Source organism: Carcharodon carcharias, chromosome 34 (genome assembly GCF_017639515.1).
Source record: "Carcharodon carcharias isolate sCarCar2 chromosome 34, sCarCar2.pri, whole genome shotgun sequence".
NCBI classification, from domain to species: Eukaryota; Metazoa; Chordata; class Chondrichthyes; order Lamniformes; family Lamnidae; genus Carcharodon; species Carcharodon carcharias.
In genome coordinates this window covers 23,721,526-23,790,299 of record NC_054500.1, presented here as the reverse complement: position 1 = coordinate 23,790,299, position 68,774 = coordinate 23,721,526, and the positions used below count along the sequence as shown (strand labels likewise).

At 46.7% G+C, this 68,774-nt stretch overlaps 1 protein-coding gene across 1 annotated transcript; it reads left to right on the top strand.

The window, feature by feature from the left end:
* The first annotated feature begins 8,922 nt into the window (after positions 1-8,922).
* LOC121272545 (EH domain-containing protein 2-like) lies at positions 8,923-52,432 on the top strand. The gene is made up of 5 exons (XM_041179184.1): positions 8,923-9,592; positions 13,658-13,755; positions 32,199-32,611; positions 47,093-47,257; positions 48,605-52,432. Exons 1-5 carry the CDS (start codon positions 9,189-9,191, stop codon positions 49,139-49,141), a joined length of 1,617 nt encoding a protein of 538 aa, XP_041035118.1. The 5' UTR covers positions 8,923-9,188; the 3' UTR covers positions 49,142-52,432.
* Positions 52,433-68,774: the final 16,342 nt, after the last annotated feature.

The window sequence follows — 68,774 nt, the reverse complement described above, 5'->3', positions numbered from 1 at the left end:
AGTGTAGAGGGAGCTTTACTCTGTTTCTAACCCCGTGCTGTACCTGTCCTGGGAGTGTTTGATGGGGACAGTGTGTAGGGAGCTGTTTTAGTGAGGGGGAAGGAAGCCACTTAGTGCAGAAGCCTCAGTGGCAGCTGTTTGGGGAAGAATATGCAGTTGGTCTCTAACTAGATATGATCAGGTGGAGGATAGGAACACGCTAACAGTTAAGACAGTTGGGTTTTTTTTAGAAAATAAGTTTGTGTCAGTATTGATTCCAGTGGCTATTCAACTGGTTTGAAAGCACGTGGTTTACCCTCCCACTGTGAAGATCCCCTTCCAACCCACTGTTCGCAAGTTGGCTGCATTCTGTTAATTGTACTTTTGCCCCAGATTAGGTAATAGCTGAGATCAAAGAGCAGCCCAGTGTTTGTCCAGTTCATTGATCAATCGCTCCTGTTTTCTTAACTCGAGGAAGCCTTCTCCTACAGAAAATCCTGTTCTGGTCTTGTTGATCAGAAATAAACCTCTTCCTCGCTGCTTCTCCCTTTCCAAGTAAGGGACAGACTTGGGAGAACCCTTCCTCTCATCCTTTCCATTCAGGAAAACCCCACCCCATCCTGATTTGAATTTTATCTTGCACTCTTCTGTACCTGAGGCTCCCAGCATGTTAGTAACACTCTAGTGTGAATATTGACCCTAACCTCTTCTCGAGCTCAAACCTGTTATCTTGCTGTCACGGTATAGGTTGATTGAATTACCTAATCAAACTTACTGCTCTTTTGTCCCTCCCGTGAGCATCTTTTCTCAGCCAGCTCCTTTCGAGGAATGCCACAGGGCTGATGGAAGAGGCGCAATTTCCAATTCAGACTCTCAGCGAACATTGTGTGTTGATCGTCAGCAGGAACTTTGTAATGATTGGATCCCATTCAGTGCCTGAAGAACTGTCTATCTCTGGATTTGTGTTAGCGGAATTTCTGTTCTCCCAGTGGTGTTGTGCTGAGGTGTATGATGGTGGGACACTAGCGACAAGGATCGAGGGAGCTGCGCCAATACATGCTGTCGCCATAGTGACTGTCTTTCAGGCAAAAGTTGGGGCCCGGAAGCAATAGTAGCCAGTTGGGAATTAACATGAATCTTAAGAACTTTTTTTAAAAAATTGAGATAGGAGTTTAAACAACCACTTCATGCTACACGTGTACTAACGAATCCTCTGGGCTGGCAAGTTCAGTCTGTGCATGCCTGTCCAGCCGTGTAAAGGGATACTGTCTCTGTTCGACTAATTTTAATTCTACCTTGAAACAAAAATGGAAAATCTCTCAACCCCAGATCACGATCAAAGACCTCACCTCTCTATCGTGTCTCGTACCCTAACATTCCTGAAGTGGGGAGGGACCCTGGTGTCATGGAATGCAGTGCACTCTGCCCTCATAACGTTCCATGGGTTTGGTGGGGTGGGGGGTGGGGGGGGGGGGGGATGAATTGGGTGAGGGAAGGGAGAGGGGAGTTGTTGGGGGTGGGTGGGGTGGGGAAGGGATGTGATGCCACCACTTTCTGCCTATGCTTCTTCACCTGCAGACCAAGATGATTGTATATATAATATTGAAGAGAGGTCTCATCAATTTGTTATACGTTAAGAGAAGAAAGTTGTTTTTGGAGAAGTTATTTTCAGCAGAATGTTCTGGGGGCCTTAACCTGAGCATCATTTAAAAGAAAAAATATCAATGTTCTGTCAATAATGAAGGATGGTGATTGAAAGTACTGTGACTTGATGTCTCCCTTCACTGTACAGGCTCAAGCTCCTACTCTAAAAACAAGTGAACATTTTTGTACACATTTATATTAAGCTATTTATTAAACAAAATGTTTTGTAATAAACAAAAATCTTAAAAGAAGCACAAAGTTGGGTTCCTTTCTTACTCAGCAGGAATTTTCTCTCTCCTCTCCCAGTTTTTATTCTGTGAAGCCCCTGATCTTACATGGGATTAGGGTCGATTAGGGTATACGGTGCTGAAGCAGGCCATTCAGCCCAACCAGTCCTTGCTGGCGTGAATCCCCCCCTCCCTCCCCCCATCTTTCCTGTAAACCAAGTTGTAACCCTTGATGCCATTTTCCCTTCTATGTTTGTCTACCTTCTTTAAATGCACGTATACTATTGCTTCAACCACTCTACCCAGTCACTGGCTCCAGTCTCACCACCCCAATTTTCCATTGAATTTCTTGGATTTGTTCTAAACTGGAACCGGTACCTAGTGGCTGACCATCTCCCCAGATTGTGTCTGCCCAGCAGCTGGGTCAGTGCCCCTATAGGGTCACTTCCCTCACCTTCTGACCACCTCACACTGATCTATTGTGTGTTTCTCTCTCTCTCTGCTGTCGGAGGTTGAATTCCCTCCCTAAACACCTCGAGCGTCTTTCCACACCTTCAAAATGATCCTTAGAATCTCACTCTTCAATCGTACCTGCCCTCACCTCCCTAAATCCGTACCACACTCAGTCTGACACCCAACTGTGAGGTGCTTGGTATGTCTTGTGTTAAAGGTGCTGAATAAATCCAGGGCAAACTTTTCTAGCAAGGGTTTCACAAACTCTCACCTGGAGCAACGGTGCCCTCTCCTGGTACAAACACTACTGCAGAGCAAACAAAATCTTGCAGGCCAATAGACTCATACAATGCAAGGAGACTGACTATTCAGCCCATCGTTCCTGTACTGGCTCTTGGGAAGAACCATCCAATTACTCCTACATCCGCCTGGCTCTTTCCCCACAGCCCCACAACCTTTTCTTTTTCAAGTATTTATCCAATTCTCTTTTGAAAGTTATAATTGCGGGTGTTTGGCAGCATATTCCAGGTCACCAAAGGTCGCTGCATAATTTCTTTCCCTCATCTGCCTGCAAGCTCTTTTGCCAATTACCTTAAATCTGTGACCTCTGGTTACCAACCCTCCTGCTGGAAACTTACTGTCACAACTCATTATGATTTTGAACACCTCTTTTAAGCTTCTCTGTTCTAAGGACATACGCATTCAATAAGATCATGGATCTGTTTGTGTTGCTAATTCCACATTCCCAGCGACCCCCGATAACCTTTGGTTCCCTTGCCTAACAAGAATCTAACTACCTCCGCCTTAAAAATATTCAGTAACCCCGCCTCCACCGCCTTCACAAGCAGAGAGTTCCAAAGTACACAACCCTCAGAAAAATATTCTTCTCATCTCTGTCCTAAAAGGGCAACCCCTAATTTTAAAACAGTGGCTCCTAGTTCTGGACTCACCCACAAGAGGAAACATCCATTCCACGTCCACCTTGTCAAGGCCGTTCAGGATCTTATATACTTCAATCAAATCTTCTAAATTCCAGTGGAAACAAGCCCAGTCTGACCAACCTTTCCTCATAAGACAACCCACTCATTCCAGGTATCAATCTAGTCAACCTCTGCACCACCTCCAACACATTTACATCCTTCCTTAAATAAGGAGACCAAAACCACACAGTATTCGAGGTGCGGTCTCTCCAATGTGCTGTATAACTGAAGCATAACATCCTTTCTTTTATCAATCCCTCTCATAATAAAGGATAACATTCCATAAGCCTTTTTAATTACTTGCCGTACCTGCATACTAACTTTTTGTGACTCGTCTTAGAATACCTAGATCCCTCTGTACCTCGGAGTTCTGCAGTTGTTCTCCATTTAAATAATATTCTTCATTTTTACTCCTCTTGCCAAAGTGAACAACTTCATATTTTCTCACATTAACTCCATCTGGCAGATCTTTGCCCACTCACTCAACCTATCTATATCCACCTGCAACCTCCGATATCCTCTTCACAACATACTTTCCTAGCTACCTTTGTGTCATCTGCACAATCCCAGCTTCTCAGTCTCTCCACATGAACTGAAGTCCCTCGTCACTGGTCCCAATTCTGGGTAAATCTCCCCCTCACCCTCTCCAAGGCCTCAACATTCTTCCCAAAGTGCGGGGGTCGGAATTGGCCACAATCCTCCAGCTGGGGCCTAACCAGCATCTTATAAAGGTTTCATAAAATTTCCTTGCTTTTGTACTCTCTGCCTCTGTGTATAATGCTAAGGATCCCATCTGCTTTTGTAATAGCCTTCCCAACCTGTCCTGCCATCTTCAAAAATTTGTGTATATACACCATACACCCCCAAGATTTCTCTGTCCCTGCTTCCCCACCGCACCCCGCCCCACTGCCTCTCCTTCACCCCCGCACACCTTTAAAAGTGAACCATTTAGTTTATATTCCTTCATTCTTCCTACCATAATGAATCACTTAACACTTCTCTCTCAAATTTCTACTGCCATGTGTCTACCCATTTCATCAGTCAGTCTTCCAACATACTGTGTTACTGTTCTTTTTACTGTTTACTACATTTCTGAGTTCAATGTAATTTGCAAACATTGATTCTGTGCTCTGGATACTCAAGTCCAGGTCATTAAATATAGTATTTACCACTACTCTGTGCTTTCTCTTTCTCAGTCAATGTTATATCCATGCAGCCACTGTCCTCTTAATCCCATATAATTCAATACATAGCATTAACTGCACTATCCTCATCAATGCTTTCTATTACTACATGCAAGATCTTTGTCACATTTGACTTTTCAATTTATGTTTTCAAGAGAGCGATATTAAAGGCTGGTAATTTACAGCATCTGCGCTTTCATTAGTTCAAACCTGGAATTCCAAAATAATTACTGTTTACATAGAGATTTAATTATATGGTTATAGTAGTCATTTCACAAAGCCATATCTTTCTCCCATGTTCCAGGGCTGCTAAACACAACCCTCATCCCCTCCTCAGTGCATTTAAACCGCAAAATCATCCTCTGGTCACTCCCACCCAACAAAGTGCCCGCAGGACTTCCACTCTTCTGTTACCAGATAACAGCAGCTTGCATTTATATAGCACCTTTAATCTAGTAAAACCTCCCAAGGAACTTCACAGGAGTGTTATCGGACTAAATTTAACACCGAGCCATGTAAGGAAATATCAGCGCAGGTGACCAAGAGGTAGGTTTTTTAAGGAACATCTTGGAGGAGAGAGACTCAGGGGTTTAGGGAGAGAACCCCTGGACAGGGCCCAGGTAGCTAAAGGCAGGGCTGCCACAGTGGAGTGATGGAACTGGGGGATGTACAAGAGGCCAGAATTAGAGGAGTTCAGAGTGCTGCAGAACTGGTGGAGGTTACAGAGATGGGTGTGTGGACATGGAGGAATTTGAAATCCTCAACATGTTACAAAAGTGACTTCGTAAGCACTTCATTGACTGTACAGTGCTTTGGGATGTCTTGTGATTATGAAAGGTGCGATAGAAATGCAGGGTTTTCTGTGTTTGCTCCCAATAATGACATCTCCTCCAACCTACCATACAAACCTTGACTTGGGAAATGCCTGTTTGGTTATGTGTGTGTATCTGCTTTACGGAGAATGGAAGGCAGTCGTTTCACGTGAACTTACATCTGATCCAAAGCCAGGATCAGTAAATGTCAATTAGCCTCTAGTTTGCATCAGGATTAACGGCTATTATACACTATGGCGTTATTGGAGCAAATTAAATAGAGCCGGAATTTGCAGAACTGATATGAACATGCACTTGCTGTTCGAAAGCAGAAAATCCCTCTGATTTACCACGACCAGCATGACAAATGGATTGAGAATCTGCTAGTTTTCAGTTTTATTAACAGTGATTCTGGCAGGAAACCTGCTTTGAGTGAAGATTGCAGAGTGAGGTGACGAGTCAAAATCCGATCGTAAAATTTTATTCCTGTTTCCTGATGATGCCTTGAGGTGGAAACACATTGGGAACAAAGAGAGTCAAAATGCATCAGAGAAACTTAATTTTAAAAACAGGCCATTCAGCCTGAATAGCCCTTACTGGACTTCAGACTCCGTATTATTATTATTGTTAGTAGTAGTATCCAAGTCCTATCAGTCTGCTCTGCTGCCATATCCCTTCATTCTCTTTAGTGAACCCATCTACAACCTGGATTTAGTCACTGTCTTTGTTTCAGTCACTGAATTTGTTTATTCCAGAGCTACACATCCTTGGTATAAAACAAATTCTCTGTCCTAAAATTTCTGTTTAATCACATTTCCCCCTCCCTTTGGCCTAAACTCACTGAAAACAGCCTGTTGCTCTCCACTCTGTACCATCTTTCCATTATTTACAATGCCTCTATTAATAGTGATACTGAATCATAACAGTAACTTCTAAAAAGGAAATTGGAGGAATATTTGGAAAGGTGAAAGTTTGCAGGTCTGTGGGGAAAGTTCAGGGGAAGTGGGAATAGTCGAATAGCTCGGGCAAAGAGTTAGCACAGACATGATGGACAGTGCTATGTCATGCTATGAATTCAATGTTACATCAGTCAGTTTGATATGTATTTCAGGTGAGATGTTCAATTGGTGTTCCTGCTCCAGGGACAAATTGACTTTAAAAATTACGTGACAGAATGTAAGGAACTACAGAGAATTTCATCCTTCAGCTAACCTGTTAGATGGTAATTAATCTTATTAGTGTTTGTGAGATTTACTGTGTGCAAAATGGCTTCAGGTCACTCTACAAGATATCTCTACTAATCAAGAAAGACTTAAATTTCTATAGCACCTTTCACAACCTTTGACCATCCCAATTGACATTACAGCCAATGAAGCACTTTTTGAAGTGTAGTTACTGTTGTGATGTAGGAAACGGAGTCACCAATTGGAGCAATGAGATGATGACAGGATCATCTTTAAATGATGTAGAGCTGGGGTAAAGGCATGGGAGATAACAGCCCTGCTCTTCTGTAAAATAATATTGTGACATCTTCACATCTATCTGAGAGAGCAGATGGGGCCTTGGTTTAACATCTCATTTGAAAGCCAGCACCTCTGACAGTGCAGCACTTCGTTTGTCCTGGATTGGAGTGTGAGCCTAGATATTTGTGTTCACATCTCTGAAGTGGAACTTGAACACACACTTGGAAGCAAGAATGCCCATAGCCTAATCCCAATCTAATCCCACTGCCCCACTCTCTTCATAGACCTGTAATAATCCCAAACTAATCCCATTGCCCCCTCTCCCCATAGCCCAGTATCAAACCCCAAACTAATCCCACTGACCCACTCTCCCCATAGCCCTGTATCAATCCCAAACTAATCCCACTGTCCCACTCTCCCCATATCCCTGTATCAATCCCAAACTAATCCCACTGACCCACTACCCATAAACCTGTGATAATCCCAAATTAATCCCACTGTCCCCATCTCCCCATAGCCCCGTATCAATCCCAAACTAATCCCACTGCCCTGCTCTCTCCCCATAGCCCTGTATCAATCCCAAACTAATCCCACTGCCCTGCTCTCTCCCCATAGCCCTGTATCAATCCCAGACTAATCCCACTGTCCTACTCTCCCCATAGCCCTGTATCAATCCCAAACTAATCCCAATGTCCCACTCTCCCCTTAGACCTGTAATAATCCCAAACTAATCCCACTGGCCTGCTGTCTCCCCAAAGCCCTGAAATTTCCACTGCTCCAATGTTTATCCACTTTCCCCTTAAAAGAAGGAACATCCTCAATCACAAACATTCTTTGTGGTAAATCAATCCATGTTCATGTCAACCATCTGCATAAAGAAATTTCCCATAAACTCTGTTGTCATTGGCTTAGTGACGATTTTAAATTGATTATCTCCCCAGTCACTCTATCAAAACTCTTTATGGTTTGGAAAATAACTTAAATTTTCTCGTCACCCTCCCCACTCCAGTCAAAATGATCTCCCACTCGCAAAATGCCTGTGATATTTTATAATGTTAGGGCGTGAGAGTTTAATTTTATGTTCCCTGGAGTTTTTACTGATGTTGATTTAAAAAAAAATGTTGGAAAAAATATAATTGTAGCCTTATCTTTTCTTCAGGAATTTAGATAACTTAATAAGCAGCAAGTTTTATTTTCTGAGATGTGGGTGTCAGCTGGCAAGACTAAGGTCTGTTACCCACCCCTAACTGCCCTTGAACTGAATGGTTTGATCGGCTGTTTCAGAGGGCAGTTAAGAGTCACACGTAGGCCAGACCCGGTAAGGAGGCAGATTTCCTTCCCCCTAAAGGGGCATTAGGGAATCAGGCGGGTTTTTACAACAATCTTGTCACCATTGCTGGTGCTTTATATTCCAGATTTACGATTGGATCTCAGTTCCACGAGTTGCCGTGGTGGGATCTGAACTTGTGTGTGTGTGTGCGTGTGTGTGTGTGTGTGTCCCCACCCCCCACCACCCCCCAAACTTCTGAGCATTAGCCTGGATCACTCTCCAGAGAAGAAGGGTCACACCGACTCGAGGCGTTAACTCTGTCTTCCTCTCCACAGACACTATCTGACCTGCTGAGTGTTTCTTTTTCCCAGCACGTCCTGTTCTTGCTTCAGATTTCCAGCATCCGCAGTATTTTGCCTTTAGTCTGGTTGACTAGCCCAGTGACATTACCAGCACACCCACCACAGTGGAAACAGATTCAACAGTAACTCTCAGAGGGGAAACTGGATAACTCCTTCTAATAGGGTTGGGGGGGGGGTGGGGGGGGGGTGGGGAGAAAAAAAGAGATTCGGGTTCGCAGGGGGGAAAAGAACTGGAGTAATTGGATAGTTTTTTTTTCCCACAGGGCTAGCACATGTACGATGGGCCGAGTGGCCTTTCTGTGCTGTAAGACTCTATCCCCTTTGAAAGAGGGTTTAAGAACAAAGAGGGAACATTGGGCGCCAGGTGGCGCCAGGCTGGTTATTTGATTTGTTAGTTGAGGATATTTATTGAAGTTGGGGATATTTTATGTGGGACTTTGGGAGGAGGTTATTATTATAATTAAGGAGTGTTTTGCGCACAAGTTGAAGGTTGTGCTTTAGCTGTCGGCGGTGCTGTCCCGATCCCAGCTTTCCTCCCCAACCCCCCCCCCCCCTCCCCAAACTCCAAACTACTGTTTTCCAGAACTTGCGAAACTTTTTTTTTAATTTTTCAGTATCTTTTCTTTAAAACAAAAGAAAGTTTGACGGGAGGGGGCAAGTTTTAAAACGCTTTGGATCGAGAGGGAACGTTAAGAGTTCTTTTTGTCTGAATTGTTAAAGAGGGGTTTTTTTTTTGGTGTAGCTGTCATCACTTTTCTCCCTCCCCTGGAAGATTTAATTTTACAACCAAACAAGCAACGAAAACACGAGCAAAATGTTCAGCTGGATGAAGAAGAACGAGAAGAAAGCAGAGGTGATTGAGAAGGTTCACACGGTCACCGAGGGATTGAAGGATTTGTACAAAGCCAAACTTCTGCCTCTGGAGGAGTTTTACAGGTTCCACGATTTCCACACTCCCTCTCTGGAAGATGCTGATTTTGACAACAAGCCGATGATCCTGGTGGTGGGACAGTATTCCACAGGCAAAACGACTTTCATCCAGTACCTCCTGGAAGAGGACTTCCCGGGCAGCAGAGTGGGACCCGAACCCACCACCGACTCCTTCATCGCCGTGATGCACGGCGAGGTGGAAAGTGTCATCCCAGGGAACGCCTTAATGGTCGATCCCAACAAACCCTTCCGAAAACTGAACCCCTTTGGGAATTCCTTCCTCAACAGGTAAACCTCCCCATCTCCCTTTCCTTTCAGTTCCAGAAGGTTTCACCTTGGTCAGCAGCAACTTTTAAAAGGGAATTGGATGAGCGCTTTGGAAAAGGGAGTAGTTGCAGGGATTAGTTGCCTGGCTCTTCCAACTGAGCCAGCGCAAGCACAATGGGCCGAATAGCCGCCTCCCGTGCTGCGTGATCCTAGTTCCCCTGGGTGTGGGTCGTGGTTAGATTTGGTCTTTCTTTAATCCATTCATCTTGGTTGATTAGCCTCAGTACCTCTTGCTGGTGAGGGAGTGGGGTGGGGGTGGGGGTGGGGGCCATAAATATAGCCAGGATTGCTAATGCTGTCCCCATCTTCAGGAAATTGAATCCATGTGGAATATGGGGAGTGGATATCTCAAGGCTGTGCAGTGATTCCTCCCAAGGTAAAAAGCATACCCACGCTCACTGCCCAGTCACGCGTTTAGATGGTGGCTCACGGCTGAGGTACCTAAGAGAGTTTATAACACAGTATTTGAATCACAACCCCTGTCTGATGATCCCCTCCTCCATCTCGGATCAGTACTTCAAATAGATTGGGATTAGCAGAACAGTCAGGTTTTAATCAACCACTTACAGTCTTGAATCTTACAGCATGGAAGGAGGCCATTCAGCCCATCTTGAGTTTCCTGGCTCTTCAAAAGAGCTGTCCGAATAGCCCCACTCTGCTCTTTTATCCTCCGCAGTTCTGTTAATTTTCCCCTTCAAGTGTTTATCCAATTCCCTTTTAGTTATTGAATCTGCTTCCACCGCCCTTTCAGGCAGCGCCTTCCAGATCACAACAACTCACTGTGTAAAAAAAATCTCTCTTCAACCCCACCCTGGTCCTTTTGGCAATTTCCTTAAATCTGTGCCCTCTCGTTACCAACCCTCTTAACAGGGGGAACATTTTCTGCCAAGCTAAACATAAAAAGATAAGAAATAGGACCATTTGTCCCCTCAAGCCTGCTCCACCATTCAATATGATCATGGCTGATCATTGGCCTCAGCTCCGCTCTCCATCCCACTCTCCATGTTCCTTGATTCTCTCCCATTCAATCTATCAAAATTCCTAACAATTTTGAAAACCCCTATTAAATCTGCACACAGCCCTTGAGGAGAACAGTCCATAGCGAGGTATTCATCAGCCGCTTTACAGCGATAAGGCTGCTGACAACTGCGGTGCCTTGAGTTCTAGATGGGGTCACTGGAGCGAGAGGAAGTTTTCCATCGAAAGCAGGACTGGGAAGAAAGCAGGAATGGAAAACTGCAAATCACCAAAGATTCCATTTCTAGCCAATCTAGAGGTGTAGTTGCACAGCTTGGGTTTGAGGTCACTGTCAGTATGGTTAATAATTTCCAGATTGTGACAGATTTTCTCTGTTTGCCTCTCTCGCTACCTCAATCTAACTCTGAAACATTGCCAACTTAAACTCTGTGAACAAAAAGCATTACCCTCCCCCCCCACCACCAAAACCAAAAGGGCTTTCAATATCTTTATTTCCTTTACACTTTTTCTATGCTTGCTCCGCTGCTGATGGAAACTTCTGGATAACGTTAATATTTAAATAGGTTGTCTATGATAATATTAACTATGTGTCTTCTCCTTGTAATCTGCTCCTTCACCAAAAGCGCCTACTTCCAGCTCAGTCATATCGCTCGTCTCCGTCTCTACCTCAGCTCAGCCAATAACTGAACATCCTTCTCCCAGCAGCTAGATACCATTTTCACATGGAGAGGCCAAACTAGTGCCTCTGGATGTGGTCTCAGTCGGGCTCTGGGGACAATTATGGTGCCTGTCTTGTGACTGTGGCTAAGATTGGCACCAGGATATCAGACCTGGCACAGGAGCTGATCTGTGCAGCTCAGTTTCATCTCGCATGATTCCCAACTGGTCAATGAACTGAAGATCTGCCTCGCTAAGTTACTTTTCCCCCTTATTTCCAGCTGGATTTCCTGAGCCTTTCGCAATCTGGAGCTGACAGGCTGACACCAGCCTCCAAGTTGGCCTCAGTAGAGAACATCAGCGGAGCCTGGATGATGACAGCTCTCCGTGTAATGTCCCCTTTTCCAGCTGGAAACCTGCCAGTCTCTGATTAGCTCTCCCTTGTGCTCCACCATCGGCGGCCGTGCCTTCAGCTGCCTGGGCCATAAGCTCGGGACTTCCACCCTAACCCTCCCTGCCTCTCAACCCTCCTTTACCCCCTTTAAGATGGCCTTAAAACCTACCTGTCCACTTAAGATTTTGGCCACCTGCCTTCATAACTTCTCCTGGTTTAGTAGCGCCTCCTGTGAAGTGCCTTTGGGGCTCCTTATCGCACCAGAGGCACTTTATAAATTCAAGTTGTTGTTGACCTGGTTGGGACTGGCGTCTTGACTTTGGGAGCTTGTGACCGGGACCTTTCTCGTTGGGTATGGTGAAGGAATGTTTAATTTCCTGGAGCATTAAGAGGGGTCATTTCTCGTCATGAGAATTTATTCTTTTCTCTGTAATCTGGAAATAAACCAAAAGCTGGCGTTAGTAAAACTGTTTGTTGTTAAAAACCCCAACTGGTTAATTCATGTTCTGCCGGAGGGAATCTGCTGTCCTTATCCAGTCGGGACCTATTTGTGACTCCCGTCCCACACCAACTAGGTTGGCTCTTAGCTTGCCTGGAGTGCCACTCGTTTTCAGGGCAACAAGCGAGGAACAATAGATGCCAGAGTCACCCACACCCGAGAAGGAATTAATTGAAAATGAACTGTGGGCATTTGTGAAAAGATCCTGAGATTCGTTGACTTGCTGTTTATAAGTTTGTGAGAAGAGCAAAGAATGTTGTTAGAAAATGGAGCCAGGAACTCTGTCCCAGCCTCCATTAGGGAGAGAGATTACCTTATTTGTCGAGAATCCAGAGTGATTCTGGTATCATAACATTTGCAGTCTCTGCTATGCCAAGTATGTTCTTCTGGCAAGTGTTGCAATCGGAGTTTGAGTTGGCTGGGGCTGGGAGATAGCAACTGTGGGAATCGCTCACACAAAGCTCCATCCCAGTGGGCACACGTTGAGGGAATGTTGTAATCCAGAGCCAGGACAGATCCAGGGGGGTGAGGGGGCTTCCCTTTTCATTCCCACACCACCACCCCACCCCCCTCCTCCTCCTCCTCCTCTGGACACAATGACATTCTTTTCAGTAATACACTGAGAGTCAGCTGAGATTATACTCTCAGGTTGCTGGTATGAGATTTGAACTGGACAGAGCATTCAGAGGTGAGAGTGTCTACATTCTGCGCCATGGCAGACAGAGTGGTTCTGTCACAGTGTGATGTTACCCTGATGACCTGAACTGTGGACACCTTCTATTGAAGATGTGCGTTCATTCCTTGTCTCTCTAGACTTGACCAATCCAAAGTACCCCTGGCCAGCCTCTGACCACCTACGTTCCGTACACTTGAAGTCATCCAAAATTCTGCTGCTCGTGCTTTAACTTGCACTGAATCCTATTCACCCATCGACCCTAATCCTTTCTGAGGTCTTCAGTCAGCAAAGCCTCAATTTTAAAATTCTCATTCTTGTTTTAAAGTTCCTGTTTGCCTTTCCCCCGACCCTATCTCCATAACCTTCTTTAGCCCCACAGCCCTCCCAAGATCCCTGAGCTCCTCCAATTCTGGCATCTTCCGTATCCCCTGATTCCCATCGCTCCACCATTGGCGGCCGTGCCTTCAGCTGCCTGGACCCTGAGCACTGGAATTCCCTCCCTAAACCTCTCCGTCTCTCTCCTCCTTTAAGATGTTCCTTAAAGCCTACTTCTTTGACCAAGCCCTAGTATCTTTCTGTGTGGCTCCCGGTAAATTTTGATTGTTAAGGTTCCTCTGAAAAGCTCTGGGACCTTTTACTACACCACAGCTGCTATATAAATGCACGTTCTTGTTCATTGAACGGCATGCTGTTGCTGTGCTGTACCATTACTCCTAGATACCATCCCTGTCCATCTCCCTCCTCATTGAGAGGTCCGATTGGTCCAATGTTGCATGATCCTAGTGTTTTTGAGATGTGCTAAGTTGCCCTTATCTCCCACAGATTAACATGTGCCCAGTTGCCAAACAAAGTCCTGGAGAGCATCAGCATTATTGACACCCCAGGGATCCTGTCCGGAGCCAAACAAAAAGTGACCAGAGGTAAGAGCTTTTAAAATTCCAAGCCCTGCAAACTCGGAACTCGGCTTAATCATCTTAATCTTGCTCCAGCACCATCTTCTTATCAGCTTGTGTGGACTTGAATCTTTGTGACTTAAATTTTATTTTCTAGTGTTGATCCAGGTGAAGATTGTTAGTGAACTAACGCCCGGTGCCAGTAAAACACAGAATTCAGCCCCTCCACACAACTCGATAACATGCTTTAGTTTCAACCTCAAAGAGGGACCTCTACCTCCCCAGTCTATGTTAGCTCGATGTGAGTTCAGGGCGGTAGACAGAGGGGACTCCCACATTCATATCATAAAGTGATGAAAAGAAAGACTTACATTTCTATAGCGCCTTTCATGACCTTGGGGCATCCTGAGCACTTTGCAGCCAATGAAGTACTTTTGAAGCATGGTCACTGTTGTAATATGGGAAGGCAACAATAGTCTGTCGAAGAGCAAGCCAAGAAATGAAAGAATGGGGCGAGTACAGAAGGAGGAGTTTATTTTAATATTCGTTCATGGCATGTGGGCATCACTGGCAAGGCCAGCATTTATTGCCCCATTCCAACTTGCCCTTGAACTGAGTGGCTTGCTGGGCCATTTCAGAGTCAGCCACATTGCTGGGGGCCTAGAGTCACTTGTAGGCCAGTAGATTCCCTTCCCTAAAGGGGGCATTAGTGAATCCTACAGTTTTCCAACAATCAGCAATGTTTATTTTTAAATGGTCACCATCATTCCATTAGACTTATAATTCCAGATTTTTATTGAATTCAGTTTCCATCATCTGCTGTGGTGAGATTCAAACCCGGGTCCCTGGAGTATTACCTGGGCTTGCTGGAATACTTCAACAATACCAGGCACCACCTCCCTTTACTGTAAACAGTCTGTAGAATGAGGAGATGGTAAACAATCTGTAGAATGAGGAGGTATCCGTACTTTCTATAAAATAGGAAACTAACCAAGAATCTGCAGTCTGTAGATTAGAAGAATTGCTAGAACAGAGACAGTATTAATAATCTCGCTATGGGTGAAGAGTTAAGGATCGTCAAAAATCAGGAGACAGATCCAGAACATGCTCAGAGACAACAGACAGAGTGTTGGCCAGGATTCACTGCAGTTCAATGAGAACATTGTGGGTAGTTCTGGGCATGTTGGAACAAATTGTAACCTGTTTGAGCTCAGATTGGCTGCTCAGTTTCACCTCCCTGTTGGGAGCTACAGATTTTCCCTTAGCCACACGGTTTCACACAGCTGCAAGTTATGTTTTCCATCCAACTGTGAGCAAGATACTGTAAATTATTTATCGTAAACTGGTCAGACCACACAGTGAGAACTCTATCAAAGGCTGGCTGCCCAGCTCCAACAAACATATTCACTCACAGAGACACCCTCACACACTCCCCATCACACACTCCCATCAAACACTCGCAGCAAACTGCTCCCATCAAACACTCCCAGGACAGGTACAGCACGGGGTTAGATACAGAGTAAAGCTCCCTCTACACTGTTTCCACCAAACACTCCCAGGACAGGTACAGCTCGGGGTTAGATACAGAGTAAAGCTCTCTCTACATTGTCCCCATCAAACACTCCCAGGACAGGTACAGCACGGGGTTAGATACAGAGTAAAGCTCCCTCTACACTGTCCCCATCAAACACTCCCAGGGCAGGTACAGCACGGGGTTAGATACAGAGTAAATCTCCCTCTACACTGTCCCCATCAAACACTCCCAGGACAGGTACAGCACGGGGTTAGATACAGAGTAAAGCTCCCTCTACACTGTCCCCATCAAACACTCCCAGGACAGGTACAGCACGGGGTTAGATACAGAGTAAATCTCCCTCTACACTGTCCCCATCAAACACTCCCAGGACAGGTACAGCACGGGGTTAGATACAGAGTAAAGCTCCCTCTACATAGTTCCAGTGTGTATTCCCCAAATTAAGCGCAAAATTGACGGTATTGCTCAGCGAGGCTATGAGAATGAGTGGTATGGAAATGTTTTTCTTGAGGTGTGCATGGTACACTTTTAGGGGAGTGTAGAGCAAGCTTTACTCTGCATCCAACTCAGGTGGGTGTAAGCTGGGAGTATTTGATGCTGACCCACAAAGCGAATTATGAAAAATGCCAAGTTTTCCACTCGTCACTGAAAAGCGAGTGGGATATTGGGCTTCCTCCCAAGTCCCTTCCACCAGCTTTTGAGTCACAAACTCTCACTGGAGAGGAGCCAACAGCTGAAATAATAAACCTGAAAGAATGATGGATTCCATGTTACAAACCTGGGCTCCTGTCTCTCGGTTTGAGTGTGTGAAGGTGAGATGGTGGTCTCTCCGTGCAAGCTTGGAAGAGATTACTGCTTAACAACATTTCCTGGTTAATTCAATTAGTGCAAGAACAATCAGTGCAGCAGGGCTGCCCACAACCGCTCACAAGTCTGAGCTCTTCACCGAATAACAGTGCGCACTTCAGAACATTACACAAAAAACCAACAGAAAAGGATAGTTGGCGGGCAAGGGTTGCTCAGTTATTAAGGGCACTGCTGCAAGCCATTCAGGAACAGGAAGATCCCATGCTTAATATCTGGCACGTGCTCAGTTACTTGATCTCAAAGCTAGCTGCCATCAATGTATGATAGTCACCAACAGATCCAGTCGGGAAATCAGGAGAAATTTCATTGCCCTGAGAGAATGTGGAACGCACTCCCACAGGGAGTGGCTGAAGTGAATTGTATAGATACATTTAAGGGAAGTTGGATAAACACATGAGGGAGAAAGGAGTATAAGGATAGGGTGATAGGGTGAGGTGAAGAGAGCTGGGAGGAGGCTCGAGCGGAACATAAACACCAGCATGGAGCAGCTGGGCCCAATGTCCTGTTCCTGTGCTGTAATTTCTGTGGTTGGGCTGATGGTTGATGGTTGGGTCAATGCAGTTGGGTCAATGCAGATGGGCTGATGGTTGGGTCAATGCAGTTGGGTCAATGCAGTTGGGTCAATGCAGATGGGTCAATGCAGTTGGGTCAATGCAGTTGGGTCAATGCAGATGGGCTGATGGTTGGGTCAATGCAGTTGGAGCAAAAACAGAAAATGCTGGAAAAGCCCAGCAGGTCCGACAGCATCTGTGGAGAAAGAAACAAAGTTAGCGTTTCGAGTCCGTATGACTCTTCTTCAGAGCTAAAGAGAAGTAGAAATGTGATGAAATTTATACTGTTTAAGGGGGGAGGTGTGGAGCAGATGAAGCTGGATGGAGGCCCAGTAATAGTTGGGGGCAAAGGAGAGATTGATAAAGATGTCATGAACTAAAGGACAAATGAGTGTTAATGGTGGTGGTAAGAGCTAAAGAAGGTGTTAATAGCAGCAAAGGTAAGAATGTGATAATAGCAGAACAAGGGTAAGCACTATGGAAAGAACAACATGAACAAGTGATAGATGGCCTGAGTGGGAGTGGGGTGGGGGGAGGGGACGGTGGTGGGGAAACAAGGATCAAAAATTGGATAAAAGGGGATAAAAAAGGGGATAAAACAATGAATAAAAGAATAAAAATAAATAAAAAAGTATTTGGAATAAAAATAAAATTCAATTTTGAAAAGAGCGATTAAAAAAGGGGTGGGGATGGAGGATGGAGTTCAAGATCTAAAGTTGTTGAATTCAATATTCAGTCCGGAAGGCTGTAAAGTGCCTAGTCGGAAGATGAGGTGCTGTTCCTTCAGTTTGCGTTGAGCTTCACTGGAACAATGCAGCAGGCCAAGGATGGACATGTGGGCATAAGAGCAGGGTGGAGTGTTGAAATGGCAAGCGACAGGGAAGTCTGGGGTAAAGCTTGTGGACAGACCGAAGGTGTTCTGCAAAGCAGTCACCCAGTCTGCGTTTGGTCTCTCCAATGTAGCGGAAACCGCATTGGGAGCAATGAATGCAGTAAAATAAGTTGGGGGAAGTGCAAGTGAAATGCTGCTTCACCTGAAAGGAGTGTTTGGGCCCTTGGACGGTGAGGAGGGAGGGGGTAAAGGGGTTGGGGTTTGCCACTATCAGCACGTTCTTTAGCTCTTATCACTACCATTAACACCCCCTTTGTCCTTTTGTCCATGACATCTTTGTCAATCTCTCCTTTGCCTCCACCTATCGCTGACCTTCTATCCAGCTCCACCTGTTCCATCCACCCCTTAAACAGTATAAATTTAATCACACTTCTACTTCTCTTTAGCTCTGAAGAAGAGTCATATAGACTCAGAACGTTAACTCTGTTTCTCTCACCGCAGATGCTGTCAGACCTGCTGAGTTTTTCCAGCATTTTCTGTTTTGGCTTCAGATTTCCAGCATCTGCAGTATTTTGCTTTTACCTCAGTGAAGTTGGAGCCTGGGCCTACCAGGGGAAAATAGAGAGGAATGGTTCCTGTTTGCTATTCCTTAAGGGACTCTGACTGTAACTGAGGATAGGATGGGTGTGGATCTGAGATTCCCTGTGTTCACGTAGCACAGGCCAGGATCCGGAATCTCTCAGAGCCCAAACATGAGAACCTCCAGGGCCGTCTGCCCACTTCCTGATGTCTTCCCCTTTGAAATCTGATTGACGGCTGGAATCATGCACAATAATGAGTGCGGGGCACGTGTGGCCACACAGAATGTTTTTAAAAAGTATGTGTATGAGCAGAACACATATATACATGTGGGACATGTACATCGGCAGAAAAAGCTTGTGCACGGGTAAAGTTGACATTATATGATTTGTATGTTTGTTTATAAAGAGAGGATGGGTCAGCGAGAGAGCGGGACTGTTCAGTGAGAGAGCGGGATGGGTCAGTGAGAGGGCGGGATGGGTCAGTGAGAGGGCGGGATGGGTCAGTGAGAGAGCGGGATGGGTCAGTGAGAGAGCGGGATGGGTCAGTGAGAGGGCGGGATGGGTCAGTGAGAGGGCGGGATGGGTCAGTGAGAGAGCGGGATGGGTCAGTGAGAGAGCGGGATGGGTCAGTGAGAGAGTGGGACTGGTCAGTGAAAGAGCGGGATGGGTCAGTGAGAGAGCGGGACTGGTCAACGAGAAAGCAGGACTGGTCAGTGAGAGAGCGGGATGGGTCAGTGAGAGAGCGGGATGGGTCAGTGAGAGAGCGGGATGGGTCAGTGAGAGAGGCAGACGGGTCAGTGAGAGAGCGGGATGGGTCAGTGAGAGAGCAGGACTGGTCAGTGAGAGAGCAGGACTGGTCAGTGAGAGAGCGGGATGGGTCAGTGAGAGAGCGGGATGGGTCAGTGAGAGAGCGGGATGGGTCAGTGAGAGAGCAGGACTGGTCAGCGAGAGAGCGGGACTGGTCAGTGAGAGAGCGGGATGGGTCAGTGAGAGCAGGACTGGTCAGCGAGAGAGCGGGATGGGTCAGCGAGAGAGCGGGATGGGTCAGTGAGAGAGCGGGACGGGTCAGTGAGAGAGCGGGACTGGTCAGTGAGAGAGCGGGATGGGTCAGTGAGAGAGCGGGACTGGTCAGTGAGAGAGCGGGATGGGTCAGCGAGAGAGCGGGACTGGTCAGTGAGAGAGCGGGATGGGTCAGTGAGAGAGCGGGACTGGTCAGTGAGAGAGCGGAATGGGTCAGTGAGAGAGCGGGACTGGTCAGTGAGAGAGCGGGATGGGTCAGCGAGAGAGTGGGACTGGTCAGTGAGAGAGTGGGACTGGTCAGTGAGAGAGCGGGATGGGTCAGTGAGAGAGCGGGATGGGTCAGTGAGAGAGCGGGACTGGTCAGTGAGAGAGCGGGATGGGTCAGCGAGAGAGCGGGATGGGTCAGCGAGAGAGCGGGATGGGTCAGTGAGAGAGGCAGACGGGTCAGGGAGAGAGCGGGACTGATCAGTGAGAGAGCGGGATGGGTCAGTGAGAGAGGCAGACGGGTCAGTGAGAGAGCGGGATGGGTCAGTGAGAGAGCGGGATGGGTCAGTGAGAGAGCGGGATGGGTCAGTGAGAGAGCAGGACTGGTCAGTGAGAGAGCAGGACTGGTCAGTGAGAGAGGCAGACGGGTCAGTGAAAGAGGCAGATGGGTCAGAGAGAGAGGCAGACGGGTCAGAGAGAGAGCTGGCAGTGTGTGGATTGTGAATGGTTTATTAACTTAGAGCCTTACAAGAATCCAACTTTGCCCCTGTAACTCTCCTGCCTCTCATGAGCTTTAATACTTGATTGAAATTTGAGGATCTGAGCTTTATTTCGATTAATTTGAGGTCCTTAAACTAACTTTGATCTCTGTCCCTCCCCTCAGAAATACTGCTGGGTTGGTGAGTTCAGAAATGGTTAAAATCTGTTTGTGGATTGCTGGATCACAAGTGACATGTCAGAGCACAGGATATTTCACAGACTCTGTGAATAACCAGGGCTCGAAGCTGATTCACTGAGTTTTCCATAGTAACAGCTGGGGTGGAATCTGCAGCCAGTGAGTGTGAGAGGCAGGGCTCAGAAACTGATGCAACCAGTACAGGCACAATATGTCACCGAGTACAGGGGAGGCTGGGGTTTGCACACTTACACACACGCGCACACGCTCGCACACTCACACATGCAAACAACTCAGAGCCATACCCCTACACACACACACACACACACACACTTACATACGTGCACATACATGTAAATGCAAACAACTCTCTGCCACATCCCCACACACACACTTAGACACACATGCACACACGTGCACACTCACACACCCACACATGCAAATAACTCTCTGCCAAGCCTCCACACATACACAAGTATACACACGCACAAGCACATGCACACACTACAAACATACACACATACACAATCTCACATGTGAACACATAAGCATACTCACGCACGTACACAAGCTCACATACACATACTTATGCACACATCAGACACACACATACACAAGTGCACACGTTTGTACGCTCACGCAAGTGAACATGGGGGAACAGTCTCAGGATAAGGGGCTGATCATTCAGGGGATGTGAGCTTCACAGGCTGGGCCAGCATTTACTGCCCATCCCTAATTACCCTCGAGAAGGTGGTGATAAGCTGCCTTCTTGAACCGCTGCAGTCCATGTGGTGTAGGTACACCCACAGTGCTGTTAGGGAGGGAGTTCCAAGATTTTGACCCAGCGACAGTGAAGGAACAGCCGATATATTTCCAAGTCAGGATGGTGAGTGACTTGGAGGGGAACTTCCAGTCATTGGTGTTCCCATGTGTCTGCTGCCCTTGTCCTTCTAGACGGTAGTGGTTATGGGTTTGGAAGGTGCTGTCTAAGGAGCCTTGATGAGTTGCTGCATGTTTCCATGTTTGAGCAAGGCTGTGATGAGGGGAAATTTCTTCACGCAAAGGGTTGTGTATGTTTGGAATTCTCTACCCCAGAGGGTTGTGGATGCTCCATCGTTGAATACATTAAGACTGGGACAGACAGATTTTTGGTTCTCTCGGGGAATTAAGGGATATGGGGAGTGGTGGGAAAATGGAGTTGAAGCCCTCGATCAACCATGATCATATTGAATGGCGGAGCAGGCTCGATGGGCTGAATGGTCTCCTTCTGCTGCTATTTCTTACGTTCTTAACCAACCCATTGGACACTGGAGTGTCTGCTCAACCTACAGTGTAGCAGAACCTTTGATATTGTGATGGGGAGTTGGGTTTTGTGGGGGTGATGTTCAGGGATGGGGGGGGGGTGGGGTTGAATTTCCTCCCTCATTCTTCACCTTAGCCAACACCTCGACAGCGATACTTGATAAGGTCTAAAGCAGAACTCGTTAGATTCCAGATAGAGGGATCATTTTGGAGGAACCATTTTGTGGAGCTGACTCATCTTTGGCTCAGAGTGAGAAGATAATCTCCTAAATAGAATCACAAGGTTCAGTCCGCTGCCAAAAACACAAATTAAATTAAAATTGCAGAACCAAACTGCAGTAATTCACAGTTAGTTATCCTCAGTTCTTCTCTCCAGTTCTTCTAATTATCCTCCATCTTCCTCGGCCATTGAATTCTCTCAATTATCTGAAACAAGTCAAACAGCGAGATCATTCACCTCCAGATGTCGTGCGCTATTAACCTGGGTTTGGCATGGGTCTGGCAGTGTGGCACAGGGCAAGACCATCTGGACAAGTGTGCCTGGGGCAGAAAGTCAGACCCATTTTCCTTCTCTCCCTGGATTCCTAGCAGCCCTGGTGGTTGGAGTCTGGGTGTGGCTAGGGTGAGGCTCTGATATCCTCCACTGGTTGACCAGCAGGCTGGTACCCTGTGAGATAGCATGGGGGAAGAGTGGCCTTCCCTGACCGAAGATGAAAGTTTGGCTTGTGTGGGTCAAATTTGGAAAAGAAGCCACACATTGACGTTGGCCAATCGAAAGGGTAGGAAGCAACAATGTGAAGCTTGTCAGTGAAGAGCATGTTATTCTGATGAAGATTATCAATTATTAAGACTGGTGTCTGCAAATGGAATTCTAATAAGCATTTTCCAGGAGCCAGGTGATGGGAGGAGTATGTGAAACCCTGAAGCCATTATAAACCTGGAAGAATGTTTATGTCATTATAAACGGAGAGCTTTGTTAAGTGTATCCTGTGTGCATAATAAACAGCGGAAAAGTTTCTTTGGAGCTGGTGAAAATAATGTCGCTGAAAGATTCTAATCTCGTGTTGAGTGTTTGTGTTTCTTGCTGCTTTGTATTGCTATGTCTGCCTGATGCTTAATGATATCATTCGGCTTCCAGAGTTCCATGCAGTTAACTTTTTCTCCCCGTCACCCCTTTTCACCAGCGCAGTCTTACTTGTTATCTAAAATCTGGAACTTTGTTCTTAAAAGGCAGCACAGGTCGTGGTTAGTGAGAGAGAATCGTTGCCTGGACTTGCTGTGAGGAATTTGAAGAGTGAGCTCCTGCAGTTTTGTCAGAACAAAGCTGGACCTGCCCTGAGCTCAGGCACTGATGAATGTTCTACCGCGACTCTGAAAGGCTGGGAGGCTGGAGCGAACACGTTGGGAATTGTCCCAGCGATATTCCCAAATTACATACGCATTAGGAGCATGAGGAGGCCACTTGGCCCCTCGAGCCTGCTCTGCCATTCAATAAGATCAAGGCTGATCTGAATGTAACCTGCTGCCTACCCCTGATAACCTTTCAGCCCCTTGTTTATCAGGATACGAACAACCCTATCTTTGATCTTGAACCCCGGGGTTAGTTGCATGGTGAACCGTGGGCCTCCAAAGCAGACGGTTGGTTAATAAGAGTTCCAGTTAGGATTAACAGCAACGAACTGTAGCCTGGGAGCTGTGCAAATGACACTGAGGACAGAGCTCCGCAATTCACCAAGGCTCCTTCGACAGCACCTTCCAAACCCATGACCTCCAGCATCTAGAAGGACAAGGGCAGCAGACACATGGGAACACCACCACCCGGAAGTTCCCCTCTGAGTCACTCACCATCCCGACTTGGAAATATATCGCTGTTCCTTCATTGTCATTGGGTCAAAATCCTGGAACTCCCTCCCTAACAGCTCTGTGGGTGTACCTACACCACATGGACTGCAGCGGTTCAAGAAGGCAGCTCACCACCACCTTCTCAAGGGCAACTAGGGATGGGCAACAAATGCTGGCCCAGCCAGCGAAGCCCACATCCCGAGAAAGAATTTTTAAAAAGTAGTCTCAGACAGGGTGAAACAAGGGAAAGAAAACTGTTAATGTCAGACCTAGTTTCCACTTGGGGCATCAATATGAGACAGTCACTAATAAACCCAATGGGGAATTCAGGAGAAACTTCTTCACTCAGAGAGTGGCGAGAATGTGGAACTCGCTCCCACAGGGAGAGGTTAAGGTGAATAGTATTGATACATTTAAGGGGAAGCTGGATAAACACATGAGGGAGAAAGGAGTAGAAGGATATGGTGATAGGTTGAGATGGAGGGATGGGAGGAGGCTCATGTGGAGCAGAAATGCCAGCATGGACAGGATGGGCTGAATGGCCAGTTTCTGTGCTGTAAATTCTACGTAATGCCCTGTATAGGTTGTCTGTCCACTTGGTAAATTACCGCTCTGGCTAACTTCACCTTGGTTGACTCTTCCCTGGCTTGTAATTTTTTTCCCCTTCATGTGCTTTCAGCTTGTTTGGAGTATTCAAGGATATATTCACACATTCTGCCAAGCAGGCAGCAAATCTCTCCAGTGTGAGCTCACTAAGGGCCAACCTCCTTTGCTGCATTTATTGGGAACAGGAGAATGAAATATCCAATTCTTCTGGTCAAAATCCTGGAACCCCCTCCCTAACAGCACTGTGGGTATACCTACACCACATGGGCTGCAGCGGTTCAAGAAGGCAGCTCACCACCACCTCCTCAAGGGGCAACTAGAAATGGGCAATAAATGCTGGCCCAGCCAGTGACACCCACATCCCATAAATGAATAAAAAAAAAGTCCTAAGAACTTGCAAAATTAGGCCATTCCCGATATTCAATATGACTAATCTTTTGTATAAAATTCACTTTCCTGTCCATTCCCCATATCCTTAGAATCCCCCAGAGCCCAGAAATCTATCCAACTCTGTCCTGAATATATTCAACGATGGAGCATCCACAACCCTTAGGGGATAAAGAATTCCAAAGATTCACAACCCCCGAGTGAAGAAATGTCTCCTCACCTCAGCCCTAAATGGCTGACTCTTGGTTCTAGAGTCTCGAGCCAGGGGATCCAGTCTCTGCACCGCTCCATTAACTGGCGGCCAATGGATCTTTGGGTGCTGCAGTGAGTTTGGTTGGGGCGGGGTTCTGGGGGAGTTGGCGTGGTGTGAGGGATGGTGGGATCTTTCTGTGCTGATTTCTTGAGGTTGTCTGCGTGACATTTCCGTGAATGTGGTGCTACTCATTGTTCTGTGGTGTTGCCTGTCTTGGTCCCTGTGTCAGTCCAGCTGCTGCTGAAACCTTCTTTTCAGCCTTTGTCCCCTCCAGGGTCTGATTATTCCAATAATAATAGTAAAAACAAAAAAACAAAAAAAACTGCGGATGCTGGAAATCCAAAACAAAAACAGAATTACCTGGAAAAACTCAGCAGGTCTGGCAGCATCGGCAGAGAAGAAAAGAGTTGAAGTTTTGAGTCCTCATGACCCTTCAACAGAACTAGGTGAATCCAAGGAAGGGGTGAAATATAAGCTGGTTTAAGGTGTGTGTGTGTGTGTGTAGGGTGGGGGGGGTGGTGGGGGGGGGTGTGGTGGGGGGAGAGAAGTGGAGGGGGCGGGGTGTGGTTGTAGGGACAAACAAGCAGTGATAGAAGCAGATCATCAAAAGATGTCACGGACAACAGAACAAAAGAACACATAGGTGTTAAAGTTGGTGATATTATCTAAACGAGTGTGCTAATTAAGAATGGATGGTAGGGCACTCAAGGTATAGCTCTAGTGGGGGTGGGGAGAGCATAAAAGATTTAAAAATATTTTAAAATAATGGAAATAGGTGGGAAAAGAAAAATCTAGAGAATTTATTGGAAAAAACAAAAGGAAGGGGGAAGAAACAGAAAGGGGGTGGGGATGGAGGAGGGAATTCAAGACCTAAAGTTGTTGAATTCAATATTCAGTCCGGAAGGCTGTAAAGTGCCTAGTCGGAAGATGAGCTGTTGTTCCTCCAGTTTGCGTTGGGCTTCACTGGAACAATGCAGCAGGCCAAGGACAGACGTGGGCAAGAGAGCAGGGTGGAGTGTTAAAATGGCAAGCGACAGGGAGGTTTGGGTCATTCTTGCAGACAGACCACAGGTGTTCTGCAAAGCGGTCGCCCAGTTTACGTTTGGTGTAGGTCTCCTCTACATTAGAACAGCACCTCATCTTCCGACTAGGCACTTTACAGCCTTCCGGACTGAATATTGAATTCAACAACTTTAGGTCTTGAGCTCCCTCCCCCATCCCCACCCCCTTTCTGTTTCTTCCCCCTTCCTTTTGTTTTTCCAATAACTTATATAGATTTTTCTTTTCCCACCTATTTCCATTATTTTTAAATATTTTTAAATCTTTTATGATCTCCCCACCCCCACTAGAGCTATACCTTGAGTGCCCTACCATCCATTCTTAATTAGCACATTCGTTTAGATAATATCACCAACTTTAACACCTATGTTCTTTTACAAAAACAGAATTACCTGGAAAAACTCAGCAGGTCTGGCAGCATCGGCGGAGAAGAAAAGAGTTGACGTTTTGAGTCCTCATGACCCTTCGACAGAACTTGAGTTCGAGTCCAAGAAAGAGTTGAACCTGTGTTCTTTTGTTCTGTTGTCTGTGACATCTTTTGATGATCTGCTTCTATCACTGCTTGCTTGTCCCTACAACCACACCACCCACCTCCACTTCTCTCCCCCCACCACCCCCCCCCCCCCACTACACACACACACACCTTAAACCAGCTTATATTTCACCCCTTCCTTGGATTCACTCAAGTTCTGTTGAAGGGCCATGAGGACTCGAAACGTCAACTCTTTTCTTCTCCGCCGATGCTGCCAGACCTGCTGAGTTTTTCCAGGTAATTCTGATTATTCCAATGTTCTCCCAGCCTCCCACTCCCTGTCCACTGTATACTCCAGCTCATCCAAAATTCTGCTACTCATATCCGAACTCAAATCCTCTCCCGTCTCACCCTGTACTCGCTGACCTACATTGGCTCCCAGTCTGGTAACACCTTGATTTTAAGATTCTCTTCCTTGTTTTCAAATCCCTCCATGGCCTCATCCCTCCCTATGTCTCCAACTGTCTCCAGCCTCATAACCCTCCGAGATCTCTGCGCTCTTCCAAGGCTGACCTCTTGCATGTCCCCGATTTTAATCACTTCACCACTGGCGGCCGTGCTTTCAGCTGTGAGGGCGGTAAACTCTGGAATTCCCTCCCTAAACCTCTCCTCTTTTAAGACATTCCTTAAAACTGACCCCTTTGACCAAGCTAAAAGCCCTCAACTGTATCCGACCCATCTCCTTTGCCTCTGCCCTCACCTGTTCCGCTCCCTCCCAGAACCATGATGAGGCTGCCCTTGCCCTCACTTATCACCCCACCAGCCTCCACATTCAAAGGATCATCCTCCGCCATTCCCGCCAACTCCAGCATGATGCCACCACCAAACACATCTTCCCCTCACCTCCTCATCAGCATTCCATAGGGACTGTTCCCTCCAAGACACCCTGGTCCACTCCTCCATCACCCCCTACTCCTCAACCCCCTCCCACGGCACCTTCCCATGCAACCGCAGAAGGTGCAACACCTGCCCCTTTACTTTCCCCCTCCTCACTGTCCAAGGGCCCAAACACTCCTTTCAAGTGAAGCAGCATTTCACTTGCACTTCCCTCAACTTAGTCTACTGCATTCGTTTCTCCCAATGCGGTTTCCTCTACGTTGGAGAGACCAAACGCAGACTGGGTGACGCTTTGCAGAACACCTTCGGTCTGTCTGCAAGCATTACCCAGACCTCCCTGTCGCTTGCCATTTCAACACTCCACCCTGCTCTCATGTCCACATGTCCATCCTTGGCTTGCTGCATTGTTCCAGTGAAGCTCAACGCAAACTGGAGGATCTGCACCTCATCTTCCGACTAGGCACTTTACAGCCTTCCGGACTGAATATTGAGTTCAACAATTTCAGACCATGAACTTTCTCCTCCATCCTCACCCCCTTTTTAATCCATTTTAAATTTTTAAATTATTTTTATTTGTTTTTTAAATTTATTTTTATTTATTTATCCTTTTTATATATTTTTAAAACATTTTTATCCTTTATCAAACCTCCCCTCCCCCGACAGAGCCATCTGTCACTGGTTTCTATGTTTTGCTTTTACAGAGCGCTGACCCTTGGTTCTGCTATTAACACATTCTGCTATCATCACCTTCTTTAGTCTTTAACGCTACCATTAAGACTGCCTTTGCCTTGTGTCCATGACATCTTTGTCAATCTCTCCTCAGCTCCTACCCGTCCCTGACCTTTTATTTTACTCCACTTGCTCCATCCCCTCATTAACAGTATAAAATCCACCACATTTCTACTTCTCTTTAGCTCTGAAGAAGAGTCACACGGACTCGAAATGTTAACTCTGTTTCTCTCTCCACAGAGGCTGCCAGACCTGCTGAGTTTTTCCAGCATGTTCTGTTTTTATTTCTCTTTGACCAAACCGTTGGTCACCTGTCCTAATATCCCCTTAATTGGCTGAGTGTCAGATTCTGTTTGACCCACGCTCCTGTGGAAGCAGTTTGGAAAGTCTGACGACAGTAAACGAGCTATATAAATCCAAATTTTTGTTGTTGTACGAAGGGGGTGTCATCCTTTGGCCCAAAGCTAAGAATTCTGACAATTGGAAAATTGAAGCTGATGCATTGCCTTGAATTCCTTGAACTGTTAACTCGCTGCTAATTAGTTACAGTTCCTGCACTCAGTAATCGCAACTATCATTGTGTGGCCTTTTGGCCAATTTGCAAACATTTGTGGATTAAAACTGCTGAAGATGTTAGAAGGTGTTTCTCCTGCCCTTGTGGCTGGAGTTTCTCTGGGTCAGTTGGACGTGGCACAATGTTTGCTTCCCTTAAGCAGCCATTTCCAATTAAGCCTTTTATGGAATTTCTTTGCCGCTGGGTGATGTGGCTGGTTGCCAAGGGGCGGGTTAGTTATCCTGGATACAGCTTAGTTTGGCTGACTGGGACTGCAGTCCCATGTGTGCCAAAGCCCCATCTGGTAATACCATGGATTCCTGCAGGTTCAATCAGCCCAGAGCATTCCTGCAGGAGACAAACAAAAGCTTGCATTTCTGTAGCACCTTTCACCGCCTCAGGACACCCCAAATGACTTGGCGGCCAGTGAATAAACTATTCCCTGCCGTGACGCAGCCAATTGACGAGGAGCGAGAGATCCCGCAAACAGCAACATAGAGCCTCAGATGTTAGCTGAAGAAAGGCACATATTGGTTAGGAGGGCCATCACAGAGAACCCATCCCCCCCCCCCCCGCTCTCGTATGACGACAGCGTGTCACTCTCTTGTGACAGCGTCATGGGATCTTTTGCGCCCGCCTGACAGAGCAGCACTCCCTCGGTACTGCAAAGGGAGTGTCAGCCCAGGTTTGCCCCTCAAGCCTCTGAGAGGGGACTCGAAGCCACGACCACCTGACTAAGAGGCGAGAGTGCTACCCACTGAGCCGCAGCTGACGGCTAAATATTGCCCAAAAAGAGTCCGAGCGCGTACTGCATCGCAACATGGGACAGGCCGCATCAATGAATGAAAGTCAACAACCATTCGTTATCGCTTGTTCCTGGTTCCCAATCTCTGGAATTTCCTCCTGTCCGCCTCTATCTTCTACTTTAAGAAGCTCCTACCTCTTTCACCAAGCTTTTGGCCGCTCATCTTAATATCTCGTTATGTGGTTTACTGTCAAATTTTGTCTGATTACGCTGCTGCCATGTTTTACAGGTTATAAGTGATATATGAATGCAAGTTATTGTTGTTGTTGTAGTGTGTGAATATGTTGCTCTTTAAGACCATAAGACCATAAGACATAGGAGCAGAAATTAGGCCATTCGGCCCATCGAGTCTGCTCCGCCATTCAATCATGGCTGATAAGTTTCTCAACCCCATTCTCCCGCCTTCTCCCTGTAACCTTTGATCCCCTTACCAATCAAGAACCTATCTATCTCGGTCTTAAATACACTCAATGACCTGGCCTCCACAGCCTTCTGTGGCAATGAATTCCATAGATTCACCACTGTCTGGCTAAAGAAGTTTCTCCTCATCTCTGTTCTAAAAGGTCTTCCCTTTACTCTGAGGCTGTGCCCTCGGGTCCTAGTCTCTCCTACTAATGGAAACATCTTCCCCACGTCCACACTATCCAGGCCTTTCAGTATTCTGTAAGTTTCAATCAGATCCCCCCTCATCCTTCTAAATTCCATCGAGTATAGACCCAGAGTCCTCAAACGTTCCTCATATGTTAAGCCTTTCATTCCTGGGATCGTTCTCGTGAACCTCCTCTGGACCCTCTCCAGGGCCAACACATGCTTCCTGAGATACGGGTTCAAAATTGCTCACAATATTCTAAATGTGGTCTGATATAAAGCCTCAGCAGCACATCCCTGCTTTTATTTTCTAGTCCTGTCAAAATAAATGCCAACATTGCATTTGCCTTCCTAACTACCGACTCAATCTGCAAGTTAACCTTAAGAGAATCCTGGACTAGGACTCCCAAGTCCCCTTGCACTCCAGATTTCTGAATTCTCTCCCCATATAGAAAATAGTCTATGCCTCTATTCTTCCTACCAAAGTGCATGACCTCACACTTGCCCACGTTGTATTCCATCTGCCACTTCTTTGCCCATTCTCCTAACCTGTCCAAATCCTTCTGCAGCCTCCCCCACTCCTCAATACTACCTGTCCCTCCACCTATCTTTGTATCATCTGCAAACTTAGCCAGAATGCCCTCAGTTCCTTCATCTAGATCATTAATGTATAAAGTGAAAAGTTGTGGTCCCAACACTGACTCCTGCGGAACTCCACTAGTCACTGGCTGCCATCCTGAGAAGGACCCCCTTATCCCCACTTTCTGCCTCCTGCCAGACAGCCAATCTTCTATCCATGCTAGTACCTTGCCTCTAACACCATGGGCTCTTATCTTACTGAGCAGCCTCCTGTGCAGCACCTTGTCTAAGGCCTTCTGGAAGTCCAAGTAGATAACATCCATTGGCTCTCCTTTGTCTAACCTGCTCATTACCTCCTCAAAGAATTCTAACAGATTTGTCAGGCATGACCTCCCCCTGATGAAACCATGCTGACTTTGTCCTATTTTAGCATGCACTTCCACGTATTCTGAAATCTCTTCCTTAATAATGGACTCTTAAAATCTTACCAACGACCGAGGTCAGGCTAATCGGCCTGTAATTTCCTGTCTTTTGCCTCACTCCCTTCTTAAACAGGGGGGTTACATCAGTGATTTTCCAGTCCTCTGGGACCCTCCCTGACTCCAGTGATTCCTGAAAGATCACCACTAACACCTTCACTATCTCTTCAGCTATCTCCTTCAGAACTCTGGGATGTAATCCATCTGGTCCAGGTGATTTATCCACCTTCAGACCTTTCAGTTTTCCTAGCACCTTCTCCTTGGTAATGGCCACCATACTCACCTCTGCCTCCCGACTCTCTTGAGCTTTGGGGATGTTACTCATGTCTTCCACCGTGAAGACTGACGCAAAGTACCTATTCAGTTCCTCCGCCATTTCTTTGTTCCCCACTACTACTTCTCCAGTGTTATTTTCCAGCGGCCCAATGTCCACTTTTGTCTCTCTCTTACCCTTTATATATCTAAAAAAACTCTTGCAATCTTCTTTTATATTACTGGCTAGTTTACCCTCATATTTAATCTTCTCCCTCCTTATTTCTTTTTTAGTTGTCCTCTGTTGGTCTTTGTAGGCTTCCCAATCCCTCGGTTTCCCACTGCTCTTCGCCGCATTGTATGCTTTCTCTTTAGCTTTTATGCTGTCCCTGACTTCCCTGGTCAGCCATGGTTGCCTCATCCTCCCTTTAGTATGCTTATTCTTCCTAGGGATGAATTTTTGCTGTGTCTCCCAAATTACTCCCAGAACCTCCTGCCATTGCTGTTCCACTGTCTTTCCTGCTAGGCTCATCTCCCAGTCAATTCTGGCCAGCTCCTCCCTCATGCCTCTGTAGTTGCCTTTATTCAACTGTAATACTCTTACATCTGATTCCAGCTTTTTCCTCTCAAATTGCAGGGTAAATTCTATCATATTATGGTCACTTCCTCCTAAGGGTTCCTTCACCTTAAGCTCCCTTATCAAATCTGCCTCATTACATAACCTGTCCTAGTGGGTCACCCAGGGGAATGCTTGTTTAGTAAAACTTCCTGAACTCTGACACATGGCACAATGTGCAGGAAAACCCTGAAAACAGCGACCTTGTATAGAATCCTCTGAGGAAGAAGAAAACCTCAGGTAAGGGTGACTCAGTGAGGCGGCTCTGATATTGGAATATTTTCATGGGCTCAGAAAGGAACTTTCCTTTTCGAGAGTCACACAGAATTTACAGCACAGGAACAGGCCATTCAGCCCATCTGGTCTGTGCTGGTGCTTATATTCCGCACCCACCGCTCTTCATCTCACCCTATCGCCATATCCTTCTACTCCTTTCTCCCTCATGTATTTATCCAGCTTCACCATTAAATGTATCGACACCATTCATCTCAACCACTCCCTGTGGGAGCGAGTTCCACGTTCTCCGCACTCTCTGGGTAGAGACGTTCCTCCTGTAATCCCGTTTGGATTTATAGGTGACTGCCTTACATTAATGACCCCCTCTAGTTCTGCCCCCACCCCCAACAATGTGGGAACACCTTCTCCACGTCTCCCCTATCGAAACCCCCTTCATCATTTCAAAAGGCTTTTATCAGGTGCCCCTCGGCCTTCTCTCTCCCGGTGAAAAGAGCCCCCAACCTGTCCCACCATTCCCGACTCCTACTAAAGGCTGGTTCTGTCTTCCAGGTTATGACTTTGCAGCAGTGCTGCAGTGGTTTGCTGAGCGGGTGGACCGCATCATCCTCCTATTCGATGCCCACAAGCTGGAGATTTCAGATGAGTTCTCGGAGGCCATTCGGGCCCTGAAGGGGAATGAGGACAAGATCCGGGTGGTGCTGAACAAGGCTGATCAGGTGGACACCCAGCAGCTGATGAGGGTCTACGGGGCCCTGATGTGGTCCCTTGGAAAGGTCATCAACACCCCCGAGGTCATGCGGGTCTACATCGGCTCATTCTGGTCCGAGCCTCTCCTGATCTCCGAGAACCGGAAGCTGTTCGAGCTGGAGGAGCAGGATCTATTCCAGGATCTCCAGAACCTGCCTAGGAACGCTGCCTTGAGGAAGCTGAACGACCTTGTGAAGAGAGCGCGTCTTGTGAGGGTGAGAGATCACACTGCGTCCCGTGTTATTAGCGGGGAGCGGCGCCGATGTTAATCCAACCTGCCCATTGGGGGGGACTTGGCAGGATTGGCAACATGCGGTTTACACTTTGCTCAACTCTACTCCCCACCCAGCGAGGAGTAGCGTTGGGCAGCTTATAAATTCGCCATTTCCATCCTGACTCAGTGTGAGATTCCCGCCCCGTTAAAGTGACAGAAAGTGCCGGAAAAAAACTCAGCAGGAGGTCCGGCAGCATCTGTGGGGAGAGAGAGAGAGACACACAAGGCCGATGATATTTGTGTGTCTCTCCCCACAGACGCTGTTGGACCTGCTGAGTTTTGTCCGGCGTTTTCTGTTTTTATTTAAGGTTTCTAGCATCCGCAGTATTTTGCTTTTATCCCAGGTTTCTATGTGTGGGTATGAAAGTGAACCCCCTCTATTAATTCCAGCTCTGTACACTGTTACAGGACACCCCCCACCCCCACCAAAGCGCGGCCTCCGTATGCTCCGAACGTTCAGGGGCCTGTCTGTACTCCCAGCAGTGCCCATCGCTCAAACCTGCCCCCAGTGGTGAATGACAGCAGGGCAGCCGGCACCTATCGTGGGGTGGTGGGAGGGGAATCCCCCTCCTGACTGTTTAGGTCTGGAGGGAAGTTGTGGGGAACAAGGCACCCTGGCCGGTCAGATCCAGCCCAGGGAGGTTTTTGGGACACCTCTGGGAACTGGGAGGGCGCAAGGGGAAGTAAAAACATTTTTGAGCACCGGGCCGAGTTCAGGCCCGTGCGCTGTTGCTGGGAGGGAGACAGAGAGGCTGACCCTGGGCAGACTGATCTGTGACTGACCCAGGCCTGACCTGAGCCTTGATGGTGCCAACGAGCGTGAGGTTGAAAAGGGGCACACGGTCACACAGAAACTCAAATATCAGGGGTCAAAAAGTCAAGCACTCGTTTTAAAAGCAGCATTGTTTTCAAAGGTCCCTCCTCGAGGCTTGTCCTGAAGGTCTACCTTGCCAAAGCCGGCAGCCTATTCAACTACTATGGGCTTCGGATTCAGGCCTATTAAGTCTAGGACCAGGGGGCATAATCTGTGCCCCCAGCCCCGTCCTTTAGATTCTCCGACCAACAGAAACAATCTCTCAGTGTCCAGCCTGTCAAACCCCTTCACAATCTCTGATGTCTCAGCGAGATCGCCACTCATCCTTCCAAACTCCAGACATTCAGGACTCTCTCTCTCTCTCTCTCTCTCTCATACAGTTAAATTTAGTCTTTACACCTCCAGCTCCACCCACCAGCCACTCTCTCCTCTACGTTTGAGGCTCTGTGTTTGACCTGCACCGATGCGGACTGGTGTTCAGTGTGACTGTGGATGATGGAATCCCTGGGCTTGTGTGTACCTTTGAGCACCAGAATGGTGTTTGTGAGGAGTTGTTATCAGTGGTGGACACGTGCTCGTGGATCCTGATGAATTGGGGGCTGAGACACCTTGGCCTTGCCCTGTTCACTGTCGCTGGGTACATGTAGCGCTAGTATTGGTGTTGCTGCCTGGGCCTGAGAGACTTACTCTTCCTGAAGCACCTGTTAACAAACACGAGGCAAAGGCCTGACAGCTCCAGCAGCTGCTGAGACCGAAACCAATAGCAATATGAATTTGCATTTATATAGCAACTTTCATGTCGTAAAACACTCCCAAGGTGTCACACAAGGAGATATTAGGACAGGGGACCAAAAGATTTTCAGGTAGACTTTAAGAAGCTTTAAGAAGGATCGAGAGCTGGAGAGGTTTAGGGAGGGAATTCCAGAGTTTGGAGTCCAGGCAGCTGAAGGCACGGCCGCCAACAGCGCAGCGGTTAAAATCTGGAATGTTCAAGAGGCCAGAGTTAGAGGAGTGCAGAGATCCCGGAGGTTTTGTGGGGCTGGAGGAGGCTACAGAGATAGGGAGGGGGCGAGGGATTCAAAAACAAAGATGAGAATTTTAAAATCAAATCGGTAGGTTGTCTGAACATTATCACATCATTGCACGTGGGTTCTTGCTGTGCACAAATTGGCTGCTGCGTTTCATACATGTACTTCACTGACTGTAAATGCTCTGGGGCCTCCTGAGACTGTGAAAGGCATTATAGTTCTTTCCTTCTTTTCTTTCAATAGACAGACACCCCCCCCCCCATCCCCCACCTCCGACCCCCTACGGGATCGAATTTGTACATAGCAAGATCCCACAAACAGAAATCGTAAACAAGGTAATCTATCAGTTCAGGGTTAAATATTGGCCAGGTCACTGGGGAGAACATGCCTGCTCCTCTTTCTAAATAGTGGGCCGTGGGATATTTTACACCCACCTGAAGTGAGCAGGCGGGACCTCAGTTTAAGGTCACACTCAATCAACGGCACCTCAGACAGTGCAGCACTCCCTCTGCAGCGGCCGCCTGGCTTTATGTGCTGCCAGTAAGAAGCCTCCATTCTTTAAGGGAGCCCTGGCCCATTTCGAGGGACAGAGCCCACTCTACTGTTCACACAACAGATCAGTTCATCTCCAATTGACCCATAAATGGCCCTTGTCTTATCTGTGACCCACAGACTGTGCGTACACTGTCTGTAAATAGCGAAGATCCTGTTTAGAATCGGAATCTCCTCTTCCAGAAGTAAGAAGCCAACACAAACATATCTTTATCCTGATTAACCTCAGTCCTGTTTATTTATATTAAGCACAGAGACCTGTCCCCTTGCTTTTTCGTTACTCCACAATATTATTTAAATCTTCAAGCGCTCTGTCTATCCAGGAGCTGCAGGTAATGAGAGCTCTTTCTGGCAGACAGTGTACATTCTAATATCGCTCCTTCGATAAGATCAAAACTTTCTTGTGAACAAATCCCGCTGAGATCCTGTTGATTCAATTTGAACTTGTGCTGTACGGGTTTAAAGAGAGAGTTGCACCTTTTAAAATTAGTTTTCAATGAATTTGGATGACATTTAATATCCTTTAGTTTTTCCATTTTCACTACTCCTAGTCTCGAAAGCAATGACCCCCAATGGGAGGCCAGAGCCTGGCAGTCTGTAAACAGCCCCTATACCTCACTCTTTACCTGAGAGCTCAGAACTGCTTGTTCAGCCATTGGAGGGTTGGGGAGGATTGACAGCCAAGCTTGATCTTGTCCCCACGGATAGAGAAGCCCAGCAAGAGAGACATACATATATATATATACACAAGCACCTATATATATACACACACGCAGACATATACACACACATATATATAGATATACACACTCATATATATATAATATATATATACACACATGCAGACATATACACGCGCGCACACACACACATCTCTACACACACACACAAACACAGACGTATATGCACACATATACACACACACACACACATATACATACACACACACACATATACATACACACATGCAGACATATACACACACGTACACACACATATACACACACACGGAGACATATACACACACACACAAATATACACACACACACATATATACACACACACGCATTCAGACATACACGTGCACACACATACACATATACATATACGTACACACGCACACACACACACACGTGTACTGGTGCCAAGGCTCAATGCCCAATAATCAGAAGCAGGATCCTTAGCTAATTTTTCCCTGAGTTTAAATGAGTACAGCTTGCGCAATATTGGGTCCATTCCACACTGCTGTGTACACTCAGAGGCAGAATCAACTGGATCTGTCAGTATTAATAAGAAACCAGGGAGCAGTATAATATTTATAGGGTCTTGGGAGTGTGTCAGTATTTACAGGGGTCCCCTGGGGTGTGTGTCAGTATTTACAGGGGGTCCCCGGGGAGTGTGTCAGTATTTACAGGGGTCCCCTGGGGAGTGTGTCAGTATTTACAGGGGGTCCCCGGGGAGTGTGTCAGTATTTACAGGGGGTCCCCGGGGAGTGTGTCAGTATTTACAGGGGGGTCCCCGGGCAGTGTGTCAGTATTTACAGGGGGAATCCCCGGGGAGTGTGTCAGTATTTACAGGGGGTCCCCGGGGAGTGTGTCAGTATTTACAGGGGATCCCCGGGGAGTGTGTCAGTATTTACAGGGGGTCTCCCCGGGGAGTGTGTCAGTATTTACAGGGAGTCCCCGGGGAGTGTGTCAGTATTTACAGGGGGTCCTCGGGGAGTGTGTCAGTATTTACAGGGGATCCCCGGGGAGTGTGCCGATATTTACAGGGTGTCCCCGGGGAGTGTGTCAGTATTTACAGGGGGAATCCCCGGGGAGAGTGTCAGTATTTACAGGGGATCCCCGGGGAGTGTGTCAGTATTTACAGGGGGGTCCCTGGGGAGTGTGTCAATATTTCTCCAAAAGAGAAATTGTTATTTTTGAACATTTTTGACCTACTGTTGTTAGTTTAGATATTTTCTGATGAACGTACCAAAGATTAGCTCAATGTGGCACAGCCCTGCACCGAGTGACGGTCTGACACCAGCCTTGCCATTATTCCAAAACTTGGCTGCTTCTCAGCCACTCTCAGTTTGTCTGTTGAGGAAATAAAAGGGAATCTTGGCTGATGTCCGATCAGTTCTAATCCAACATGGTGGCAGCTACCAGGAGCAAGGTGTGAGGAGAGAGACTACAACTGAGAAGGACAAAAAGAAAAAGATATAGGGAGGAGGAGAATGACTGGCTGTGGTGGGGGGTATGGTAGATGGGACTTGTGATAGAGCCAGAGGTAGAGATAGAGATAAGAGGGCAGAGAGAAAGAGAGAGAAAGGAACAGAAAAAGAGAGGTGAGATGACGGAGTGAGAGAAAGAGGGAGAGAGAAGGTAAAAATGGGGAGGAATAAAGTGGAGAATTGAGATGTGAGAGATAGAGCGGTGGTGGGGGGAGGAGGGGGAATGACCAACTTGTAGGTTGACACATAAAGATGGGAAGCAGTAGAGTGTGATCCCAAGTGATGCTGCACATTCCACATAAGTCTGAAGATGAAGAAATTCAGAGCACTAATTACCAGCAAAGCGTCGGAAGGCTGCAGCACTCACTGGGGTTGTTGCAGCTATGAGGATAACGCAAATGGTGATGATTTTGCAGTAGAGCAGGGAACGCTCTCTAGCTCCCTCCATTCCGCAGTATAGGGAGCAGGAGCATCTGTTGTACAGATTACATCTCTGCAGCTCTCTCTCCTCCCTAATGTACACACTTCAAATGGAAACAATTGTGACTTAACTTCCTTTTGTTTACCTTCCCGCTTGTATCCTGTGTGAAAACAGTCTGGGTGTAACTGTTTAAATCATGATCCTAATCCAGAAAACCACTGCTTCACAGCGACAATTACCTGCATTTTCCAGATTGCTATCCTTGTTCCTAATTGGCTTGGAGAGGGTCCCAAAAGTTTGTGATCTCATTTTACTGTCCACATTCCTTCAAAATAAGGAAGGAACTTGCATTTCTATAGCGCCTTTCACACCCTCAGGACGCCACAAAGCACTTTACAGCCACTGAAGTAATTTTGAAGAATAGTCATTCTTGTACTGTAGGAAGTGTGGCAGCCAATTTGCGCACAGGAAGCTCCCACAAACAGCGATCGGAGAGATGATCAAATGATCTGTTTGCAGGAAAATCCACTGCTTTAGCGGCGAAAGGAACTTTACAGCTCACTTGAGAGGACAGATGTGGCCAAGTTTCATGTCTCACCCAAAAAGCAGCAACTCTGAGAGTGCAGCACTCTCTCAGTACTGACCCTCCGACAGTGCGGCACTCCCTCAGTACTGACCCTCTGACAGTGCAGCACTCCCTCAGTACTGACCCTCTGACAGTGCAGCACTCTCCCAGTACTGACCCTCTGACAGTGCAGCACTCCCTCAGCACTGACCCTCTGACAGTGCAGCACTCCCTCAGTAATGACCCTCTGACAGTGCAGCACTCCCTCAGTACTGACCCTCTGACAGTGCAGCACTCCCTCAGTACTGATCCTCTGACAGTGCAGCACTCCCTCAGCACTGACCCTCCGACAGTGCAGCTTTCCCTCAGTACTGACCTTCTGACAGTGCAGCATTCCCTCCGTACTGACCCTGACAGTGCAGCACTCCCTCAGACTGACCCTCCGACAGTGCAGCACCCCCTCAGTATTGACCCTCTGACAGTGCAGCATTCCCTCCGTACTGACCCTGACAGTGCAGCACTCCCTCAGTATTGACCCTCTGACAGTGCAGCACCCTCTCAGCAGTGACCCTCCGACAGCGCAGCACTATCTCAATACTGACCCTCTGACAGTGCAGTATTCCCTCAGTACTGACCCTCTGACAGTGCAGCACTCCCTCAGTACTGACCCTCTGACAGTGCAGCACTCCCTCAGTACTGACCCTCTGACAGTGCAGCACTCCCTCAGTACTGACCCTCTGACAGTGCAGCACTCCCTCAGTACTGCTCCTCTGACAGTGCAGTGCTCCCTCAATACTGACCCTCTGACAGTGTGGCATTGCGTCAGTACTGACTCTCTGACAGTGCAGTATTCCCTCAGTATTAACCATCTGCAGTGTAGCGCTCCCTAGATTTCTGACCCTCATTATTTGCCCTGGACAATGTGGTGGTGATCTGAACCCACAACCATCTCTCTTGCCTTTGGTGCATTACCAACTGAATCACAGCAGCCACTGGGGAGCGCAACTTCATTTTGATGTGACAGTATTATTCTACTGCTTATCTCGGTGTTTGTCCCGTTGAGGCTGTGAAGTCTTGTTGCTGCTCATTAAACACTGGTTGATTTTTGAAGAGTCTGCAGCCCTTGCTGCTCTGGTCAGACACGTGCTGTGGAAGTTTGAGTGACAGGGATATGTGGCAAACAGGAGACACTGGTTGTGCCATTTGTCTAATTGATAGATACAAAAGGATAAACGCTGTGGAAAAGTCTGTTTGACAAACCGGTTTTGGTCCACATGTCATTTTGCACAGGGTGTGGTGTGTGAAAAATCCTCACTTTCTTGAGAGCCTCTTCACCTCGCATCTGGGACATTTCACAGGTATGAGAGCTTTCTCAATGTTTCTCCATTCTCTATCTAGAAACAAAGACAGCTTTGCTGTTTGGAAATGCTGGCTGCAGGCACTTGGCTCTTCCTTGCTTCCTGACCAGGTGTTCGAGATCGAGAGAGAGAGAGAGAGGTTAGAAAGGGCCATCCACACACACACAGACAGGCAGACACACACACACACACACACACAGAGGCAGATACACACACACAGACAGGCAGGCACCCGCACGCACACAGGCAGACACATACGCACACAGGCAGACACATACACACACGCACACACACACACACACACACACACATACACACACACACACACACACATAGGCAAACACACACACACACACACAGACAGGCAGACACACACACACACACACACACACACACACACACACACAGACAGGCAGACACACCCACAAACACACAGACAGGCAGACACACACACACACAGACAGGCAGATATACCCACACACAGACAGACGCACAGATGTAAACGGCATTCAAGTCTGGCATGTACTTGAGATAGGTTGAGGGCACGAGACAGAAAACCAAACTCCTGACGGTAGCATTGGTGACGGTGGAGATTAGAATCTCACTCAGGATCAGAGGAGATATGTATAGGGAGCAACATTGAGGAATAATAGGGAGTAGGGCAGTGGAATGTCTCTCCCTTCAGCCAGTGCCCTCAGAGTATCTGTGCAAACACCCGAGACAGTTCAGAACAACGATTGCAAACTGATCTTTGACCTGCCTGAGCTGAGATGAAATGGAACTGTGTAAAATAAATAAATATGCTTCCTCTCACAATGTGACTTCTATCAGAAGGAGGAGAAACATCATCAAAGAATGCTTTTTTGTTTCCTTGTCAAACACTTGCCTTTATGATGGATCAATTATTTGTATCCTAATGATCTTTTTTTAGTTCATGGGATGTGGGTGTCACTGGCTGGGCCAACATTTATTGCCCTTGGGAACTGAGTGGCTTTACTATGCCATTCTAGAGGGTATTTAAGACCAAGTAAGGACAGCAGATTTCCTTCCCTAAAGGGCATCAGTGATCCAGATGGGTTTTTAAATGACCATCATTTCATGGTCACCATTTGACTTTTAATTCCAGATGTTTTTATTGGCTGTGCTGGGAACCTGGGTCCCCAGAGCAGTACCCCAACTCTTTGATTACTAGCCCAGTGACAATACCACTGTCTCCACTACTATAGGATATACAGAACAGAAACCAACCAGTCCATGCTGGTGTTTATGCTCCACTTGAGCCTCCCCCCACCTTTCATCATCCAAACCTGTCATCTTGACCCTCTATTTCCTTCTCCCTCAGAAGATTCCCCTTAAATGCATTTAGACTGAACAGCGTCTTGTTTCTGTTTTCTCTCATTTTGTGACAAAGGCAAAGCCTTTTTAACACGTCACTTTTCACTGCTGCAGTTCCCTTAGTGCAGCTTAACCTTCCTCTTGGTGAAAGGGTGACATGAACAGGAGGCCATTCAGCCCATCTTGCCTGTGCCAGACTTGTGCCAAGGTACAGTTTCATGGGCAGTACCTGCCTATGGCACTTCACCAAACTGGCCACGCATTGTGCTTGTGTGAACTGGTTCACAAACTTTAAAATTCTCATCTTTGTTTTCAAGTCCCTCCATGGCTTCACCCTTCCCTATATCTGTAACCTCATCCAGCCACTGCAATTAAACCTCCGAATTCTCAGTGCTCCTCCAATCCTGGCCTCTTACCCATCCCCAATTTTAATCTCTTCACCATTGGCAGCCGTGCCTTCAGCTGCCTGGGCCCTAAGCTCTGGAATTCCCTCCCTAAACCTCTCCGCCTCCTTCTCTCCTCCTTTAAGACACTCCATAAAACTCCTCATTGACTAAGTCCTGGCTGCTTGTTCTATTATCTCCTTATGTAGCTCAGTGTCAAATTTTGTCTGCTAATGTTCTTCGTGGAATGTTTTACGGGGTTAATGCGCTATATAGATGGAAGTTATTGTTGCTTGGGTCATATCATGGACATGATGCAGCAACTAACAGACACAATAATACTGGACCTTTCTCTCCCTGTCCATTGCTGTTATTCTGATCCAGCTGGAAGGAGCAGTTACAACTCCATCGAACTCCCACATTTTTGTGCACGAGCCAGATATATAATCAAAGGCATGTTTGGACTTCTTTCTGAGTGGGTCGGTGTTAACTGATTCAGTTGCAAATCATGAACAAGCCGGGGCCTTCTTAACAGTGCACAGCAATCCGCAAAGCTGGGCTGGGGTGGGGCTTTTAGCAACCGTTACTCCCAGTCGCTCCTCATCAGGAGGTCGTGAGTTCAGGCCCCACTTAAAGACAGGAGCACAGTATCTATGCTGGCACTCCAACGCAGTACTGAGGGAGCACTGCACTGTCAGAGGGTCAGCACTGAGGGAGTGCTACACTGTCGGAGGGTCAGTATTGAGGGAGCACTGCACTGTCGGAGGGTCAGCACTGAGGGAGTGCTACACTGTTGGAGGGTCAGTACTGATAGAATGCTGCACTGTCAGAGGGTCAGCACTGAGGGAGTGCTACACTGTTGGAGGGTCAGTACTGAGGGAGTGCTGCACTGTCAGAGGGTCAGTACTGAGGGAGTGCTGCACTGTTGGAGGGTCAGTACTGAGGGAGTGCTGCACTGTCAGAGGGTCAGTACTGAGGGAGTGCTGCACTGTCAGAGGGTCAGTACTGAGGGAGTGCTGCACTGTCAGAGGGTCAGTACTGAGGGAGTGCTGCACTGTCGGAGGGTCAGTATTGAGGGAGTGCTGCACTGTCAGAGGGTCAGTACTGAGGGAGTGCTGCACTGTCAGAGGGTCAGTACTGAGGGAGTGCTGCACTGTCAGAGGGTCATTACTGAGGGAGTGCTGCACTGTCAGAGGGTCAGTAATGAGGGAGTGCTGCACTGACAGAGGGTCAGTACTGAGGGAGTGCTGCACTGTCAGAGGGTCAGCACTGAGGGAGTGCTACACTGTCAGAGGGTCAGTACTGAGGGAGTGCTGCACTGTCAGAGGGTCAGTACTGAGGGAGTGCTGCACTGTGGGAGGGTCAGTATTGAGGGAGCACTGCACTGTCGGAGGGTCAGCACTGAGGGAGTGCTGCACTGTTGGAGGGTCAGTACTGATAGAATGCTGCACTGATGGAGGGGCAATGCCAAGGGAGTGCTGCACTGTCAGGGAGCATCCTTGAGGTGAATTGCTGTAGCAGAGTTCTGAAGAATGTTAAAGCAGCATTGTGGTGTGGGCTGCTGGTCACTAGGGCTGTGGAGAGAGGAGAACAAACACCATGTGATGTCACCACCCATTGTTTCTCTGACACTATTTCAGAAAAGGCCTGAAAGAGTTGAAGTATTAAACGATTATTGTGGTGTTTCAAGAACAAATGGGCAGAGGTGGCTGCTTCCTGGTTACAGGCAGAGACACTTTGAAGAAAGCAGCACAGAATCTCTGGGATCCCTCTGGGGCTTTGATTTACACTCACTGCATTGTCTGTGAAGTTCTGCCCTCTGAGGAAGCTCCTGATATGTCAATGCCTCACAGCCAACATCCTGAAACTATTAGTGTTTGACATCTCCACTGTGATTGATATTATTTGGGTTTTACAGCTCACTTGATAGCTCTTCATCAAACTCCTGGATGCTGGACCTCTCTGTCAGCTTTCTGCACTGTGCAATGACTAAACTTCATTTATATTACAATTACACAGTATTTACAGCACAGAAACAGGCCATTTAGCCCATCTGCTCTTTGTTGGTGTTTATGCTCCACATGAACCTCCTCCCATCATCTCACCCTATCATTCTATTCCTTTGTCCCTCATGTGTTTATCCAGCTTCCCCCTTAAATGTATCTATACTATTCACTTCAACCACTCCCTGTTGGAGCAGATTCCACATTCTCTGTGGTAAAGAAGTTTCTCCTGAATTCTTCCTTTATCTAGTGACTCATGAGGCAGACTACACACATTCTTACATTTCTTTTCCCTGGATAAGGCCTGAAGATAAAGGTTATGTTTGAGGGGGCACCACTCACATCAAGTATGACTGACCAGGAATCTCCCACTCTTAGTGGTGTGTGTTGGGAGGATTTGCAGGTTGATACTCAACCTATTTGACCACATCATATACACACCTTCCTTGGCCATCAAGACCCGGAGTGGGACTTGAACCCAGAGCTTCTGACTCCAAGGCAGGGACACTACCCACTGCACCACAAGATCTATCTTACTCCTTCCCTCGTGAATTTATTAGTAGCTATATTATCTTGACAGCCCCTAGTCTGGTCTCCCCGACATGTGGAAACATCTTCTCTACGTTTACCCTATGGAATCCTTTTCATTAGCCTGAAATCTCAGACCATCCTTTTTTCTAAAGGGCCCCAGTCCAGTCAGTCTTTCCTGATAGATATATGAACTTCCTGATGACCCACTGTCTGATTGGCTCGAATCCAAACGATCACCTCACCCATTTGCTGCCTGGAGTTGTTGCTCTGGGATTTGGGAGGAGTATGTTGCCCTGTTATATTTTGTGGGATAGCCTGAGTTTGACACTGGGAATGACAGTATTGAGACTCAGAGGAAAAGATCTGGCCTGACCCAAACAATCGTGATGCCTTGAGGGTCTTCCTCATCCCATCGGGAACCATGTCATTCCCTGGAAAAACTGTGACGGGAGTGAGGGGAATGGAAAATTCCTCTGACTTCCTTGGATGAGTGAAACTTGTTCAGGTGATCGCTTGGCTCCGATTCATGTCAGCTACATCTGCAACCACCATTCAGCTCAAAAAATAGCCCCAAGACACACTTCAAGACGAGCCATACGGACTGGAAACTTTCTCTCCACAGAGGCTGCCAGACCTGCTGAGGTTTTCCAGCAATTTTTGTTTTTGTTTCAGTTTTCCAGCATCTGCAGTATTTTGCCTTTAGCCGAAGACACTTCTCAGGTTATTAGTAGATAATTAGATTGATACAAAGTCACATAGAGATAATAGAGCAGGTGCATGAATCACAAAAGGTTAATATGCAGGTACAGCAAGTAATTAGCAAAGCTAATAGGATGTTCTTGTTTATTGCAAGGGGAATTGAATACAACAACAGAGAGGTTATGCTTCAGGTATACAGGGCATTGATGATACCACACCTGGAGTACTGTGTACTGTATTGGTCTTTAAATAAGAAGGATATAAATGCACTGGAAGCAGTTCAGAGAAGGTTTACCAGACTAATACCAGGAATGGGTGGGTTGTCTAATGAGGAAAGGCTGGACAGGTTAGGCTTGTATCCACTGGAGTTTAGAAGAGTGAGAGGCGACTTGATTGAAACCTTTAAGGTCCTGAGGGAACTTGACAGGGTGGAGGTGGAGAGGATGTTTCCTCTTGTGGGAGAATCTAGAAACCGGGGTCAATATTTCAAAATAAGGGGTCACCCATTTAGGACAGAGATGAGGAATTTTTTTTCTCTTGGAGTGTTGTGAGACTTTGGAATTCTCTTCCTCAAAAGGTGATTCAGGCAGAGTCCTTGAATATCTTAAACAAAAACAGAATTACCTGGAAAAACTCAGCAGGTCTGGCAGCATCAGCGGAGAAGAAAAGAGTTGACGTTTCGAATCCTCATGACCCTTCAACAGAAGTTCTTTTGAAGGGTCATGAGGACTCGAAACGTCAACTCTTTTCTTCTCCGCCGATGCTGCCAGACCTGCTGAGTTTTTCCAGGTAATTCTGTTTTTGTTTTGGATTTCCAGCATCCCCAGTTTTTTTGTTTTTATTTTTTTGTTTTTATCCTTGAATATCTTTAAGGCAGAGCTAGATAGATTCTTGATAAGCAAGGGGTGAAAGGTTATCGGGGGTAGATGGGAATGTGAAGTTGAGGTTAAAATCAAATCAGCCATGATCTTATTGAATGCAGACTTGGGGGGCCGAGTGACCTACTCCTGCTCCTAATTTATATGTTTGTATACAACGAGTAACTCACCTCCTGACTCCCCAAAGCCTGTCCACCATCTACAAGGCACAAGTCAGGAGTGTGATGGAATACTCTCCACTTGGCTGGATGAGTGCAGCTCCCACAACACTCAAGAAGCTCAACACCGTCCAGGACAAAGCAGCCCCGCTTGATCTACACTACATCCACAAACATTCAGTCCCTCCACCACCGATGCACAGTAGCAGCAGTGTGTGTACCATCTACAAGATGCACTGTAGGAATTCACCAAGGCTCCTTTGACAGCACCTTCCAAACCCACAACCACTACCACCTAGAAGGGCAAGGGCAGCAGATAGATGGGAACATCACCAGCTGGAAGTTCCCCTCCAAGTCACTCACCATCCTGACTTGGAAATATATTGCCGTTCCTTCACTATCGCTGGGTCAAAATCCTGGAACTCCCACCCTAACAGCACTGTGGGTGTACCTACACCACAGGGACCGCAGCAGTTCAAGAAGGCAGCTCACCACCACCTTCTCATGGGCAACTAGGGGTGGGTAATAAATGTTACCCACCCCTAGTGACGCCCACATCCCGTGAATGAATAAAGAAAAATGTAGGTGACCAACATCTTGGACAAAGAGGTAAGTTTGAAAGGTGCTCTTAAAGGGAGAGAGAGGAGGTAGAGGGGTTTAGGTAGGGAAGTCCAGAATTTAGGGTCCAGGCAGCTGGAGACACATGTGCCAAGGGTGGACTGATGGAAAGTAGCGATGCACAAAGGACATCAAGGGATATGGAGCAAAACCTGCCAAACGGAGGTCTAATGATCTATCTGAATGGCAGAACAGGCTTGTGGGGCCAAATGGCCTCTTCCTGGTGCCATGTCCCTTCTCCCATCTCTGCACCATGCTAGGTCCATATCTGATCTGTAATTTGGAATCAGTTGGCAGGACCATTCTCACCGTGATGGTGCAGGAAATGTGACTGAGAGGAAATGGAGGAGTAAGTTTGAATGATCACCCAGGGCATTTGGCACTGACTCTGTAAATCACCTGCAGCTAAAACCTCAGGCAATTCCCAAATCAGAGGCAGTTCAGGGAAAATTTCCAAATGACCAATAGGAATAAGGCAGGAACCAGTCAGTTCTTCAGCTACATGTTCAATCTTCACAAATCAAAGAGGGAAGTGATCTAATGTTTTTCCAATGTCAGAGTTATAGATCACTGAATAACTCTGCCTAGTTCGATTCTACACTGCTGGGTCTCTCTTATCTGATTGGCTTAAATTCACACTGTTGATCTCACTGCCCGATTGGCTCAATTCCACATTATGATCCTGCCGTCTGATTGGCTCGATTTAACACCGGGGGACCCTCTAGTTTGATTCTAGAGGGGTGGATTCAGAGTGTGATTGAATCATTTCCACATGCTCAATCCATCTGTCAATCTGGCCTCTTGCATAGCAGGAGTTCCCAGGCAGCAGTTATTTTAATGTGATATTATTATCCGTTTCTCTAGGTCCATGCGTACATCATGAGCTACCTTAAGAAAGAAATGCCTTCGGTCTTCAGGAAGGAAAATAAGAAGAAGCAGCTGATTTCAAGACTGGGAGAAATATTCAGAAACATCCAACTGGAGCATCACATTTCACCTGGAGACTTCCCAGATTGTGAGAAAATGCAGGTTAGTCTCATTTCACTCCACACATGAGAAAAGTCAAATGTGTGAAAGGAGCCTCTCCATTCCTTTGCCCCCTATTATCTGTATCCTCCAGTTAATCCTAAACCTCTTTGCCAATTACAAAGCCCTCGTTCTAACTCCAACTCACAGGTCGATGACTCTACATCAGAACTGTTGTGGTCAGAAACGTTAACTCTATTTCTCTCTCCACAGACACTGCCTGACCTGCCGAACTTTTCCAGCTGTTTCTGCATTTAATTCAGATTTCTGGCATCTGCAGTATTTTGCTTTTTTATAGTGCTCCCAATTCTGACTGTGCTTAGCGGGAATATCTCAGTCGTGTTGGGGATCCATTTTGCAGGTGCTGTTTCTTCATCTGGTACCTGGCCCAGGTCAAGCAGCCATCACCATTCTATATAACCTTTGTGTAGTAATGTAGCCACTGCACTAGCATATCCAACTCTGGTGCTGTCTAATGCCCTGGTGCTAACTTAGACCTATATCTGGGTTTGTCAAAAGCAACATTAAAACAACTTGTATTTATACAGCAAATTTAAAGTAATAAAATGTCCCAAGGTACTGTGCAGAAGTGTTATAAAGTTAGACACTCAGCCGCTTAAGGAGATATTAGGGTGGATGGTGAAAAGCTTGGTTAAAGAGGTGGGTTTTAAGGAGCATCTTAATGGAGAAGTGAGGCAGAGAGGTGGGAAGGTTTAGGAAGGGAATTCCAAAGCTTAGGACCCAGGCAGCTGAAGGCACGGCCGTCAATGGTGGTACAGCATGGATATCTCCGAGGGTTCCAGAGCTGGAAGAGATTGCAGAGGTCAGGAGGGCTGAGGCCATGGAAGGATTGGATGGGTGAGAATTTTAAAATCGAGGTATTGCTTGACTGGGAGACAGTGTGGGTTAGTGAGCCCAGGGGTGATGGGTGAATGGGACTTGGGTGTGAATTAAGATGGGTGGTAGAGCTTTGGTTGATCCCAAGTTTACGGAGAGTAGAATGTGAGAGACTAACATCGGAATCCTCAAGTCTAGAGGTAAGAAAGACATCAGTGAGGGTTGCAACAAATTGCCTTGAGGTAGCGACCAACATTAGCTGTTTAATAACTTTTTCATTCCCATGACTTAGATACTTCTGTCAGTCACCTTCTCCCAAAGCTGAGGGGCCTGGTTTCTCCAGCATTGACTAAGCTCAGTCCACTATTGCCACAGATCAGTCTCCTCAGTTGGGAGAATGTAATGTCTCTTTCTGTGCTACAGTACAACGAGATTGCATTGATTTGGGGTGGGGCTAGAGGGATGTTCAGTGAGGCTCACACTAATCCAAACAAATGTGTGCCTTCTGTACAGGAACAGCTCAGAATCCATGACTTCACAAAGTTCCCCAGTCTCAAATCCAAGCTGATGGAGGAGTTGGATCACATGCTCACGTTTGATGTTGCTAAGCTGATGCCTTTGGTGAGACAGGAGGAGATGGAGATGCTGGAACAGATGGTCCATGGTGGTGCATTTGATGGGACCTCCAATGGGCCATTCATCGAAGGCATCATTGATGGAACCTTTGAGGCAACAGATGAAGATGAATGGGTTGTCACAAAGGACAAGCCAAAGTACGATGAAATTTTCTACAATCTGTCACCAACGGATGGCAAGATCAATGGAGTCAAGGCCAAGAATTGGATGATCACAACCAAGCTGCCAAACTCTGTCCTCGGGAAGATCTGGAAACTTTCAGACGTCGATAAGGATGGAATGCTGGATGATGAAGAGTTTGCCTTGGCGAGTCATCTCATTGAGGTTAAGCTGGATGGGCATGGGCTTCCTAGTGAGTTACCTGGTTACCTTGTCCCTCCTTCAAAGAGGAGGCAAGTGGGGTCTGCTGAGTAATGGGCAAGAAGGAAGCACAGTTCTCTCTTGGGGCCAATTGTGTTAAATCTGAGTTTGACAATCCCATTGATTGCAGCTGACTATGCTCTGGAGACAGGAGGGAGTGGTGAAGGGTAAGGGGGGGGGAGGGAGAGGGGGAATGGGAGATTACTTATCTAAACCAAACTGATGGAGGAATCAATGGCTGCAGAAACATTTAATTTGGCTAGTCAGTGAATTCATCCTCTGATTTATTCAGAATTGGTACTGATCCCAACTGTCTCCAGGTTCATAGACTCAATATCTTCTTTTGCAGAGTTGCACACCGTTGCTTAAATGCTTTACCAGCTGGGTTGAAATGTACATTTTCTTTTGGTGCAAGGCGAGTGTTTCAGGGACTGAAACTGTTCTTTCCCCGCAATATAGTTTCACTCGTCCATTATTCCTGCTGTTTTTCATGCATCAGTTATTTTCTTTAGCTCATGTCACAGTGTCACCAAAAAATCTGTCACGCTTTTTCAATTGCCTCAGAATTTGCAGGAACTAATCAGAAAGCAATCCAGCTTACTTTACTGTGTGTATCAGGGCTGGAACACCTCACACCTACCCTTCGCAAAGAAAAAATTCACACTAAGGTATATATCCCATCACAACATCTAATGGCCCCAAGTAAAGCTAAGGACTTTACCTCAGTCAAAGACCATTCCAAGTGCCGATGACTCTTTGTGACATGAGCTTGAATCATTCCTATCCCTGTGGCCTTATTCCAGTATCTCAACTTGCCTTGAGGTAGTGGCCAACATTAGCTGTTTAATAACTTGTTCACTCCTGTGACTTAGATACTTCTGTCAGTCACCTTCTCCCAAAGCTGAGGAGCCTGGTTTTTCCTGCATTGACTAAGCTCAGTCCTCTATCACCATGGATCAGTCTCCTCACGCCTCTCCACTTTGTCTGCCATTAAATCTCTCCCTTAAATGCAAAGTATGTTCCTTCTAGCCAACCAGCTGATGTATATAAAGAGTGTTATGGAAATTTTATACATTTAAACTTTTTTTTATATATATATATGCGTGTGTGTAGATTTTATGGATTAACACTGCTTACTCTGAGGGGAGTGGGGTGTCAGGAGCAGAGATTGAGAACCCAGGTGCGGAGTTCATTCTAAATATTAATGTGTAGTGATCCCTGCAGGACCTCTGATCTCTTACTCCTGAAATATCACCGTGCTAATTCATAAAATCGGCTCCTCTCATGTGTTGTCGAAATGACGCTTGAAACTCACGCTCGAACGAACTGGCAATCTGAGTGTATCGGCTCACTGCAATGACCTGATACATCATATTCCATTCCAAGCGGTTTTAACTCTGCTGTGTTTTTGAGGGGAGGGGTGTGGATTCTGTACCTTCGCACAAACCTGACGATTGCCTAGAAGTGCATGTTATCAGGAAATTGCCTATGGCACACCCTATGATAGTAGGTTAGGGAAACCACCTCTGAGTCGGATGTACTCCTGGAGGTTTCATTAATTGATGCCCCTGTTCCTTCCCCATGTTCCCGCCATTGGTAACCTGTCTTCCCTCAAGGCGAATGATCTCTTCATTGCTCAATTGCACACATCTCGTTTTCTCTCTCCACAGGCTCTGCCAGAGCTGCTGAGTTTTCCCAGCGCTTTGTTTTTAATTCAGATTTCCACCACCCACAGTATTTTGCTTTGACCTTATTTTTGCTGGGTTTTTTTCCCCTCACCTCCAACAATTTCAAAATTAATATGTGAAAGTTATTCAAAGAAAATAGAAAAAATGAAGTCAGCAAGCACTGCAGATCAACTAAGATCTGTAACAGGCCAGAGAGATGAGAAATAAAGACTTTGTTGGAATATGAATGCTGATTCACTCCTGTCGTCTCACATCATTCAGTCCCTTTTCTCCAGAAATGAAGTATTTTGGTCAAAATCCTCTTGGTTATTTTACCTGAGGGATAAAAGTATCACATGAAGCAAATAATAACCCAAACTGTCTGAAGACAACTGGGGTGCAGACCCAACATACTCTCGAATTGTTTTTGGAGTGCCTGGGTTATTTGTTTAAGCGCATGTCTCCTTTAATTTTGTTGGTACGCTGTAGCACACGAGAACTTAAAGGGGTGACCTGTGCACAGCCTGTGTGGGGATTTCCCGGTTGCTATGTGACCTTGCAGCTTAGAGGGAACATTGGTGAAGAGCTTGTAAAGCAATCTCCAAAAACAGAGCCTTCGCTCTGTCTGCATTCAAAAGGATGAAAGATGATTGTACATGTCATATAGGATGGAATATTGACTCTCTGGACGAAAACAGAATTACCTGGAAAAACTCAGCAGGTCTGGCAGCATCGGCGGAGAAGAAAAGAGTTGATGTTTCGAGTCCTCATGACCCTCTCCGCCGATGCTGCCAGACCTGCTGAGTTTTTCCAGGTAATTCTGGTTTTATTTTGAATTTCCAGCATCCGCAGTTTTTTTGTTTTTATCTCTGTGTTAAATTGACTCTCTGGGATAGGTTTGGGGAATATTAACTCTTTGGGACTCTCTGAAGGAGTATGGACCCTTTGGGAAGTGTATCTCTGACATTTTTATAACAAATAAACATGCGCTGAAAGAGAATATTTCTCCTTAATTCTTCTGTGCTTTTGCTCCAGGGATTGGCTTGTCTTGGAGATTAATCTTCAATCCCTGAAGCCTCCCAGATAATCCTGAAGGGTTTATAGGATTACATAGGTTGCATGGCAGAGAAACAGACCATTCAGCCCAACTAGTCCATGCCAGTGTTTATGCTCCACTTGAGCCTCCTCCCATGTTTCCTCATCTAAGTCTACCACCGGAACCCTCTATTCCCTTCTCCTTCATATAGTTGTCTAGCTTTCCCTTAAATACTTCTATGCTATTTGTTTCAAACACTCCCCGTGACCCTAAACTGGTGGAGAAATCAATGCTACACCTTCTGTATGGAGGTGGGTATCAAAAGGATGGAGTGATAGAAACAAAGAAAGAAATTTAAGTATGGTTTGAAGTGATTTTAATTAATCTAGAACTTGCAGGAAGTCTACCTATGCACTCTGTTGTGAGTTAAAGTTTGAGTTTACCATATACTCTCAGTTAAAATATATTATCAGCAATATAATGGTTCATGTTTCACTCACTGTACACAGACTGATAAACACTGTGGTTCTGTCATTGTTTTATGTGGTTTTTACTCACTATTTGTCCTGTCTGATCAGACATTTCGTTTTATTTCAATATTTGAGTTCTCCTGTATAATTGTGATTAAAGCAGTAAATCAGCCACTCTGGTCTTACAATAATTTGCTTTTCCTTGTCTGAAACCTTCTCTTTTGTCTCCTCTGGGTGTCTCCCCCGATGATGCTGAGTTCCAGTTTCCTGAATGTTGGCAGTGCCCTGCCGAGTGCGAGCCTTGAAACAAACGGCTCAAGGAGATTCAATTCCGAGGGCATCAGAGCTGAGATCCCTGTAGTCATCAGCTGTAGGAATACCAGCTAATTCCCTGGCCCCAAACCGCCCCCCCCACCCCCCACCTCCTTAATTCCGGGATCCAAAGGGTGTCTGAGTTGAGACGCTCAACACAGCAGGGACTGGCAGTTGGAGCTGTCTGCTCTGTGTGGTTCAATTCCAACACCTGATGGTATGGTCTTTTGGAACAGACGTTAAACTGAGGCCAACTCAGTTGGTATCCCCACAACACTATTACAAAGAGGAGCTAGGCCGATCACCCCAGTGTACTGGGAACCAATGTTTATCTCTCAATTAACCGCTGATTGGTTATCATTCGAACTATGGCCTTTTTCACGCCCCTGATTTTAATAGCTCCACTTAACTGATGGCTGTGCCTTCAGTTGCCTGAGCACAATAAGCTCTGATGGTGTCAACTGTGTTGCAGTGAGTAGCACTCTCACCTCTGAATCAGAAGGCTGTGGGTTCAAGACCCAGAGACTTGGCCATAAAAATCAAAGCTCACACTCCCAGTGCTGCTCTGTCAGAGGCGACATCTCTCAAATGAGACGTTAAACTGAGGCCCTTTCTACCCCATCAGGCGGATGTTAAAGATCCCGCAACACTATTCAAAGAGCAGGGGGAGTTCTCCCCGGTGTCAAGGGGACAATATTTATCCTTCAGTCAACATCACATCGCTGTTTGCGGGAGCTTTCTGATTGCAAATTGGTTGCCATGTTTCCTTCAGTACGACACTGACTGCCTTTCAAAAGCACTTATATTGGTTGTAACAATGCTTTGGGCTGCACGGAGGTTGTGAAAGATGCTGTAGAAATGTAAGACTTTCTTTTGAATTCTTAATAAAGTCAGTGTGAAGGGTCAGTCTTATTGGAGTTTGGCGGAGCTCTGAGTTCAGAAGCTAGCAGCAGCAGGTTATATCACAGCAGCATAGAGTGAGTGAGTTAATCCATCAATCCAGTTTCCTCCCATTGTTCTCCACATTCCTTTCCAATCACAGCCTGTTTTTTATCCCCAGTGATAAGTGTTCCAGCTTTAAAGAGGCGTTGTCACCATAAATAGGAGCTATGTTGAAACAAGGTCCTGGTAGAAACAGCCTGGAACAATACACTTGACAAACTCTGGGATATTGACTGTTGAATACCCAGTTTGGGGGAGAGAGAGTGTGTACACTTTCCCCCTTACAATCTACAGGCTTTCAATACCCTAAAGATTAGAACCACCTCGTTCACTAATTTGCCCATGTTCCATCTCAGCACCCCATATAGAACGCCCTTCCTGATCAAGACCTGTGAGCAAACATCCTTTGGATCAAAGAATGGGAAACACGGGAAGTCACTAACACAAGTTCCTTGTGACAAATCCCATCTGACGAATGGCAGGCTTTGAGCAGCGAGAGTGCTCCTTGCTAAACAGGTACAGGACAGGCCAGGGCCACTGTGCAGCCAACCTCCACTGCTGGGGCCTTGGTACAAACTCCTTATGCACTTGTGGAGAGACACAAACTGCACATTACTGAGGAGTGACCCCTCGACAGGCTAAGCGGTGGACACATCACCTGAAACTCAGCAAATGAGGAAGCTATCGCTTGGCTTCAGGGATTTACATTCATTAAATAAATAAATAAATTCCTCATGTATCTCACCTTTCAGGAACAGGAGGCCATTCAGTCCCTTGTGTCTGTTCTGTCACCCAATTATATCTGTATCTTAACTCCATCTAGCTGCCTTGGTTCTATAACCCTTAATCCAGCAAAATTTATATGTCAGTTCTGAAATTTTCATAACAAAAACAGAATTACCTGGAAAAACTCAGCAGGTCTGGCAGCATCGGCGGAGAAGAAAAGAGTTGACGTTTCGAGTACTCATGACCCTAAGACAGAACTTGAGTTCGAGTCCAAGAAAGAGTTGAAATATAAGCCGGTTTAAGGTGTTTGGGGTGGGGGGGAGGACAGAGAGAGAGAGAGAGAGAGAAAGGTCCATCTCTGACACTTCCCTTCCCTTCCTTGACCTCTCTGTTTCAATCTCTGGTGATACACTGTCCACCAATATCCATTACAAACCCACCAACTCCCACAGCTACCTTGACTACAGCTCCTCACACCCCGCTTCCTGTAAGGACTCCATCCCATTCTCTCAGTTCCTTCGCCTCCGTCGCATCTGTTCCGATGATGCTACCTTCAAAAACAGTTCCTCTGACATGTCCTCCTTCTTCCTTAACCGAGATTTTCCACCCACGGTCGTTGACAGGGTCCGGCCCATCTCCCGCGCATCCGCCCTCACGCCTTCTCCTCCCTCCCAGAAACATGATAGGGTCCCCCTTGTCCTCACTTATCACCCCACCAGCCTCCGCATTCAAAGGATCATCCTCCGCCATTTCCGCCAACTCCAGCATGATGCCACCACCAAACACATCTTCCCTTCACCCCCCCCCATCGGCATTCTGTAGGGATCGCTCCCTCCGGGACACCCTGGTCCACTCCTCCATCAGCCCCCACTCCTCAACCCCCTCCTATGGCACCACCCCATGCCCATGCAAAAGATGCAACATCTGCCCCTTCACTTCCTCTCTCCTCACTGTCCAAGGGCCCAAACACTCTTTTCAAGTGAAGCAGCATTTCACTTGCATCTCCCCCAACTTAGTCTACTACATTCGTTGCTCCCAATGTGGTCTCCTCTACATTGAAGAGACCAAACGTAAACTGGGCGACCGCTTTGCAGAACACCTGCGGTCTGTCCGCAAGAATGACCCAAACCTCCCTGTCGCTTGCCATTTTAACACTCCACCCTGCTCTCTTGCCCACATGTCTGTCCTTGGCTTGCTGCATTGTTCCAGTGAAGCCCAACGCAAACTGGAGGAACAACACCTCATCTTCCGACTAGGCACTTTACAGCCTTCCGGACTGAATATTGAATTCAACAACTTTAGGTCTTGAGCTCCCCCCTCCATCCCCACCCCCTTTCTGTTTCCCCCTTCCTTTTGTTTTTTTCCAATAAATTATATAGATTTTTCTTTTCCCACCTATTTCCATTATTTTTAAATATTTTAAATCTTTTATGCTCCCCCCACCCCCACTAGAGCTATACCTTGAGTGCCCTACCATCCATTCTTAATTAGCACATTCGTTTAGATAATATCACCAACTTTAACACCTGTGTGTACTTTTGTCCTGTTGTTTATGACATCTTTTGATGATCTGCTTCTATCACTGCTTTTGCCTACAACCACACCCACCCCCCTTCACTTCTCTCTCTCTCTCTCCCTGCGCGCAACCCCCCCTCCCCCAACACCTTAAACCAGCTTATATTTCAACTCTTTCTTGGACTCGAACTCAAGTTCTGTCGAAGGGTCACGAGGACTCGAAACGTCAACTCTTTTCTTCTCCGCCGATGCTGCCAGACCTGCTGAGTTTTTCCAGGTAATTCTGTTTTTGTTTTGGATTTTCAGCATCCGCAGTTTTTTTGTTTTTATCTCTGAAATTTTCATGTTGACCCCCCGCCCCCAGCCTCAACAGTTTTTTGGGGGGAGAAAGCTCCAGATTTCCACTCCCTTGTATATGAAGAAGTTCTTCCTGACATAACCCCTGAATGGCCTGGCTCTGCAGTGACAGATCAGAACATTAACTCTCCCTCATTATCATCGTCGTTAAACCAGGTCTCAGTATCATGGAAGGCTTCTGTCCAACTAGGAGAGGAGGTTGGAGGACAGATCTCAAAACACAAAGGATTGGGCCCATTTTATGAATCACCTTAGTTAGCTTGTGAAAGGTGAAGATTCTAGTTCCAGCCAATTGCCACATAATCCAGGAATCGTTAACATTCAAAGTTTAGAATTTACCCCACCTTGATTGGGGTCTGGTTGCCTCAACGCTGGACACTCTTATCCATGGAAATGAGTTTCACACATGAAGTTAGACAATGGGCGTCAGGTGAGAGGGTGGTGGAGATTATTCGTGCCCTCACTCACCATCCCCATGTGTACAGTCTCTGGCCAGGAATGGCTGGGATTATTGTTCTTTAAGGAGAGCGATGAAACCATCAAAGGAGGACAAAGAAACTGATTAAGAAAGGGGAAAGAGAATGTGGAATGTGGAACATGAAGGCTTCTTTTGGTACGTGAAAGGGAAAAGATTAACTCGGGCAAACGTGGACGCACTACAGATGGGGACAGGAAAATTTATAATGGAAAACAAGGAAATGGCAGAGAAACTAAACAATTACTTTGCATCTTTCTTCACGGAAGAAGATACAGAAAATCCCCCAGAAATACGAGGTGACCAATGGGGCTTATGAAACTGAGGAACTAAAAGGAATAAGTATTAGTAAAGACTTGAAAAGTTAACTGGATTGAAGGTTGATAAATCCCATGGACAAGATGAGCTACATCCCAGTGTTGAACGAGGGCTAGAGAGATAGTGGATGCTTTGGTGGTTATCTTTCAAAATTCTGGAAAGCAGCAAATATAACCCCTCTATTCAAGGGAGGAAGAGGGAGAATGGAGAACTGCGGACCTGTTAGTTGGATATCGTCAGTAGGGAAAGTGTTAGTATTATTAAGGATGTGATAACTGAACATTTAGAAAGGAATGGTAAAATTGGGCAGAGTCAACATGGATTTATGAAAGGGAAATCATGGTTGATAAACTAGTTGGGAGTTTTTTTGAGGATGTTACTTGTAGCACAGATAAAGGAGATGTGGTGCATTTGGATTTTCAGAAAGCCTTTTGATAAGGTCCCACACTGGAGGTTAATAAATAAAATTAGAGCACATGGGATTGGGGGAAATATACGAGTGTGGGTTGGTTAGAGACAGAATTAGTTAACAGACAAAAAGCGGAGAGTAGGATAAATGGATCATTCCCAGGGTGGTAGGCTGGTACTGGTGAGTTACCACAAGCATCAGTGTTGGGTCCACAGCTTTTCACAATCTATGTAAATAATTTGGATGTGGGGACCAACTGTAATATTTCCAAAACAAAAACAGAATTACCTGGAAAAACTCAGCAGGTCTGGCAGCATCGGCGGAGAAGGAAAGAGTTGACGTTTCGAGTCCTCATTCTGTCGAAGGGTCATGAGGACTCGAAATGTCAACTCTTTTCTTCTCCGCCGATGCTGCCAGACCTGCTGAGTTTTTCCAGGTAATTCTGTTTTTGTTTTGGATTTCCAGCATCCACAGTTTATTTGTTTTTATCTCTGTGTAATATTTCCAAATTTGCTGATGACACCAAACTGGGTGGAAACTGAAGTTGTGAGGAGGATGTGGGGAGGCTTCAGGAGGACTTGGACAGGCCAAGTGAATGGGCTAGAACATGGCAGATGGAATATAATCTGAATAAATGTGACGTTATTCACTTTGGTAGAAAAAACAAGGCAGCAGAGTATTTGTTAAATGGTGAGAGGTTGGGAAGTGCGGGTGTCCAAAGAGACCTGGGTGTCCTTGTTCATGAGTCACTAAAAGTTAGCATGTAGGTGCAGCAAGTAATTAGGAAGGCAAATGGTATGTTGGTCTCCATCATGAGGGGATTTGAGTGCAGGAGTAAAGATGTCTTGCTGCAGTTATATGGACCCTTGGTGGGAACTCACCTGGAGTATTGTGTATAGTTTTTGTCTCCTTATCTAAGGAAGGATACACTTGCCATAGAGGGAGTGCAGCAGAGGTTCAGCAGGTTAATCCCTGGGATGGCGGGATTGTCTCATGAGGAGAGATTAAGGAGACTGGGTCTGTATTTCCTAGAGTTTCGAAGAATGAGGGGTGACCTCATTGAAACAGAATATTATTACAGGATGTAGATAAGAAATTTCCCCTGGCTGTGGGGGGGGGGGGGTCTAAAACTGAGGGGACATCATCTCAGGATAAGGGGAACGCCACTAAAGGTTGAGATGAGGAGAATTTCTTCACTCAGAGGGTGGTGAATCTTTGGAATTCTTTAGTCCAGAGGCTGTGGAAGCTCAATCATTGAACATGCTCAAGACTGAAATCGATAGATTTCTGGATATGAATGACATCAAGTGATATGGAGATGATGTGGAGATGTGGCATTGAGGTAGATGATCATCCATCGTCCAGTTGAATGGCAGAGCAAGCTTGACAGGCCGAGTTGGCTAACTCCTGTTCCTGTGATGTTGGGATGGTCGAGGTAGAGGCAAATGCAAAAAGGATAGGCTGACAGCAAGCTTTAGAGTGAAGTTGGAAAGGAAGTACAGAGGGACGTGAGACTCTCATCGTCTGAAATGCTGGGAAAGATTTAAAGGGGGAGGTGGAATAATCAGTTCTGATTTTAACGCAGTGGGGTTCCAGGGTGGAGTGAGGGGTTAACAGACAATGAAATCCTGGAGGGAAGTAGTACAGAAATGCTGAAAAAACAAGAGATATGAAAACTACCTGCAAGAGGGAGAAAGGGGTTTGGAGAGGGAAACCTGCAAATGCTGCCAATTCAGAGTTTCCTTGAATGTTTTTGTTTTAACTCCCACAGGTTTGACAAAATGAGATAAAGACCAGCTTTATCCACTCCCTCCATTGCACAAATTTTCCAAATTACGTTCCCGAGAATAGCACTGACAGTGGTTTGGAGCAGCTGACTCACAGGCTGACTCACAGCAGCTAAAATCCAGAATGTCCCCGACTCGTGTCAGGATCTGTAACCCTTCAGCGCTCAGCGAGAGAACTGCTCCCAGCACTGCCGGAGCATCTGAGGCCCCGTTCTCCGCTCTGAGTAACTGCAGGCACTTGGTGTACACGTTGCAACAATAAAGAGGATTGTACTTCGGCACAAACTGCAGCAGCTGCTGCCCTCCATCGAGCACTGGGCCAAGTAAATTAAATCTGCTCAGACACATCGTTAGCATTCCATCCCATTGAATGCGGGAAAGATCATGGGACAGAAAAATGACAAATGGTCAATAAGCTGAGCTTCTGCTGTACTGGAAACAGTTGATCAATGATAAAGAACTGATATAGCCCACACCCTCAATGTAACAAACTGATATACCCCACACCACTCACTGTAACACTCTGATGTACCCCACACCCCTCACTGTAACACTCATAAAGCCCACACCCCTCACTGTAACACTCTGATATAGCCCACACCCTCAATGTAACACTCCGATATAGCCCACACCCCTCACTATAACACTCTGATATAACCCACACCCCTCACGGTAACACCCTGATATACCCCACACTCCTCACTGTAACACTCTGATATAACGCACACCCCTCACGGTAACACTCTGATATACCCCACACCCCTCATTGTAACACTCTGATGTACCCCACACCCCTCACTGTAAAACCTTGATATTCCCCAAACCCTTTACTGTAACACCCTGATATAGCCCACACCCCTCACGGTAACACCCTGATATACTCCACACCCCTCACTGTAACACTCTGATATACCCCACACCCCTCATTGTAACACTCTGATATACCCCACACCCCTCACTGTAACACTCTGATGTACCCCACACCGTTCGCTGTAAAACCTTAATATTCCCCAAACCCTTTACTGTAACACCTTGATATATCCCACACCCCTCACTGTAAAAACCTGATATACCCCACACCCCTCACTGTAACACTCTGATATACACCACACCCCTCACTGTAACACTCTGATATATCACACACGCCTCACTGTAAAACCCTTAAAAACTCCACACCCTTCACTGTACCACACTGTTATACCCCACAGCCCTCAATGAAACACTCTGATATGCCCCACACCCCTCTGTAACAGTCTGATATACCCAACACCCCTCACTGTTACACTCTAATATATACCACACCCCTCACTGTAACACCCTGATATACCCCACAGCCCTCACTGTAGCACTCAGATAAACCCCACTTCCCTCACTGAAACACTCTGATATACCCCACACCCCTCACTGTAAGACTCTGATATACTCCACACCCCTCACTGTAATACACTGATATACCCCACACCCCTCACGGTAACACTCTGATATACTCCACACCCCTCACTGTAATACTCTAATATACCCCACACCCCTCACGGTAACACTCTGATATACCCCACATGCCTCTCACAGTAACACTCTGATAGACCCCACATCCCTCACTGTACCACCCTGATATACCCCACACCCCTCACTGTAACGCTCTGATATACCCCACACCCCTCACTGTGATAATCTGATATACCGCACACCCCTCACTGTAACACTCATAAAGCCCACACCCCTCACTGTAACACTCTGATATAGCCCACACCCTCAATGTAACACTCCGATATAGCCCACACCCCTCACTATAACACTCTGATATAACCCACACCCCTCACGGTAACACCCTGATATACCCCACACTCCTCACTGTAACACTCTGATATAACGCACACCCCTCACGGTAACACTGATATACCCCACACCCCTCATTGTAACACTCTGATGTACCCCACACCCCTCACTGTAAAACCTTGATATTCCCCAAACCCTTTACTGTAACACCCTGATATAGCCCACACCCCTCACGGTAACACCCTGATATACTCCACACCCCTCACTGCAACACTCTGATATACCCCACACCCCTCATTGTAACACTCTGATATACCCCACACCCCTCACTGTAACACTCTGATGTACCCCACACCGTTCGCTGTAAAACCTTAATATTCCTCAAACCCTTTACTGTAACACCTTGATATATCCCACACCCCTCACTGTAAAAACCTGATATACCCCACACCCCTCACTGTAACACTCTGATATACACCACACCCCTCACTGTTACACTCTAATATATACCACACCCCTCACTGTAACACCCTGATATACCCCACAGCCCTCACTGTAGCACTCAGATAAACCCCATTTCCCTCACTGAAACACTCTGATATACCCCACACCCCTCACTGTAAGACTCTGATATACTCCACACCCCTCACTGTAATACACTGATATACCCCACACCCCTCACGGTAACACTCTGATATACTCCACACCCCTCACTGTAATACTCTGATATACCCCACACCCCTCACGGTAACACTCTGATATACCCCGCATGCCTCTCCGTAATACTCAGATATACCCCACACCCCTCCCTGTAATACTCTGATATACCGCACACCCCTCACTGTAACACCCCAAAATACCCACACACGTCACTGCAAAACACTGATGTACCCCACACCAGTCACTGTAACACTCTGATACACCCCACACTGTAACACCCTGATATACCCCACATCCCTCTCTGTAACTCTCTGATATACACCACACCCCTCACTTTAACACCCTGATTTAGCACACACCCTTCACTGTAACACTCTGATATACCCCACACCCCTCACTGTAACACCTTGATATAACGCACAACCCTCACTGTAACAGCCTGATATATCTCACACACCTCACTGTAACACCCTGATATAACGCACACCCCTCACTGTAACACTCTAATATACCCCGCATCCCTCACTGTAACACTCTGATATACCCCACACCCCTCAGTGTAATACTCAGATATACCCCACAACCCTCAATATAACACTCTGATATACCCCACAGCCCTCACTGTAACACTCAGATATATCCCACACCCCTCACTGTAATACTCTGATATACCCCACACCCCTCATTGAAAAACCTTGATATACCCCACACCCCTCACTGTACCACCCTGATATACCACACACACCTCACTGTACTACCCTGGTATACCCCACACCCCTCACTGTAACACCCTGATATAACGCACACCCCTCACTGAAACACCCAGATATACCACACACCCCTCACTGTACCACTCTGATATACCCCACACACCTCACTGTACTACCCTGGTATACCCCACACCCCTCTATGTAACACTCTGATATACCCCACACCCCTCCGTGTAATAATCTGATATACCCCACACCCCTCACTGTAACATCCTGATATACCCCACACCACTCACTGTAATGCTCTGATACACACCACCCTGTAAGAAACTGATATACCTCACACCCCTCACTCTAACTCTCTGATATAGCCCACATCCCTCACTTTAATAACCGGATTTAGCCCACACCCCTCACTGCAACACTATGATAAACCCCACACCCCTCACTGTAACACTCTGATATACCCCACACCCCTCAATTTAACACCCTGATATACCCCACACCCCTCACTGTAACACCCTGATATATCCAACACCCCTCACTGTAACACTTTGATATACTCCACAACCCACACTATAACACTCTGATATACCCCACAGCCCTCACTGTAACACTCTGATATATCCCACACCCCCTACTGTAACAGTCTGATATACCCAACACCCCTCACTGTACCACCCTGATATACCCCACACACCTCACTGTACTACCCTGGTATACCCCACACCCTCACTGTAACACCCTGATATAAGACACACCCCTCACTGAAACACCATGATATACCCCACACCCCTCACTGTACCACTCTGATATACCCCACAAACCTCAATTTACTACCCTGGTACAAACCACCCCCCTCAATGTAACACTCAGATATACACCACACCCCTCCCTGTAATAATCTGATATACCGCACACCCCTCACTCTAACACCCTGCTATAAACCACACCCCTCACTGTAACATCCTGATATACCCCACACCCCTCACTGTAACGCTCTGATATACCCCACACCCCTCACTGTGATAATCTGATATACCGCACACCCCTCACTGTAACACCCTGATATAGCCACACCCCTCACAGCAACACCGTGATATAACCCACACCACTCACTGTAACGCTCTGATATACCCCACACTGTAAGACCCTGACATAACTCACACCCCTCTCTCTAACTCTCTGATATACCCCACATCCCTCACTGTAACACTCTGATATAACCCACACCCCTGACTGTAACACTGTGATATATCCCCCACTGCTCACTGTAAAACTCTTATAAAGTCCACACCCCTCACTGTACCACCCTATTATACCCCACACCCCTCACTGTGAAACTCTGATATGCCCCACACCCATCACTGTAACACTCTGATATACCCAACACCCCTCACTGTAACACTCTGATATATCCCAAACCCCTTACTGTAACACTCTGATATACCCCAGACCCCTAATTGTAACACCCTGATAAACCCCATACCCCTCACTGTAAAACTCTGATATACCCAACACCCCTCACTGTAACACCCTGATATATCCCACACCCCTCACTGTAACACCCTGATATATCCCACAACCATCACTGCAACACTCTGATATATCCCACAACCCTCACTGTAACACCCTGATATGCCCCACACCCCTCACTGTAACTCTCTGATATACGCCACACCCCTCACTGTAACACTCTGATATACCCCACACCCCTCACTGTAATACTCTGATATACCCCACACCCCTCACTGTAACACTCTGATATACCCCACACCCCTCACTGTAATACTCTGATATACTCCACACCCCTCACTGTAACACTCTGATATACCCCACACCCCTCACTGTAATACTCTGATATACTCCACACCCCTCACTGTAACACTCTGATATACCCCATACCCCTCACTGTAATACTCTGATATACCCCACAACCCTCACTGTAACACTCTGATATACCCCACGCCCCTCACTATAACACTCTGATATACCCCACACCCCTCAATTTAACACCCTGATATACCCACATCCCACACAGCAATACCCTGATGTATCCCACACCACTCACTGTAACGCTCTGATACACCCCACACTGTAAGAAACTGATCTACCTCACACCCCTCACTCCAACTCTCTGATATACCCCACGTCCCTCACTGTAATAACCGGATTTAGCCCACACCCCTCACTGCAACACTATGATAAACCCCACACCCCTCAGTGTAACACTCTGATTTACCCCACACCCCTCAATTTAACACCCTGATATACCCTACACCCCTCACTGTAACACACTGATATAAGGCACACCCCTCACTGTAACACCCTGATATATCCAACACCCCTCACTGTAACACCTGATATGCCCCACACCCCTCACTGTAACAGTCTGATATAACCCACATCCCTCACGGTAACACCCTGATATACCCCACACCCCTCACTGTAACACTCTGATATGTCCCACACCCCTCACTGTGACACTCTGATATACCCAACACCCCTCACAGTTACACTCTAATATATACCACAGCCCTCACTGTGACACCATGATATACCCCAGACCCCTAATTATAACATCCTGATATACCCACACGCCTCACTGTAACAATCTGATATAACCCACACCCCTCACTGTAACACTCTGATATATCCCACACTCCTCACTGTAAAACTCTTATAAAGTCCACACACCTCACTGTAAAACCTTGATATTCCCCACACCTTTTACTGTAACAAACTGATATATCCCACACCCCTCACTGTAACAAACTGATATACCCCACACACCTCATTGTGACACTCTGATATACCCAACACCCCTCACAGTTACACTCTAATATATACCACAGCCCTCACTGTGACACCATGATATACCCCAGACCCCTAATTATAACATCCTGATATATCCACACGCCTCACTGTAACAATCTGATATAACCCACACCCCTCACTGTAACACTCTGATATATCCCACACTCCTCACTGTAAAACTCTTATAAAGTCCACAGCCCTCACTGTAAAACCTTGATATTCCCCACACCTTTTACTGTAACAAACTGATATATCCCACACCCCTCACTGTAACACTCTGATATACCCCACACACCTCACAGTTACACTCTAATATATACCACAGCCCTCACTGTGACACCATGATATACCCCAGACCCCTAATTATAACATCCTGATATACCCACATGCCTCACTGTAACAATCTGATATAACCCACACCCCTCACTGTAACACCCTGATATATCCCACACCCCTCACTGCAACACTCTGATATATCCCACAACCCTCACTGTAACACCCTGATATACCCCACACCCCTCACTGTAACACTCTGATATACCCCACACCCCTCACGGTAACACCCTGATATACCCCACACCCGTCACTGTAACACTCTGATATACCCCACACCTCTCACAGTAACACCCTGATATACCCCACACCCCTCACTGTAACACTCTGATATGCCCCACACCCCTCACTGTAACACTCTGATATACCCCACACCCCTCACTTTAACACTCTGATATGCCCCACACCCCTAACTGTAACACTCTGATATACCCCACACCGCTCACTGTAAAACCTTGATATTCCCCACACCCTTTACTGTAACAAACTGATATATCCCACACGCATCACTGTAACACTCTGATATATCCCACAGCCCTCACTGTAACACTCAGAGATATCCCATACCCCTCACTGTAATACTCTGATATACCCCACACCCCTCATTGAAACACCTTGATATACCCCACACCACTCACTGTACCACCCTGATATACCACACACACCTCAGTGTACTACCCTGGTATACCCCACACCCCTCACTGTAACACCCTGATATAACGCACACCCCTCACTGAAACACCCTGATATACCACACACCCCTCACTGTACCACTCTGATATACCCCATACACCTCACTGTACTACCCTGGTATACCCCACACCCCTCTATGTAACACTCTGATATATCCCACACCCCTCCGTGTAATAATCTGATATACCGCACACCCCTCACTGTACCAACCTGCTATAACCCACACCCCTCACTGTAACATCCTGATATACCCCACACCCCTCACTGTAACACTCTGATATACGCAACACCCCTCACTGTAATACTCTGATATACTGCACACCCATCACTGTAACACTCTGATTTATCCACACCCCTCACAGCAACACCCTGATATAACCCACACCACTCACTGTAACGCTTTGATACACCGCACACTGTAAGACCCTGATATACCTCACACTCCTCTCTCTAACTCGCTGATATACCCCACACCACTCACTTTAATAGCCTGATTTAACCCACACACCTCACATTAACACCCTGATATACCCCACACCCCTCACTGTAACACACTGATATAACGCACACCCCTTACTGTAACACCCTGATATATCCAACACCCCTCACTGTAACACTCTGATATAGCTTGCACTCCTCATTGTACCACTCTGATATACCCCACACCCCTGACTGTAACACTCTGATATATCCCACACTCCTCACTGTAAAACTCTTATAAACTCGACACCCCTCACTGAACCACGCTATTATACCCCACACCCCTCACTGTGACACTCTGATATACCCAACACCCCTCACTGTAACACTCTGATATATCCCACAGCCCTTACTGTAACACTCTGAGATACCCCAGACACCTAACTGTAACATTCTGCTATACCCCATACGCCTCACTGTAACAATCTGATATACCCCACACCCGTCACTGTAACACCCTGATATATCCCACACCCCTCACAGTAACACCCTGATATAGCCCACAGCTGTCACTTTTCACACTCTGATATAACCCACACCCCTCAATGTAAGACCCTGATATAACGCACAACCCTCACTGTAACAGCCTGATATATCCCACACACCTCACTGTAACACCCTGATATAACGCACACCGCTCACTGTAACACTCTAATATACCCCGCACCCCTCATTGTAACACTCTGATATACCCCACATCCCTTAGTGTAATACTCTGATATACCCCACAACCCTCACTATAACACTCTGAAATACCCCACAGCCCTCACTGTAACACTCTGATATATCCCACAACACTCACTGTAATACTCTGATATACCCCACAACCCTCACTGAAACACCTTGATATATCCCACACCCCCCACTGTAACAGTCTGATATACCCCACACCCCTCACTGTACCACCCTGATATACCCCACACACCTCACTGTACTACCCTGGTACACCCCACACCCCTCACTGTAACACCCTGATATAACGCACACCCATCACTGAAACACCATGATATACCCCACACCCCTCACTGTACCACTCTGATATACCCCACACACCTCAATTTACTACCCTGGTATACCCCACCCCCCTCAATGTAACACTCAGATATACACCACAACCCTCCCTGTAATAATCTGATATACCGCACACCCCTCACTGTAACACCCTGCTTTAACCCACACCCCTCACTGTAACATCCTTATACACCCCACACCCCTCACTGTAACGCTCTGATATACGCCACACCCCTCACTGTGATAATCTGATATACCGCACACCCCTCACTGTAACACCCTGATATAGCCACACCCCTCACAGCAACACCGTGATATAACCCACACCCCTCACTGTAACGCTCTGATACACCCCACACTGTAAGACCTGACATAACTGACACCGCTTTCTTTAACTCTCTGATATACCCCACATCCCTCACTGTAACACTTTGATATAAACCACACCCCTCACATTAACACCCTGTTATACCCCACACCCCTCACTGTAACACACTGGTATACACCACACCCTTCACTGTAACACTGTGATATATCCCACACTGCTCACTGTAAAACTCTTATAAAGTCCACACCCCTCACTGTACCACGCTATTATACCCCACAGCCCTCACTGTAACACTCTGATATACCCAACACCCCTCACTGTAACACTCTGATATAACCCAAACCCCTTACTGTAACACTCTGATATACCCCAGACCCCTAATTGTAACATCCTGATAAACCCCATACCCCTCACTGTAACACCCTGATATACCCCACACCCCTCACTGTAAAACCTTGATATTCAACACACCCTTTACTGTAACAAACTGATATATCCACACCCCTCACTGTAACAAACTGATATACACAACACCCCTCACTGTGACACTCTGATATACCCAACACCCCTCACAGTTACACTCTAATAGATACCACAGCCCTCACTTTGACACCATGATATAACACAGACCCCTAATTATAACATCCTGATATACCCACAAGCCTCACTGTAACAATCTGATATAACACACCCCCCTCACAGTAACACCCTGATATATCCAACACCCCTCACTGCAACACTCTGATATATCCCACAACCCTCACTGTAACACCCTGATATACCCCACACCTCTCACTGTAACACTCTGATATACCCCACACCCCTCACTGTAACACTCTGATATATCCCACATGCATCAATGTAA

Coding starts and splice junctions, on each gene's coding strand:
- LOC121272545 (XM_041179184.1), top strand. CDS start 9,189: ATGTTCAGCTGGATGAAGAAGAACGAGAAGAAAGCAGAGGTGATTGAG. Junction 32,612..47,092: donor AGAGAGCGCGTCTTGTGAGG/GTGAGAGATCAC, acceptor CCGTTTCTCTAG/GTCCATGCGTACATCATGAG. Junction 47,258..48,604: donor CAGATTGTGAGAAAATGCAG/GTTAGTCTCATT, acceptor CCTTCTGTACAG/GAACAGCTCAGAATCCATGA.